At 37.5% G+C, this 53,775-nt stretch overlaps 2 protein-coding genes across 2 annotated transcripts in view; both read left to right on the forward strand.

The window, feature by feature from the left end:
* On the forward strand, positions 3,453-31,779 carry LOC109831345. Its single transcript, XM_020398677.1, has 6 exons — positions 3,453-4,098; positions 4,172-4,330; positions 4,557-4,748; positions 4,830-5,012; positions 5,156-5,338; positions 31,598-31,779. The coding sequence occupies exons 1-6, from the start codon at positions 3,453-3,455 to the stop codon at positions 31,777-31,779; spliced, it is 1,545 nt and encodes a 514-aa protein (XP_020254266.1).
* LOC109820139 (phytochrome-associated serine/threonine-protein phosphatase-like) overlaps positions 38,779-53,775 on the forward strand; it is a 17,075-nt gene continuing 2,078 nt past the window's right edge. The window contains exons 1-5 of the mRNA XM_020386237.1: positions 38,779-38,935; positions 46,635-46,781; positions 46,889-46,956; positions 52,364-52,421; positions 53,592-53,702. Coding sequence (XP_020241826.1) covers positions 38,855-38,935; positions 46,635-46,781; positions 46,889-46,956; positions 52,364-52,421; positions 53,592-53,702 — 465 coding nt within the window. The 5' untranslated portion in view covers positions 38,779-38,854. The remainder of the gene's footprint in view (positions 38,936-46,634; positions 46,782-46,888; positions 46,957-52,363; positions 52,422-53,591; positions 53,703-53,775) is intronic.

A 53,775-nucleotide genomic window follows, 5' to 3' on the forward strand; every position in this document is an offset into this window, starting at 1 on the left:
CCCTCCAAAGTATTCCAGACGCATTCTTTTATAGAAGAGTCTGGGATACTTTGGATAAGATAGATTTTATTTACGACCCCTTCAATGGTTGGTTGAGTAGATCGTATAAAAAGACTTGAGAATAGCTTAAATGCTTGATCTCTTCTGCTTTTAGTCTATTCAGTTCTTTGTAGAATAGCTAATGTTTCCCAGGCGTCGCGTTTATCGCTTGACCGTTGTCGAGATCTTGAATTGAAGGTGGTACTTGCTCTTGTGGTTTCAGCTTTTTTTTTTATCACTGAATTGATATATCCATTGAGAGCTCATCAGGTTATCCTTAAGAATATTCAGATTAATATTCTCCAGAAACTTCCTGTTGAGGGTGGGAATACAGTTTAGACTCGTGTACCCATTGGAGTATCCCTCTGTATTGCATTTGTGCGATACAGTGTTTGCTGCCTCGTACTGCGAGACAGAGAATGCTGTCTCGCACAGCGAGACAGATTTTGCTGTCTCGCTCGGCGAGACAGAGTTTGCTGTCTCGCTCAGCGAGACAGAGTTTGCTGTCTCGCTCAGCGAGACAGATAGTATATAAGTCGGACTTGAGCTTTTTTTAGGGTTTTTTACGTCGACTTTTGGGGCGATTTCTGGCGATTCTCCGACGATTTCAGTGTGATTTTCGACCAGTTCTTCACCTCTTCTTCTTCTCTTCGTTTCTGATTTGGGTAGGGCTTCGTTTGGGGAGATTCCATTCGGATTTCTACAGGTTTGTAGGCCTCTTTTCTTTCAAATTTTGATCTTCTTTGACTTCCAGTTTGCATACACTGTCTCAACGAGATTTTGTGATATTTTTTCTAATTTCTTGTTCAAAAATCCTAACCTCCTCTTGGGTTTCAATGTAGATCACATACCCATCATGTCGCCGCGTAGAGCTCGAGGGACTCGAGGCCGTCCGACTGTTTAGAGCCCTGAGGAGGCTGCCCCTGTTGCCGCTTCGCATGGGGGTACATTTCTCCCACCCTGTCGCAATTTTACACACTGTATTTCTTCAATTTCATGCGTCAATATTTGTGTTTGCATGCAGATCCTCGTTTGTATCCTTTGAGATACCCTCGAGAAGAGCCGGTATCCTCCTTTGAGGGGATCGACGCTTAAAAGTGTTTGTTTTGCTTTGACAAAACACACTTCATAATATACAGGGGCGATTTCATATCATCCCACGTGTATTGAAAGGTTTTGGTATGCCGTTATAATGCCCGTGCATAGTAACGCGTATCTCCTTTATACATGTGGTAGATGAAAAATCGTCACACCTGCTGTGGAGATAGCGACTATATCTTATGGAATAAGATATACCGCTTTTCTCTAAAATTTTAGGACTATACTTACACAGCTTATGTGTATCTCTTGTATCAGTCAATTTTCCTTCCACAATCTTCACCGTCGATGCAGTTACGGGCCAGAGTAGTGTCACTCATTCTTATTATGAGGGGCTACCGTTAATCGAGTCTGCTCCTCAGTTTAAGTCAGATTACAGTGAAGGGGACCGAGAGTTGATTCAACAAGGTAGTTGTCGTATTCTGTGACGGTTAATCACGGACGCACCCTTAATTTCAGAGAAGGATTCGAACCAATGTATAAGAAAACCAGACTTCTTGTTTGGTGACTCCATAAAGGATCCGGCGATTGCTTTCTGCAAGCCTGCACAATGGTTACACGAGGATGGTTCGTCATTCCTTTACTTGCCTTTTATCCCTCGAGAGCATTCATTGTTAAAATTTAGAAATTTATCGGTTGGACGTGAAATGTTCTGGAGATTAACCGAAAACCATGAACGTATTCATTGCGGTTTCATCGGGAAAGAGGCTACTCCAGGTTCCAGTGAAAGAGCTTCTATACGAGGGCTTCATCCGGGTGTCTTAGGCCAAGACAATATACCTCAGAATGAAAAGACAGCGCAGGCCAACACCGTGAAGAATCGTTTGGCTGCAATGAAGAAGAAATTACCCCACGAGAGTTTCAGATGTTATGGATGGGTCCATTATTATGGGGATAAATGGTGGTGGACCAGAATGACTCGATATGTGTTGAACCGTTGGGGGCGAGAGTTAGCAGAACTAGGGTTGGAAGTCCCGATCCGTGCCAGCATGCATGGTCTGCAAATTAGTGTAGGTCATTTTCTTCGTCTGTTCGAGATCTATAATCCTGACACTAATACGTTCTTCACCAAGAACGGGGAGCTCGGGTTACCATTGCACGAAATGATGAAGGTGTCTGGCTTGTCCATAGGCGATATTCCATATCAAGAGTTCTTCCTAATCACTAGTCAGCTTAATAAGATGAAGGATCGGTCATCTGTGACCCACGAGACTTTATGGGAGCTGACTTGTCATTATCATATAGCTATGGCTGAGATGGAAACCAAAGCTAGGAAGAAATCTCCCCAGGTCAGCTTAAAGCAATTCACCGATTATCTGTTCAAGAACCTGGAGGATCGATCGGAAGAGGTACGTGGATTATCTCCTTTGAGCCCGGGTGACATCAATCGACTGTTGGAGAAAACAAACGCACAATCTTACACTTCTCATTCAGAAGATGGGTTTTCGCATGGAACTAAGTTCCGCTCTTATTTGTTTCAAGCTAGTGTTCCGATTCGCCCCACTACTCTGCTGGCTGGCTTTCTGGTCATATGGTTGAAGAGATGTGTAGTTCCTCATCAGTCAGCCGATGCTATGCCAATGGAAGTGTTGTATCCAGCCGTCCAGTTAGCCACAGGTCGTAGATTATCCTTGCTTCCTGCTATGCCAGCCGTCCAGTTAGCCACAGGTCGCAGATTATCCTTGCTTCCTGCTATGGTGGCGGCTATTCACAGTGGGTTACGGCAGTTAGTTTCCGCATTCACGCAAGAGAAAAAGAAACCCTCTGCCAGTATATCTGTTCCGAAACTAGAATTACCCTACACTTATTTAATGACATGGTTGGTTCTTCACCGGCCAGATCTAATGGAGGCTCCTGAGACGGTAGATCCTAGTCTTCCTCTTCTACAGACACTTGAGGGCTGCAAGTGGATCAACCATCGATGGCCGGATATCACAAGGCACTTCAAAATTCACAAGTGTTGGGAATTCTTCCCCTGCTTCCCTCGATTCTCCGGTACCTACAACACAACTTTATTGGATACTGAAGAACCGAGGCAGAATCGTACCGTTCTAGATGTCGGATGCTTCAGATGGCTGATGAATATCCGACCTGGCTATCTGTTGTTCAGGGTAAGGGACGTTTGCCACATTGAGCCCTATCTTCCATGTCGATTTGCCCGTCAATTCGGCTATGACCAAATTTATATCGGCAACCCGAATCGTCACCTTAGCTTTCGAGGTGGACTTATTGATGGGGCGAGAGCTTGGTTTTGGAGTATCGCCGGTTGCACAAATGTTGAGTTCGATCTCCCTTTAGAGGCGCTGCCTCTACGGATGACCTTCCTCTTTTGTAAGTGGTTGATTGCCGCTAATATCGTCACTCGACGTGAGAGAGCATCAGACTCAGAGGAAGAGGCAGCTCCGCGACAGGCAACAGAGGTGACTCGTGAGGCTAGGGTGTCGACTCGAGGAAAAGAAGCTGCTGGATCCTCGAGAAAAGGGAAAGAACCGGCCCTCGCAACCGACAGTGAAGGAGAGTTTGATAGTGAAGAAACAGAGACTTCTGAGGGGGCGGGTGAGAATGAATCGAGTTCTGAGGAAGTATCTGGCCTTCCCGATTCATTCTTTGATAGAGGACTTGTAAGGCCTTCTGTCGCTCCGGCCCAACCACAAGCTGCTCTGAAAAAACGGAAAGAGAGAGTCGTCATGGAATATCCTAATCGGATGACGGTAGAAGTTCTCAGCTGCGATGAAGAGGATGAAGAGGATACAGTGCCTCTTGCTCGTAGGCTAAGATCTCAAACTTCCACGCAAGCTCAAACTCAAGCTTCTCCCCAAGCTGAGTTACGCACCAAACATCGTCATGAAGGTTCTGATGCACGTCCTCTGAAGAAACAAAAGAAAGCTGCCTCTAAACCACGCGTTCATCTCCCTGATCTAAAAGAGACATCTGGTCGTAGTGCTTCTTCTGATGAACAAGGTAACTATTTGTTTTTTTTTATCGCTTTTATACTTCTTAACGCTCAAATTTATTTCTCGCCCAACTTCTGTAGGGGGTCGAGAAGAAGGAGAATTGTCAGCTGATGCTGCTTCTCCCGGAGGTATGGAAACTGAGGAGACCAGCTATGTTCAACAAATGCAGGATGCTTTGAAAGAAGAACCAGCTGGTGTTCCACCGACTCCTGACGTTGATCCATCCGCTACGGACGCAGGTACTGATCTTTCTCCTCTCGGAAGAGAAATCCGAGAAATGAATGAGTCGGACCGTGTGCCTCCTCTAATGACTTGTGCGTTTTCTCTCCTTTTAGTCAAATTAAAAGAAGCAGGTACAAATAGTGAAGCTCTCGAATGCCCCGACCAACGAAGGTAAAATCGATCTTTGTCTTGGGCAATTTCGTCTAAATTTACATGTTATTTATGGTTCAACATGTTCTGTAGACGTCCCGATGCATGAGCCTATTGAAGGAGAAGCTACTCATGCCACCAAAGTCGATGATTTTAATGATTTCGACTTTAATATCTCAGAGGACGATCATCAGCAAATCCTTGATTCTTTGTTAGAGAAAGCTTCTGGTCCAGCTACCGGCTCAGATGTTGGAATTGGTTCAACAGAAGCAGGTCTTTCTGAGAGTAAGACTTTGGCTCTGTAACTCCGTATATACATACGTATATATTTTGCCTTGATTAATTATATAAGCGTTTGAATTATAGGACCAGTTAATGGAACTGATACTACTATAAATATTGAAACGTCTGAACAACCGGAGGGTCGCGACCTCGTGCCGTGGGTAGGAACTGAAGTTAATCTCCAATCATCTATTCCTGAATTCCAGCCTGCTACTCCTATGGATCCGATGATGATAGAAGTTACCGTCACCCCCCCAGATCAGTCCGGTTGCAACAAAAGCGAGACCAACTGAAGAAGGAAGTTGGTCCCTCAGCCGATGTTGTACCCAGAGCTGGCAAGTTTTACTCATAATTTGTTTCAAGTTCGGATTATCATTCCATTACGCTTATTGTAATTCTTTTGTTTGTAGAATCCCCTCTTAAGGAGTCTCTTAGTTTGGACCCGCCGTCTTCTGAGGCTTTAGTTGAAAAAGTCCCTGACGTAGCGGGTGCATCAACAGCTACCATTCCTGAACCAATCTTGACTGTTCAGGAATCCAGACTACCATCCTTGGGCGAATCAAGTCATGCTGAAAGTTCTTCCGTCGAACTTGGTATGCTTTAGCTTGTTGTCTTGTATTCATATATATATATATATATCCTATACTGACTTATTTGACTTTCTCGCAGTTCCTTCATCATTATCAAATCAAATCCAAGCGTTATTGGTTGATGACGATCCGGACAAGTCTGTTATCTGCTCTAATCTCCAAGGCTTCATCTCTTTTTTGAACTCTATGGTCGATCGCATTCTCTTCAAAAGATCGTATTTTGAGAGTTATAAAAAATCTTTTGGGCGTTTTATATCAGGGTTTAGAGAGGAAGGGTATAACGACTTAGCCGATTCAGTCACCGCTTATTTGGTTGAATTGAGACAACATATTGAACTTCTGCAAACTCTTCACACCAAAGGCATACCTTTTTACATCACTTATCACATGGAACCCAGGCTGCAAGCGTGGCGTGATTCCCAAAAATCTGCCAACTCTGAACTCCAAAAGTTAAGAGCCCACAGTCATCAGCTTAGGGTGAACGTTGGCAAAAGAACACAAGCCAAGGTCAACCTACGCCGGGATTTAGAATCGAGTCGAGCGGAAATAGCTCGCTTAGATGAGGAACTTGTAATGGCCAAGGATGCTCATGATGTCTTGGAGTCTGAGTTGACGCAGGAAATTCATATTGAGGAAGACCTGTTACAGCAACTGAACCTTCAAGATAAAATAATTGCTGAAAAGGAACAAGAGGTCGCCGCGCTTCAAAGTGTTGATGAAGAAGCTTTCAAAATTAAATTGACGGCTGAGCTTGAACAGACTTATGCGTTAGAGCTGTCAAAACTTGAAAATCAAATTAGTCAATATAAACTCTTGTAATCGGAGAACATATATTTTTGTAGCTTCATTTGAACGTTTTTGGCCAACAAAGTGAACTTTTTTTTTGCTCATTATATTGAATCTTTTTTTTGCTCATTGAGGTTTTATTATGATTACTCATTTTTCTTTTAGAATAAATAACCATAATACTTATAGGATTTTTGGCAAATCCTCAGCCATCAACGGATTTGATATGCCTTTACCGATTACCGTTTGAATCGGGCTAGTATGTGAATTATCTAGGTCCGTTTCACATATAACGTTGTGCTAAAAGAATTAAACTCTTTTAGACTTTAGACTACAATGTTGAATATGTAGGCTACATGTGTTAGATGTAGGCTTATCTCTAATAAGGGATAGAGATAACATCCCCCATGTATGAATGACATGGATTTTAAAGTGTGAATAGGTTGCGTTTCCTATATAGGACAACGAACCCGAAATCGGAGAGGAAGAATTTTATATTCTATCTCCTGGTCTCTTGTTTGTTGGTAGAGATAAACCCAAAATTAGAGAGGAAGAATTTTATATTCTATCTCCTGGTCTCTTGTTTGTTGGTAGAGATAAACCTGGAATCGGAGAGGAAGAATTTTATATTCTATCTCCTGGAGTAAAGAAACTCAAAGTGGGATCTCCACTTAGAGAATCTGGATTGGTTTGAATAATCCTAACTATCATAAGGTTTGATTACTCAATTCAAAAGTGGACCTTTCGTTCGCAAAAATGAATTGAAAGGAGATTTTGGCTATGGTCCTAACTGTAGTAAGGTTTGACCGAGTGGGAGTTTTGAGACGATTCTAACCATAGGAAGGTTTGATCGTTCCATTTGTGGGCCTCTCGTTCATTGAAGGAATCGAGAGGGGATTTTGGTTGTGGTCTTAACTATTTAAAGGTTTTGACCAATTGAGGAATTGGAGTAGGGTGTAAATAACAATGAGTTCGGTTTGATCGCTCAATTTGTGGACCTCTCGTTCATGGAACGAATCGAGAGGGGATTTTGGCTTTGGTCCTAACTGTTCAAAGGTTTGACCAAATGGGTTGTGGGAATTTAAATAACTTTAATTCATGACGGATTTTGGTGTACCCTTTGTCGATCGATTTGATCGGTGAGGGGTTTTGTGAGGAAAGATTAATTGTGATTAAATCTCATCTCAACAAAAGTAATATGAGGATCTTAATTATTTTTATAACAATTAAGAATAGATTATTCACATGATCAGTCTTTATTTAGAATAATCAACTGATATCGGGTTATCCTGAAATATCCTATACAGGATTCTCTAGGAACTTCCCGTTTTACATAGGTTATCCTGAACGTATTATGGATAATACTTTTTCAGGAACTTCCCATTTATTGGCATCATTAATTTGTTGCCATCCTGAGTAATCAGATGATAAGCACCGTTTGAATAGGCTGTCTCTATCACGAACGGTCCTTCCCATTTAAGTTCAAATTTGCCTTTCTTTTTGGAGTTGAGGATCATAGGCCTTCGAACAGCGAGCATTAGATCTCCTTCTTTAAAACTTCGTCGTCGGACCTTTTTATCGAAAGCCCGAGAAATTCTAGCTTGATAAAACTCGATTTGTTGTTGAGCTTCCAAGCGTTTCTCATCCAACATCTCTAACTCCTCGAGACGTTTCTAATGATGTTCTTCCGTCGTCATTCCCGTTATGAGAGCGATACGAAGAGAAGGAATCTGTATTTCCAAGGGAAGGACGGCTTCACATCCATATGTTAAAGCATATGGGGTGGCTCCGGTAGGCGTGCGGACGGTCGTATGATAAGCCCAGAGAGCTTCGCCGAGTTTGTCGTCCCAATCTCGCTTATTGGTTTTCACCAATTTTACCAGAATTTTGATGATAGTCTTGTTAAAAGCTTCGGCCAATCCGTTAGCTGTAGGATTATAAGCAGTCGACGAAACGTCCTTAATCCCGAATTTACCGCAGAATTTGATAAATGCGTTGCTCACGAATTGAGGACCGTTGTCGTGCACTATTCGTCTTGGCACACCATACCGATATATGATATGGTGTTTGATGAATTTGATCACATCACTCGTCTTCACCTCTCGGAGTGGAACTGCTTCTGCCCATTTCGAGAAGTAATCGAACGGTCCCCTTTAACCGAAGGTGGAAAAATAGGACCTACAATGTCCATTCCCCATGTCTCGAATGGCCACGATGTCGCCGAAGGATGAAGATACTCAGGGGGTATGTGCATATAATTTGCATGTAATTGACATACCTCACATCGTCGGGCGCATTCGACTGCGTCTTTTACCATAGTTGGCCAGTAATACCCGATTCTCCTAAGTCGATCACAGAGTTTAGGACCGGGATGATGTGCACCGCATATCCCATCATGCGCCTCTTTGAGTGCTTGTTCTGCTTCCTCGCCAGCTAGACAACGGAGTAAAAGACCATCATAAGATCGTCGATACAACGTTTGCGATGTGGCATTGTAATAAAATCTCGGCGCTCTTCGCCGAATCGATTCCCTTTCTCTTACATCTTCAGGTAATATACCATGTAAGACGTAGTCAATAATAGGAAAACGCCAATCTCGAACTTCGGGTTCAACTCCAGTTGAGTATACCTCTTTAGCATTCGAATCGTAGATTGGAACAATAAGCTGATGAGTCCTCACTGTAATTAATTGCTCTGTTTCGGGAGGTTGAGCCAAGGATACTGACAATGCTGCCAATGCGTCTGCGTATGCGTTTTGGAGACGTGGAACGTACTCGATGAAAAATTCTTTAAATGAGCTTGTCATCTCAATGGCCACCTGGTGGTATGGAATCAGGTCTCGATTTCTGACTTCATACTCTCCTCGTATTTGATTAACTACCAGTTGAGAATCTCCAAAAGCTTCAAGGTATTTGACCCCCAGCTCTTTGGCGAAATTAAGTCCGATTATTAATGCATTGTATTCAGCCACGTTATTAGAGCATGGTTCGGTCAATGAATATGCCCTAGGCAAGACGTGCTTTTCCGGCGAAACTAAAACGACCCCCACTCCTGAGGAGATTTTAGAACATCCGGGTGCACTTGCCACGTTGGTTGATCGGGAAGCTCCATCGAAGTACAATTGCCACACTTGTTGATGTGAGGTGGTATTAACTTCGTGAGTTTCATCTGGCAGGTCGTCGTACAATTCGACTACATCCTTCGTAGGGTTTTCTGCCAGAAGGTCGCAAATAGCTCGTCCTTTAACAGATTTCTGCTGTTTGAAGTACAAGTCATATTGCGATAAGAGTAAAGCCCATCTGGCCAAACGCCAATTCATGGAAGCCGGTTGGGTCATGAACACTCGGACGGGATTTATGTTGGAAATGACATAAATCGTCTGTCCGACTAAATAATGTCGCATTTTCTGAATCGCGAATACCAAAGCGAGGCATTCCTTCTCAATCATCGGATAACGAGACTCAGCTCCTACCAATGTACGACTCAGATAATACACAGCTTGCTCGTGACCGTTATCGTCGTCTTGTGCAAGTAACGCACTTAACGAATGGCTTGTCGCTTTGACATAAATCAAAAACGGTCTGCCCGACTTCGGTGCAACGAGAATAGGAGGATTCGCCAGATATTTCTTAATATCTTCGAATGCCCTTTGGCATGCTTCATCCCAAACGAATGACACGCCTTTCTTCGCAAGTTTAGAGAATGGTTGACATTTTCCGGAGAGATTCGATATGAACCGACGGATATATGCCAATCGACCTTGCAACCCCCTGAGTTCTTTAAGATTCCTCGGTGGTTGTAGCTCATGTATCGCTTTCACCTTGTCGGGATCAATGTGAATACCTTTTGTAGTGACGACGAATCCAAGAAATTTGCCGCTCGACATTCCCAGGAAGGATTTAGTCGGGTTCATTTTCAGCTGATGAGTTCTCATAAGCTCGAACATTGTCTTTAGATCGTTAATGTGGTCATTTTTATCACGACTCTTAACGACTAGGTCATCAACGTAGCATTCGACTGTCTTCCTAAGGTGTTCTTGAAAGATCTTCGTCATCGCCCGTTGATACGTAGCACCGGCGTTCTTCAAACCGAAAGGCATAACGGTATAACAAAAGACGCCAAGAGGTGTTCTGAAAGCTGTATGCTTTTCATCATCCGGATGCATCTTGATTTGATTATACCCAGAAAATCCATCCATGAACGACATTCTTTCAAACCCGCATGTGTTGTCGATAATGACGTCCGTAATCGGTAGGGGAAAATCATCCTTGGGGCATGCTGTATTCAGATCTCTGAAGTCAATACAGATTCTGATTTTTCCGTTCTTTTTGAGGACTGGAACGATATTGGCCAACCATTCAGGATGTTGTTCCTCTCTGACAAAACCCGAGTCAATTAGCTTCTTAACTTCAGCTTCTATTGCCTCCATAATTTGCGGACGAAACCGTCTTTGTTGTTGCTTGACAGGTTTAGCATCCGATTTTATGTTAAGGGTATGCATTGCTACATTTGGGTCGAGTCCTGGCATATCTTCGTAGTTCCATGCGAAAACGTCGATATACTCTTTAACGAGGGCAATTAATTCCTCTTTTTCGTCTGGCGGGAGATCGCCGCTGATAAATATAGGCTTCGGATTATTTTCGTCACCCATATTAACTTGAACCACTTTATCCTCGGTAGGAGGTTCTCTTTGCTCAAATCGATCACCGTATTGGATATTCATGTAATGTGTCCAAGGATCTTCCCAAGTGGGCAACTGATCGTCTTCTTCTGTTGTAGAAGGATCGACTGTTGCCATATTTGACATGATACTTTTGAACTTTTCTCCAATGCTCACATCAGAATCCCAATTCGAGGTGTCGGATGAATGTCCACTCCTGTCTATTAATTGGTTAATGATCTGTTGGCCATAATCATTATCGGATGATGAAGCATAACCCAGACCCCTATTGCAACTGTAATAATTATCTGGTTTTCCTTTTGGTACATAGGCAGGACGGGGTGGAACCCTAATACCTTGACCAAAATAAAGACCTTCACCGAGCGAGAGGTCATAACCCCGGTTTGTCATGTAATCATTCGCTTGCGAACTATACCGAGAGAAATGTCGCCCGGGTTTTTCTTCGTCCGAATTACTGTCCAAGAAATGATCTGGAGTAGGGGATGATTCACCTTTTCCAAAGACTATCTCTTTTTCACCCCCTGTCTTTGCGGGTAAGATCACAGTTGTTCCCCCTGAATCCTGGAGGTGTTTCATCGTCGTACAGGACGAACGAAGTGGCATATGTAGACTAGGGTCGTCGTACAATTTTTGCATTACATCATCAAGACAATGCGAGTACTCTAAATCATGATTTATTATTTCATCGGTAAGCTGCCAGTTACAACTTTCGCCCGACGATTCATCACCGTCAAGATCGATTACAAGAGGTTCAATGTCATTTAGTACAAGACCTTCACTATAATCGAGCCCGGCTTCGGTATCAGCTTCTTCTCCGCTGTCCGTGCCATGGGCCGATGGTTCAGTATCGGACTCAGCACCATAAAGAAGGGAGTCAGTAAAGTAATTTTCTAACCCCTTGAATGGTTGCTTATCCGCGACCACCGTCTTGACCTCCTCATTAGTGTCGACATACTTCAAACACTGATGAAGGGTGGAGGGAACTATAAGATTACCGTGGATCCATGGACGACCCAACAGTAAGTTATAAGAAGTCTCTGCATCGATCACATAGCAGGTGACCTCAGACTTTAAATCTCCGAGTTGATACTTCACCCGGATTTTTCCCAACGGTCTTGACCCGCTAGTATTGAATCCGTAGATAACCGTCCCTGTGGAGGCTAACTTGCTGGCGGGGATTCCGAGGTGGTACATCAACCGCAATGGCATGATGCTAACAGCGGAACCCGGATCGACTTGGATCCGGTTGACAACGCTAGAGCCAATATATCCGGTGAAATATAGAGGCCTATCATGCTTTGAATTCCTGACTTGCATATCTTCTTTGGTGAAAGCGATGCAAGGAAATTTGGTGGCTGCCAGATTGCAATGCAGCACTGATGACTCTAGCTCTTCAGGAGCTGGCTTAACCTGAGTGAGGAATACCTCAGAATCAGCCAAAGCTTTTTGTAAAGCTTCTCTGGTTTCTTTTGAGAGGCGCAACAACTCGTATAGCGTAATCCTTGCTGGGATATTGGCCAGCTGAGCCATAACGTCGAAACGATATGGTGCGTTCGAACTTTCCGGTTTATCTCGTCCAATCGGTCGGCTGAAACGAGACTGCTTCGGAATTTGAACCTCTTTATGTTGGGGTTCTTTCTCTTTTTGCTTAGCCGGTTGTTGCGGCTTTTCAGCAGCTACTGGAGGAGTTACAATTATCCCCAGCTCCTTCAGAGTTGTAGCATTTGGGTTAGAAGTCTCAGGATATTTATAATGGTACTCATTCCCACTTCTTGTAGCGAAAAATTCTTGTTCTCTATCAGAAAGTGATAAAGCTGCTATCTCTTCATCGTTCCTCTCGGGAATCGCCGAGGCTCCGTAACAAGATTTCTCTTTTCCCTTGCCCTTTGATTTCTTCTTTGATGTGGATGTTGTCCACTGTTCATCTTCGAGCAAATCCGGATGAACCCAAAGGATTTCGCCGTTGGGGGTTGTGTGAGATACAAGCCCTTTTTGGCGCTGTCTATGAGGATCATCGTTGATGGTTTGCATATTGACCTTTGATACTAGTTCGGCTTGAAACCAGGACAAAGGAACTGATCCGAAGCTAATTGAGACTGCGTTTGCGCCTACTTTCTTCTCCTTTGGCTTCGGCGTCACAATACCAACATCAATTAAGGTTTGTATTTTATCTTTTAAGACATAACACGTCTTAGTTGGATGGTGAACCCTTCTGTGATATGCACAGTATTTCGGGTCATTAATCTTCATTGCTTCTTCTTGGTTTGTGATCGGTGGAAGCTTGATCTTGTTATTCTCTAACAAGTATTTGAAGATGACCGGAACTTCATCATCTTTGAAAGAGTACTCCTTCGGAAATCTAGGCTCAGAAGTCTTGGGCTGCCTCGGGGGCTGCTGATTCTGATTTAGCGCCAGTTGGAAGGATGACTGCTGCGGTTGTTGTTGCGGCGGCTGTTGCGACGTTTGATGTGCATCTACAGCGGCCGTGGACCCTCTTCCTCTACCTCGAGGATTAAAGTTATGCTTTTGGTTATTAGCTGGTGGCAGACCTCTCTCCAGATTCTTTCTCTTGAGAAAGCGTTCAGCCTGTTCACCCCTCACTTTCAATTCCTTCCAAGTTTTAGAGGGCACAACCCCCATCACCTCTAACACATCGAGACTTCTGTGTCGTCGTCGAAGAAGTTGGTGAGGAATAGTTCTTCCATATCCTCCCAGCTAGTGATACTCCCGGGCTTAAGGCGTCGGTACCAATCGAAGGCAGGCCCTCGAAGGGTTCCTACGAATGACCGGACCATCAGGGCTTCGTTCCCGGATATTACGCCGAGATGCGACTTAAAATAGATCAAGTGCTGAGTTGGTGAACCCCTGCCATCAAAAGGAGTAAAGTTAATCAAATTAAATTTCTGAGGATAAGGAATCAGGTCCCACTCCTTCGGGTATGGGTATGGAATGCCCATTTTCTTCACTTCTTGGGCCGTCATCAGAGCGTTGACTTTGCTCTCAAGATCGTGCATCTTCTTGTCCTCTTCCTCGCTTTTCTTCAAGTAGATCTGTAGAGGTTGAGTGGATAACTTGGTCGGACCACTTCCGGAGTTGTCTTTATCTGGAGGAGGATCGTCAAAGATAGTCTCATCCTCTTCATTACGCCGGCTAGATTCCGCTTTCTGGCTCGATTCCGGTTGGTGTTGCTGAACCTGCAAATCTCGCATCTGCTGCATAGTCAACTCCATTTCGGTTTTGAACTCAGCTCTAATTTCTTCGCGTTGTTTAGCCAACGCCTCCTGCAGGATATGAGCCAGTTGATCCGGTGTGACTGCAAATGATTCTCTGACTTGCCTAACACTGGATGCGGTATCGTCTGACGTAATGGCGGAACAAGTATCTGATATTTCTTCATCCGAAGATAGTCCCTCGTGCATTCTCTTGTAATCTCGACGTATGTTGGCTCTTCTTTGCAATCGCAACATCCTTTGAGAAAGACCCCGCTCAACTCTCCCTCCTGGAGAGAAATCAGGGTCAGGATTGACTGATTTTTGCTTTCCTTTATTGGTCATGTTGATAGTGACCTCAGGGAACTCATCTTGTTGGATTGCAGGTTTCTTCTTGTTGAAACGTCTCATTTTGGGTCTTGACGCTTCATTGGACAATCTTTGAAATACGGAGACTCTTGAATTATTTTTAGAGCATCCGCATTCTGTCAGCACCGCTTTAATGAGTCTCTCGCAAGCGCAATGAGACTCGTTTTCTCGGACGCTTCTCTTTCTTGAGTCATTCTTTTGATAGTACAGCTCATCATTATTGTGATTCGAGCAACCTATCCTTTGTTTTTGAACTTTGTTAACATGCACAGGACGACTGGTCGTCGCCTCTGTGCGATCCAAAGTTAAATTTTTAAATCACCCCCTTGCGGGTGTGGAGTTTTCAGAGGTCCTAAACGAGAGTGAACTGGCATTCTCTCGTTTTGGACTTGTGCAGTTCTGACAGGAGGGTGTTTACGACCCCCTGCATATGAAACCATTAACGGTTTATTTGTTGGACCTGGATTTTCCTTGACTGGGGCTTTGCCTCGATTGTCGACTGAAGGACCGAGGCGATCCACCATTGTTATCTTAAACTTAGATAAATCTGGGCTAACCCAGGGTTTTACTGGCGATGTAGTAGACGGGCCCGGAACAGATGCTTGCGGTGTCTTCGGCATCCAAACTTTATGATTCTTCGGTGGTTTTTTAGACACCGTCTCCTTCTTGGTTCCTTGGGCTCGTTGATGAAGAGCACGAGCATGGGCGGCCTTCGCTTTACGCCTTTGTATCCGTTCCTTAAGGGTTGAACGGGCCCTTTTGACGAGAGTCCACTCCTCCGTCGTAAGTTGTGCAGAAATATGATTATTTTGCCGTTGAGGCAACTGAGTTATTTTCTGCCTCCTCGACTCTAGGTCCGCATAGTAATGGACCCCGTCGGTTTGTTGCATGGCTTTAGCCAATTGTCGAGCACGGCGCTGGCGCTGTCTCTGACGAGCTCTCTTCATCAGCACCGGCGAGCTATTCATCATCGACTCCTGAATGGGTGTGGAGTCGTTCGGAGCAGAGATGTTGCAGGTAAATTCTTTAGCAACATCCGGGCAAGAACTTTCACCTGCGGTCTTCATTGACACTGCAGACTTGAGCTTTTTTCTGGGAAATGAAACTTTCCTACATTTGCGGGGTGATGAAAGTTTTGATGATGAGGATGACAAGTACTCCTCAAATTTCGCCTGATCGAATTCGTATTCGATCTCTTCGTTGACAATGATCTTGATCGGTTGCGACGAGGCCGCTGCCTCCCACTGTGGTCGCCAGCTTGTTTGAGTCAAAAGTCGGTTCTGTTGAGGAATTCATTATAACTTTGTTTGATTACAACAAATTCGAAAGAATAATCTTTTTATAAGACTTTTTCTACACAACAAAGCGAAAATTACAACTTTTGAGAAACAAACACAAAAATCGTCTATCGATCTTTGTTTTCGTGGGACTTTGCCTGTGCCGGGAACGCTTTGGTTCGTGGACCGCCGATTCACAGATCGTGAAGAGGGGGCTTATGATTCTAACTTCGTTATCGAAGTAGAAATTGAAACGATATCTTATCGAAGTAAGATAGTCGTTCTTCTTAAAATCAAGTCAAAGCTTAATTTCAAGGCGTTGCAAGAAAAGAACCCAAATCTCTGCTCTCTCTGCTCTGGAATGCTCTAACAAATGCTCGATCCTCGTCAGAAGTGACCCTAGGGGGGTATTTATAGCCTCAAGGGTCAGTAACTGCAAAAACTTAACAATCGAAGAAGTCAGTACGGCGAGACAGTGTTTACTGTCTCGCTGGGCGAGACAGCGTTTGCTGTCTCGACCCGCGAGACAGTAAATTTGCTGTCTCGCTCAGCGAGACAGTAAATGCTGTCTCGGAAAATGGCAGTTTCTCGCTGTAACTATTCTCTCACGTTTCAAACTCCGTTATTTTGGCAGTTATCCACGTGATTTTCGCCCATGATGTTTCCCACGTCCCTTGGCAGTTAATGGACACGTGTAGGGCAGTTACAAATGTAGTTTTGACTATTTCAACACTGTCTCGCTGGCGAGACAGCAAAGACTGTCTCGCTGGCGAGACAGCAAAGACTGTCTCGCTGGCGAGACAGTTCATACTTGTTTTGATTTTTCCAAAACAGTATGAAATCCTTTCTTGTGAATCTTCCCACGTTTCAAACTCCGTTATTTTGGCAGTTATTCACGTGATTTTCGCCCACGATGTTTTCCACGTCCCTTGGCAGTTGATGGACACGTGTAGGGCAGTTATCAAGGTAGCTTTGACCATTTCAAAGCTGTCTCACTGGCGAGACAGTAAAGTCTGTCTCGCTGGCGAGACAGCAAACACTAGTATATTCTTGCAAGATAGATATACAAGAGTTATGTGCAAGAATAAGCAAAATGAACAAAGGTAAATATCCTAGCAATGAGATATACTATGAGATATATGCAAGGATATATGAGCTAACACAAGATGATATATCCTATCAAAGAGATATACAATATGATATATGTATAGGATATGTAAACTAACACAAGGGGTAAACAATCTAAACAAGATAGTGGATGATATAGATAATGAGCTAATGACAATGGCGATATAAGATATGAACATAAATATGAATGAACGCCAAAGCACACTCAAACAAGCAATATGATCACGGAGTTCGGACCTTCCGTCCTACGTCTCCGCTCCCCACTCCCGGGGAAAAATCCACTAACACAATCCGGTTTGGAAGCCGGAACTTCTTCTACACACTCGGTTTTCTAGCTAACCGAAAACTCTACAACTCACACTCTTACAATCACACTCTACACCCACTAAGTGTTGGACCTAGCCGTGTCTCCCTCAAGTGCTCGGTTACAACCTCTCTCTAGGCACGTCAACCGACGCGACTCCTCTTGGGACGATCCCCGACTCTCATCACACACTCCTCTCAGTGTACAAGTGTACTACAAAATGAATCTCACAATAAGCACAATATAAATCAATTGATTGTTCTCTAAACAAGGTGAGAACTCAATTAAGCACAACTCTTAGTCACAAACCCACAACCCCAAATTATACTATGAATGTAAATACACTAAGCTCAATAGGTTGTGTGTGAACAAAGAGTATCAATAAAACGATTAAACTAAACTCAATATAAATTTAGCTTATGGAAATTATAATCAAAATAATAAATTGCTAGATGAGTTTAGAAACACTTCTCTAAAGATGACAAGAGAGTAGGAGAAGAGTGAATGCTCAAACACCAAAGGATGATCTCCACTTGCTCTTGTGAAATTGAATTCACAAACTCAAACTCTTGTAAATGCTTAAAAGCTTTTTAAACAAACACTAAAAACAAACTTAAACCCTTGATTAAAACTTTCTTAAACTTGTTTTAAAACTCTCATGGATTACTTGAAAGAAAACAGCAAAGGGGTATTTATACCCTCTAAAAAACTCAGCCAAAACCTCAAAACAAATGACAAAAAAGTCCCCAGAAGACAGCTCAGAAAAATAGCCATTAGTGTCTAACAGATCTATTGGCGGTCGACCGACAGATCGTTCGGTCGACCGAAAAAAGAATTCGGTCGACCGACGAAAAATCCGGTCAACCGCGAGCAGGTCTGAAAAACAAAAAACAAGCAGAGACTTCGTCGGTCGACCGGTGCGGTCGACCGATAAAAAAAATCGAGCTTTCGGTCGACCGACAAACTCTCTGGAGCCCAGTGATGGCTGAAAATATGAGCGGTCGACCTGATCGGTCGACCGAAATCTGATACATGAAAATCTGTTTTTGAAAACTGTTTTTCTGATTTTAAAACCCTGTTTAAAAATATCAAATAAATTCCAAAAAATGTAAAACTTTGGGGAATGATTATAGACATGATAATAAACATGCTACAGCGACTGGTTATCAGAAAGGACCTCCCAAATGAAAAATATCATCATTTTACAAAATAGTCCAAAACATGAAAATATGATATACTTGAATTTTGATGTTTTGTCATAAACCAACTTTTGAAACTTTGTGAAATGTTTTTATAGACTTAGTAAAACATGTATAAACTGTTATTAAAGTCTATAAACTAATAAGATAATATTTTCACAAAATTACATATTATATGCAATAAGTACTAAAACACAATAGAGTATGTAATATCATAAAAACCAAAACACATGTATGTATATATATAACTATATATATGCATAGAAACCAAAACTGATGTATATATATATAACTATATATATATACGAAGAAACCAAAAAATGTGTGTGTATAGATATTGAGCTTGAAGTATTTAACACACATAATATAAATCCTAAACTAAATTACCCAAGCTTGATCTTGATCTTCAATAAGCTATTCTAGGTAATCTCGCGGATGAAGCTTTAACTTGGATCTTGAACTTTGAATAGCAAGGCTTCACCGACATTCCGCCAACCTTCTTTGGATATGATCGTTGAAGCTCTATTCCATCCATCCTCCAACTACGTTGTTTGTCTACAATAAATACGAAAACACAAATACTAGACAAACAACACTAGTGGTAAATTGTTTATTAAACATCATCAAAACAAGAAGGCTAACACTATCAATCACCCTATTCTTGTAGCCATCAATGGCTAATTGTAGAGTAGAAGAGTTCTAGCTAATTTCGTGATGGTCATGCCTAGGTGAGGAGCACCATGCTCTCCCCCTTGAAATGTGGGATATGACCATCAATGTGACTATTCCTATACCCCAAGTGGGCAGTTGACAGGCATGCTGGAGAGGAGGTCAGGCGAGTCTGGCTCATGCAGGCGCGCTTGACCCATACTGGCGAGCTTCAGGCTGTCAGACGAGCTTGGCCTTCAGGCGATCTCGAACCTAGAGGTGAGGTTCAAGCCTTCAGGTGAGTCTGACTCATGCTGGTGAGTCGTCTTCGAGCGGGAGACTGACACCGTCCTTCCAGTCGACAAGAAGGGGTGTCGTCCAAATATCTTCTTGACGAGTCGACTTCGGGAGGGAGACTGACACCGCCCTTTGAGTCGACATGAAAGGGTGTTGTCCCGAGGTCTTGGTGAGTCGACTTCGAACGGGAGACTGGCACTGCCCTTCGAGTTGACGAGGAGGTCTCGGCCACTTGGTCTTCGAGGGGCAGACTGACACCGTCTTTCGAGTCGACGAGGGGGTCTCAACCCTTTGAGTCGATGAGGAGGTCTCAGCCACTTGGTCTTCGAAGTGCGGACTGACACCACCCTTCGAGTCGATGAGGGGGTCTCCGCCACTTTGAGTCGATGAGGGGGGCTCGACCACTTGGTCTTTGAGGGGCGGACTGACACCACCCTTCAAGTCGATGAGGGGGTCTCGGCCACTTGGTCTTCGAGGGGCGGACTGACACCGCCATTCGAGTCGAAGGGGGGTCTCGGCCATTCGAGTCGACGAGGGGGTCTCAGCCATTCGAGTCGTCTAGGGGGCTGGACTCTTCGGGGAGTCGGCCATTCGAGTTGTCTGGGGGGCTGGACTCTTCAAGGAGTCAGCCATTCGAGTCGTCTAGGAGGCTGGACTCTTCGGGGAGTCGGCCTGAGTCGGGTGGACTCTCGGGGAGTTAGCTGGCCTTTCTAGAGATGGGCCCTTAAGCTCTTTTGCTTGTTCCAAGTTGTTGTACAGGGATAAAGGTAATTTTTACTACCTACAAGATCACCTCCAAAGTGACAAGATCACCTCCAATTTTTACTACCTACAAGATCACCTCCAAAGATCATGCAGGTAGCAATCAGAAACCATCCAAACAATAAGATCATACAATAGATGGAATTAATATTAAGAATCTACAACAAGAGACGTAGTACGTCGAGCGAAATAATCCAAACAAGGAAACCCTCATGTATATACCATATGTCTCAAATTGTAAATAATTAAATATTAATTCCAATCTATGTATGAAAAGAACACAACTAGCCATCCTATCACAACTCACTGGTCTACCTGTCACGTATAGTCAAAACTCATATTCACGAATAACCGGTTGTTCACAAATCATCCACACGTAACGATTCACTACCCCCCTCAGACTCACCCCAGTGCTACACAGGAATTTCACTGGTGCGAGCCTGGAAATAATCAACAAGCATAATATCACATCACCTCAGACCCACCCCAACGCTACACAGGAATTTCGTTGGTGCGAGCCTGGAAATAATCAACAAACATAATATCACTGCACCTCAGACCCACCCCAACGCTACACAGGAATTTCGTTGGTGCGAGCCTGGAAATAATCAACAATATCATATATCACTGCACCTCAGACCTACCCCAACGCTACACAGGAATTTCGTTGGTGTGAGCCTAGAATAATCAACAAGCATAATATCACATCCGATCACTTAAACCAGGAATTCTTCATCTTAATTCTTCTCGCTTTTCTAAGTCAACAAACACAGGTATCTAGGTCCTATACACGACATGCTAGGCCACTAAGAACATGAACGGTTATCAACAAAGCAAGAAATAATAAATAAATATAATTATTTTATGCAAATCATATTATGAACATGACTATATAGACTAGCGATGAATCAGGTATACATATATGACAATGAATGAGTATAAATAAGAGTGTCAACATGTCGGTGTCAATGTACATGAAATGTCGTGTTCTACAACTATCAATCACACGATCATAATACAAAAATAATAATTTTCCAAAATAACTTCTTTAAAAACATTTATCATTCTAAAATAATTTCCTTCCGCAACATAAATTCTAAAAATATTATAATAATTTTGTTATTCAAAATAAACTCTTTAATTTATTATATTTGTCCTGAAAATACTATTTATCCCATAATTACTATCCATTCAAAATTATTCATCAAACCCACGCAGATAAATATTAACAGATCTAATATTGCAGATAATTCATAATAACTAGAAAAATAGTTCTGAGCAAGCGGGATCTTGCACATAAATGATCTACAATAAATATAAGAACCGGAATGAAACTAAACAAGGATCGGGATCTTGCACATAAATAATCTATGACAAATATAAGGATTGGAACGAAACTAAATAAGGATCGGGATCTTGCACATAAATAATCTATGACAAATATAAGGATTGGAACGAAACTAAATAAGGATCGGGATCTTGCACATAAATAATCTATGACAAATATAAGGATTGGAACGAAACTAAATAAGGATCGGGATCTTGCCTCGGGTTTTTGTCGAACGGATCGACGTCGGCGGGGATCTCGACTATGCAGCGGATGGCGGTTCAGATCTAAGAGGCGACGAGACTAAGCACGAGGAGGGACAACGACGAGGTGGGTTCGTCGGACGTCGGAGGTTGGGGCGATCGTCGGAGCAGCGGCTCGAGCGTGGTGGTCGGCGGTGAACTCAAGCAGAGTAGGGCTACGAGCAGGACAGTTGATGGCGTCGGTCTGAGGACCGGAGTTAATGGCTGAGTAGAGAGAGAGAGAACGAAAGAGGGGATGGGTTCTGGTTTGGGTTCTGTTGAGGGGAGATAGAAGAGAGAGAGAGAGAGAGAGGAATTAAAAAATGAAGAGGAGGTTGAGCTGTCAAATTGTGAGAGGGAGAGAGAAAAAGGAAGTATGACAGAGAATTACGGGAGAATAAAGAGGATTGGAGAGAGAGAGAAATTTCAAAATTTAAAAGGAAAGAGTTTAAAAGTTAATTAGAAATTGATTTGGGAGGGATTAGGAATTGATTAGGGAATGGTTATGGAAAGAATTCAAAGGGAAGAAAATTAAGGGAGGGAAATAATTACGAAAATTTTATATAATATTCTGAATAAATATTATATTAATAAATAATATTAATAAATTATTAATAACCAAATATATTTATATTTATATGCTAATCTATGCTCAGAATCACATTAATAATAATAATATAGATGATATAAGTGACCAAATGATTATGAAAAAATTCACTAAATCATAAATTAATATTTAGCAAAAATAATAAATACAAGACTATATGTTTTATTTATTTATTTTGAAACCCAGAAAATTTCTAGAAATTAGGAAAATGTTAATAAAATAAAATTTAATATTTTAAATACTAGAAAATTTATTTAAACATGTATCAAAAATTACGGTTGTTACACAATGCACAACTACTCACCTGTAGTGTCTCATTCATAAACCAAACCAACATTGAGCGTACATCGAATGTACCTCAAAATCCATCTCACGGCGTCCCAATGACCCACTCCTAGATCGTGCATGTATCTCAAAATCATGCTCACCGCCTGTGACAAATCTGGCCTCGTACATACCATCGCATACATCAAGCTCCCAACCGCACTCGCATATGGAGTCTTCGACATCAACTCTTAATTTTCAACTATCTTCGGTGAGAGATCAGCTGAAAGCTTCAAATGGGCTCCCAAAGGTACACTAACTAGCTTCGTATCCGTGCTAACATGAAATTGCTGTAGAACCTTCTTAAAATAAGCCACATGTGTCAAACAAATTCTACCCTTCTCTTTGTCTATGTCGTTCTCTATCCCCAAAATGTGCTTAGCCTCACCCAAATCCTTCATCTCAAACTCCTTTGAAAGTTGTGCATTCAACTCATCTATATAAGACCTGAAAATAGAGGCAACCAACATGTTATCAATATAGAGCAACAAATAGATGTACACACATTCTTTCAACTTGTGAAAATACACGTAAGGATCAAACTGGCTTCGAGTGTACGAATGACCAAGCATAAAACCATCGAATCGCATATACCACTATCGAGGAGACTGCTTCAAACCGTATAGCAATTTCTTCAACCTGCAAACTAGGTTTTCCTTCCCTGTAGCTCAGAATCTCAATGGCTGAGTCATATATATTTCTTCATCAAGATCACCATGAAGAAATATCGTCTTCACATCCAACTGATCTAACTCTAATCCATATCGTGCAACCAAAGCTAGCAAAATCCGAATCGAAGAATGCTTCATCACCGGAGAGAAAACCTCATTATAATCAATACCTTCCTCATGTGCATATCCCTTCGTGACCAACATAGCCTTGAACCTCAATGGAGTGCCCTCAATGCCCTCCTTCTTCGTGTATATCCACTTGCAACCAATTGCCTTACACCACTTTGGAAGCTCAACAAGCTCCAATGTATCATTCTTATGAAGAGAGTCCATCTCCTCCTGCATAGCCACCTGCCACGAATCAACCTCCGAACTCTGCTCGGCCTCTCTAAATGTAGTAGGCACCAACTCATTGATACTCTCCACCGGAAGTGCATATGCAACTACTATGTCGGTATACTATGCTGGCATCCGTATGTCTCTCATCTGTCTCCGAACCGTAATAGAATCCTGAACCTGAGCCGTCGGTCCCTGATCCTGCACAACTACACCTGTATCCTCCTTGTTATCATTGTGCTCGCTTGGCGTCACCTCAGTCGGCACTCTAATAGATATTGTACCATCTGGATAGTGTGGAGCTGCATCGATCTCCACCACCTGCGATATTTCCTCTGTCGGGTCGCTCTCCACCGGATAAGAGCTGGGAAGCTTCAAGATAAAAGCCTCATCAAATGTGACATCTCTACTCAGCACAATCTTCCTATCAACTGGATCCTAAAGCTTGTATCCCTTGACACCGCGCTTGAATCCTACAAAGATGGCCTTCCTAGCTCGAGGTTCTAACTTATCAGTCTTCACATGATAGTATGTAGGACACCCAAATACCTTAAGCTGGTTATAATCGTGTGCTGGCTCTCCTGACCATATCTCCATAGGGGTCTTTCCCTCAATCGCAGATGAAGGCAACCTGTTAATGAGGTGGCTCGAATATAAAAGTGTCTCAGCCAAAAAGATCTTCTCCAAACCACTATGTGCCAACAAACATCATATATTCTCCAACAAAGGCCGATTTAACCTCTCTGTCACCCTATTCTGCTACAGTGTATGACTAATTGTGAAGTATCTCTCTATGCCCTCGTCTCGGCATAGCTGCTGAGAGGGATCTGATGTGTACTCATCACCATTATCAGATCGTAGCGTCTTGATCTTTCTCTCAGTCTGTAGTTCTAACCTCTTCTTCCACTCCACAAATATATCTAAGACTTCACTCTTCTTCACCATAGTGTACACCCAACAACGCCTAGAATAGTCATCAACAAACCAATATCTACCACCAAGTGATAAAGTCTTGGTGGGACTCCAAATATCTGTGTGCACATAATCCAGGATGCCACTCGTCCTATGAATGGTTATCACGAACTTCACCTTCATCTTCTTGCCAAGAACACAGTGCTCACAGAACTTAACTTTTTCACTCGTGGCTCCCTTCAATAGCCCCTGCTTGCACAGCGCCTGCAGTGACTTCTCTCCTGTGTACCCCAATCTGTAATGCTAAAGTCTGTTAATGTCCGCCTCTGAAATAGCTGAAGCAACCTGGCTAATCACGATTCTCCCCTTCATATTATACAAGTTTTGACTGTGACTCCCTTCATCATCACCAAAGATCCCTTAGTAACCTTTGTTACAGCATCCTCAAATGTCATCTTGAATCCCTTCACCTCCAAAGCTCCAACTGAGATAAGATTCTTCTTTAACTGACGAACAAATCTTACCTCCTTCAATTCACGGACTACTCCATTGTGCATCCAAATCCTCACAGTATTTATCCCACAAATACCACATGATTGATTATTTCCCATGATAACAACACCCCCATCGAGTCTCTCAAATGATGAAAACCAATCTTGCCTAGGAGTCACATGATAAGTAGCACCAGAATCAAGTATCCAATCTGATGCATCCAAGTGGTTCACCTCTGGAGTAATCAATAGAGAAAAGCTCAAATTATCGGAATCATCGTCTTTCATAATATTCACATCATTAGCCTTTGGGCACTTCTTCTTGCTATTCTCCTTCTCCTTAATCTTTGGAGATTCTCTCTTTTAATGTTCCTGTCCCTTGCAGAATGCACATTGGTTCTTTCCTAGCTGGTGATAACCTCTTGACTTTGACCTTTCTCTATTATTACCTTTTGGATATAGGCTTCTACCTCTCGTCGACAAGGCCTCTCCTGAAGTACTAGCGTGGGAAGTCTCTTTGTCCTTTCTCCTCAAATCATAGTTTGTTAAAGTATTAGTAACATCACTATAGCTGATAGAAAACCTCCCATTCAACAAAGTTAGCACAAATGTATCATACTCCTCATCCGGTAAGGAGCTCAATAAAATAATCGCCTTTTACTCATCTGATATCTTCTCATCAATATTTTTCAAGTCCGATAACAACTTAGTGTAGTTGTTCACAAGAGCCGCTAGTGAGGTACCTAAGGATATCTAAAATCTGAACAATCTTCGCAGCAAGTACAAATGGTTCTCAACACTCTTCGTAAGGTACTTATTATTGAGAATTTCTCACATCTTCATTGCAGACGTCACCTCAATCACATCATACTTTAATTCCTATTCCAAACATGATTTGATCACTCCACAAGCGTTCATATTCATCTTTTCCCATATCGCATCTTCATATTTTGGTGGTCTCTCTTGGACCATGATGGTCTCCTCCAAATTCTAAGCATTGAGTGCATCTTGAACGTCACTCATCCACAAACTAAAATTAATTTTGCCGTCATACTTCACCACACTAATTTTGGTGTTCTGAAAATTAACTTGGACTATACTCGCCATCTTGCTGCTTTCACCAACTTCTTCACTCATACTCGCAAACTCCAAATTGTAAAGAAAGATTCAAACTTTGAAAGGAATAAGAAATTACCCAACTAAACCCTAGATTGGATTCCAAATAGAACTCCTAACCATACGAGGAAAGCGAGATCTCCAACGGTAACTTTAAATCATATCTCCACCGAAGCCTAGAACTCCAAGAACCAAGCTTTCACGACGAATCTTCCTTCACCTAATGCCAAAACCCTAGATTTGAAATTTGAGCTATGATACCAATTATCGCGTGCTTATGTGGAAGTGTGCTCGCTCACTAAATAAGTCGTAAGCACGGGAGAAGAATAACCAATCACACACAAGCACAATCCAAAACTAAAATACGACAGATCAATCACAAACACAGAGATATACGTGGTTCGACAATTTGCCTACGTTCATGGGGAGAGGATGAGAAGATTCCACTAAATCAAGGAGAGTACAAAGAGTTACAATCTCACAAAACTTACAAACTAACCATTAACCAAAGCTCTCAACTTGCTCATAATATCTCCCTCTCACAATGCTCAAAAGTCTCTCTAATCTCTGATTACAACTCTCCTCTTTTTGATAATCCTAATTTCTTCTAAGGCGTTTCATATATATAGAAAACTTAAAATCAAAACAGACTAGGAATTCTAAAACCAAAAACAAAACAAATTAGGAATCCTAATAAGCTATTACCAAAACAGATTAAGAATCATATTACCAAAATAGATTAGGAATCCTAATAACATGTTACCAAAACAGATTAGGAACCTACTATCCAACAACTTAGTTCAACGTGAACGGTCATCGTGTGCGACTAAGATAGGATCTGAATAAAAACTCGCCGCTTGGCGGGTTGTTGCTCGGAATAGGGGGTCGATATGGCACAGTGGCTTGGTAGGCCGATATAGACGAACAACGTCATTTGCGGGAATGACGGTGTTGGGGGAATCAAATCGTTCAGGGACGTATGAGTGTGACGATTGATTGTTGTAGAAGCCATCACATGGTAGGTTGCTACCCATCGATTATTCTAAGGATATTAGAACGCTCGGAATGGATCAGGCCGTTCAGGGACGTATGAGTGTGACGACCGATTGGACAATGCCATTAGTGGGAACGACGGTGTCGACTATCAGAGGTGATTGTTAACCTGATAGGATTGTCGCGATCGGCTATCGGAGGTGATCAGTAAATAATGTTCATGTTGGTGTAGGCTGTTTCTAGGCACCTATACAATACAATAATCAATACAAGCATCGCAATGTCTAATGTTACTGGGCCAACAGAACAGTTCCTGCTTGCTGGTAACCCGTGCAAGGGCTTCTACTTCATGTCATGACGTTCACCACAGGTAAAATTACCCACTCATTTTACTGAAGCTCATCGAATTTATGTTTCCCTTTTGCTTATGTATTTTATGTATTGACTGTAGAGTCTTATGGCTACTACTTTAAGTTACATGGGGATGGTGAGGGTGGCCATAGGAGCAGAGAGAGACCTCATAAATTTGGAACTTCTTGTATCTTGCATCAACAAGTCATTTGAAACAACTCTGGAAGCTGTGCAGTAGCTGGCAAGAAAGCTTAAACATGGGCCTGCTCCATTGCAGATTATTTGCTTCATGTGCTTTTGCTAGCGTGATATATTCAGGAACTGTGTAGTAAGAAAGATATTTCAAAAATAATTTGTAATAAAGTTTGGCCAAGTGTACGTTAACATTCCTATTGGTGAAATAATCTCTCAAATCGTTGTAATAGTAAAGGGCAATCGGCCATAGATATATAGGACATGTGGACGTCTGAATACCTTAAATAAGAGTAGATTTGTTAATCTACTTGTGTTCTCTTTGCCTACTACATCTATTGGGATGAATGGATCAAAAGAGTATTTAATAAACACTTAGATACATACACTGTTAATAGTATAAAACTACAACCATCACCACAAACTTCGAAGTTTTGGTGCATTGATAGCTTCGAAGTTTTGGTGCATCAATAGAGACCTTAGACATTGCATCAGAATAACAAGGATTCAAATCCTCCTTGTCACAAATTAAAGTAGATTACAAAAAAAATTACAGAGCGCAATTTTAGCATTGCGTAATTTCAGCATTTTGTATCTTTTTATTTTATTTTTAATTTTTCTATGTTCTAATAAGGATAAATTTTTAAAATAGACCATTTAGAAACTTATTTGCAAAAAACAATATATTTCAAAAATATTTGCCAAATTCGATCCAGTTTCAGCCAACTAGCTAAAACTGTGTCGAATTTGGCGAAAGACATCAAAAACTTTACTAGATTTCAAATCACGTGAAGTTTAAGCCTCCATTAGCAACCTGATTAGGGAAGCCAAAGCTTCACGGGACTTGAAGTCCCGTGAAGCGTATAACTTCACGAGACTTCAAGTCCCATGAAGCTTCAGGCTGAATTCCAGAGAACGATGCTCTCTGGAATTTAGCCTACAACTCCACGGGACTTGAAGTCCCATGGAGTTGCAGGTTTCAAAAAACATGCACAGAATGTGTGCATGTTTTTTTATAAACATGAAAAAATTTCACAACAATATACATGAATATTTCCGTCTCATTCATGATAATATACATGAAATTTTCGCATCATTGAGAACAATATACATGAATCAAAAAAATACACACGAAAATCACATATATACTAAATTACAACAATATTTATAAAATTCAACCATGAATCAAACAATACATATGAAAATCACATATATAAACAATAATTGATCCACAAAAGTAACAAATTTGAACAATCTAACCATATCATTCTTGAAATTCATAATCATACTATTAAATTTCACATACATCCCAAAAGTCCTCCTCTCCTTCATTTCCCTCTCTTACCCCCTTCCCCTCACCCCCCCCCAATCCACATCCCCTCTGTCCATGCTGATGAGTCTCGGTGATCTGATTACCTGGTTGTGTATGAGACTGAGAAGTGTCGGCTCCATCAGCATGTGTCGTGCTGTGAGAAGTGTTAACTCCATCATCACGCGCCACGTTTGACATGTCCTACATCGTCACGTGTACACTTGACGTCATGCAATATTCCAATAAGACCCATATCGTAGTCACTTGAGATTTGAATGCCACTTGTTCTGTTCCCCGTAACAGGATAATTGCAAATAACGTTGAGGTGATAGTCACGTGGATTGGTTAATGTAAGTTTGTGTAAGTCATTAACCAATTTATCAAAAATACATGATTTTGATATAAACAACGACTTCATCACACCCCCTTCATATACGTGCATATTATTCTCGAGATAGTTAACATGTTCATCATATGAACAAAAAATTATGATTCGATCGCTCATCGTTACCTCTAAAGAGTAAAAAAAATCCAATACCAATATTACAAGAAAAACACAAAAAATATTATTTACCATTAAATCCTCTAATATCGATTTTAGACATCCTAAATTTTAATTAAATGTCAAACCTTCATAATACACCAACGTTTACAATTTTCGATAATTTCCCCTCCAACTTCATACACAATTTTTTTAAATTTTTCTTCACAAATTCATACATATTTAAAAATCAGAATTTAAACAAGTTATTAGCATGAAATAGTGAGAATATATAAAAAAATTAGGAGGAAAATTTTTTAAAGATTTTACCTAAAATTTGTCGATGCCCTAATTTTCGGTGAACTCCGACAGTGACGGCGGCAGGATCGATCAGCGGCGGTGACGGTTGGCTAATGTGGCAGCGGCAGGGGCGGTGGCAGTGACGGCGGCGGTAGAAAAGGTCTAGGGTTTGGTTTTGGTAGTGAAGGAGAAGAGAGAGAGAGTGGGCTGTTGTCGGGTAAACGCGATAAGAAATCGTGTGTGCCTTATATAGGCCCTACCCTAACTACACGGGCTAAATTCCAGAGAGCATCTAAATTCCAAAAAACGATGTTCTCTGGAATTCAGCCTGAAGCTTCACAGGACTTGAAGTCTCGTGAAGTTATAAGCTTCACGGGACTACCATGAAGGTTTGGCTTCCCTAATTAGGTTGCTAATGGGGGGCTTAAACTTCACGGGATTTGAAATCCCGTGAAGTTTTGATATTTTTTCACCAAATTCGACCCGTTTTCAACCAAATTTGATAAATATTTTCAAAATAGGTTACTTTTTACAAATAAGTTTCTAAACGGATCTATTATGAAAATTTGTCCTTCTAATAATTCCCCTCGACAAATCTCCATCCCTCATGATCCTCATCAGTGCTTTCAGCGTCTGTCAATCAATGACATGGGAGGGCGTCCAATGTTGGCCTCGTTATCTGATTGTTGGATAATAAATGTACATTCGATAGTAGCCCTAAAATTGTATTTGAAAGGACCCAAACTAACAGACCTCTTCCGTACAGAAAGTACTGTAGTTGGCATGTTACTGATATCCAAGTCTTAGGCTCTTGGCTAATTAATTGTCATGCCACTGCTTTTCTTAAGTATTCATGGTCATGGTTATAGTTTAGGGAGGAGCTACAGGCACACCCTCAGGCACACTATCAACCACACCCCCTCTCTATCTATAGTGTAGGGGGCCTCACATTAGTTTTTTTTTTTAAAATCTGATGTGGGCCCCCTGCACTGTAGATAGAGAGGAGGTGTGGTTGGTGGTATGTCTGAGGGTGTGCCTGTATCATTTTTCTATAGTTTACAACTTTGTGATGTACTTGGCGTTTCTATGGCACGATCGTGTGTGATGTACTTTTTCTTTTCTTTGGGCTACTATGGCCCCCTCTGTTACCAAAAGAAGTTAAAAAAAACTTTGTTACAGTTGGAAGTTGCGATAACTTTAGGCCATAATTAAGGAAATTATAAACATTAGCAATTAGCTTGTTACCCAATTCAGGCAACATCCTTTGAGGTACTAAGGTAGTGTTTGGCAACCAATGTGTTTGTCCCGTTTTCGTTTTTTTTTCAAAAAAACATATAACCACGTTTGGGAACTGATGTGTTTTTTGAGCTGCCCCTTCACAAAATACAGAAGATACAGTTTTCTCAAAACACCTAAAAGGTGTTTTGAGATTCTCGTGTCTCATTTTTTCCCAAACCAACCCGCTCCCCTTTTCTGTCCCTCAACCCTAATACCGTCGCACTCCAAATCGCTGCAGGCCTCCGACCCGTCAGCGCAGTATACGACGCTCCAACGCAGCTCCGACATCGCCGTAGCCTCCGACCCGGTCGGTGCAGCCTGCGACCCGCCGACGCAACCTCAACCCTAACCCCCGTCGACGCATCCTCAACCCTAACACCGTCGCCGCAGCCCTAGTAGGTCGAGGACTTTTGTGTGTGTTTAAATTATGCTTGTGTTCTAGTAGATTGAAGACTTTTGGGTGTATTTGTGTTAGTTTTTGAACCTATATATGTGTATTTCCATAACGTTGTTAGTATTATACTTGTTTATACATGTTGACGTGTTTCATGCCTTATGTAAATTTATTCATGCCTTATGTTGTTGACATGTGTATTTGTGTTAAATTTTATTATACTTGTTTATGTTGTTGACATGTGTATTTGTGTTAAATTTTATTATACTTTGTAGATATGGATGGCAATACAGATACAAATGATTATCAACTATCATCACAATCTGATTCAGACTCTAATTCAGATGAGGAGCAATTTCAAGTATTATTGACTATTCATGCATTTATGGAGTTTAATGGATCTTTTATGGAGCAGCCTCGACCACAAAGGATTTCAAAATTAAGTGGGCATGATTAGGTGATTGAGGTTCTAGGTGGTCACCCGGGTACTTGTTTTGACCTCTTTTGAATGAAAAAAGAAGCATTTATTAACCTTTGTGAAGAGTTAAAGAGAATTGGAAAATTAAAACATTCTAGAAACGTGATGATTCAAGAACAAGTAGCAATCTTTTTATTTGTGTTTTCTCATAATGAACGCCAAGGTATGGCCGCAGATCATTTTCAGCACTCACTAGAGACAATCTCTACATATTTTAAGAAGGTCCTATATGCAATTTGCTCTCTAACCAAATATGTGATTGTCCCTTTATCATATGATGCAACTCCACTAGAGATATCATATGCCACAAAGTATTATCATTATTTCAAGGTATGTATATATTCCTTCCTACATTAATTATGTGAATTTTTTTACTATCGTTCTAATAGTGTGTGTGTATATATATATATATATATATATATATATCATGACAGAATTGTGTAGGGGCTATAGATGGTCTGTTAGTTTCATATTACTTTGTGTTTATATTACTCTTAATTTTATATCACCTTAGTCAATTGCTCATTGTTTATATTACTTTGTGTTTATATCACCCTTAGTTTCGTATTCTTGCATATTAAGTATTGCATATCTAATTTGCTAGGATATTTGTTAATTAGTTTTAATTTGACATAAATCGGATTAGATTAGCATAAACCTTATTCACCCCCCCATCCTCTAGGGTTATTTCCTAGTGGCACTAGGGTATTTTCAATTGGTATCAGAGCTTAGTGCTCTTTGATTTAAGGTTTAATCACCTTGAGTTAAAGATCCAAGTTATCTTCTATTGCTAATCTAGTTTTGATTGAATTTGTCTTGCTTGCATATACATATAGATATTATGGACATGCATTGTGCACCTTGTTTAGGCTATGATCCTAATGTTACTCCTAGAATAGATAATTTTTCCTATGACCAATGGTGCTCTAGATTTAATATATTTGTTAGATCTGGATATATCAATTTATGGAAAATTATTGATAATGTTTATATTGTACCCACTTCGGAGAAATCCAATTGGAGTAAAAATGATAAAAGAATATTTACAATGAACAAGATTTTGTTAGAATATTTGCTAAATGTTTTTATTCATCTTTTTCTAACAAGATTGATTCATTTAATAGTGATTACAAATTGTGAAAATTCATAGAAGCACATCAAGAAAACTTGGAGGCAATCCGACAAGCTTTGGCGGTTTTCTCTTCAAGTTCATGTGGAGCCTCATCATGCACACGACCACTAGGCGATAGCCCTAGTGTGGTAAGCGATTCCGATAGTGAACCATCTATTAGTGAACTCGCTTGTGCATATGATAGGTTAATGCATGCCTACACTAAGTTGCATAATAATTTTATTAATTTAAAAAACAAGCATGTTGCATTAAAATTCGATCATGAGGAGCTAGTGTCCAAATTTAATGTCATTGCAAAAGAAAATAACATGCTTAAAAAAAACAATGACTTGTTAAATTTGAAAAATAAAAAATTGACCTCATCCATTTTTAGCTTATCTCATGCTAAGAATAATGTCATATAGAAGTAGAGAATATTAGAAATGAGTTTAATTCTTTAAGAAATGATCATACATGTTCTACTTCTAATGTTAATGCATATGTGCCTAATAGTGAGTTGAATGATGTTAAAAATCGTATTAGATTCAACTCTTAATTCATGCATTGTTAATCATAATAAACTTGTGGATATGTGTGCCAAGTCTAATGCAAAGTCATCCACTCATTATGCACATATATATAGCAAAGTTTATAAATGCTCCATTTGCGGCCAAAAAGACCACATTGCTAAATTTTGCTATGATGCACGTAAACCCACAAAATCTAATGTTCCTTGTGCATCCCATCAAGCTTCATCTTCATGTACACATACATATTTATGCTCATAATTATAAAGTTTATCATAAGTATGCTAATGTGTTTAAATGTGATTTTTGTGGTAGATTTGACCATTTGACAAAGTTTTGCTTTAATTTGAGAAAATATTCAAACTTGCCAAAATTTTAAAATAAACCATGTTTGTTTAACAATGTTTCTCATTTGCAAAAAAATTTTAAAAGACTATCTATGTTTACAAATGATTCCAGTGCACCGCCACTTGGTCAACAAAATCAAATAGGCCTCTTTCATTGGACTTATTGCAATCGGAAAGGTCATTTACACAATTTTTATTTTGACCGTGTTCGTGCACTACATGCGCCCAAGAGGGTCCATAACCCTAGGGATTTGAGCTTTATTGATAAGGGTCATATCCCTAAATAATCCGACACCAAGAATACTTGGGTACCAAAATCTTTTTAAACCAAGATTCTTATTATTATTTTTTTATTTTCTTGGTTTTGAAAAAAAAATTTAAATTTTTTTGGATATGAAAACAATTTTTCTTTGATTAATTCTTTTGTTTTTATGATTATTAGTTTTGATTTTTTTGAGAGGTTTGTGTTTATATAACCCTCCGAATTTATTGTGTGTTTATTCTCAAATCTTGTTTACCGGGTGCTAAAATGTTTATATGGGTTGAAACAAGCTTAAAAGCTTGATTTGGTTGTCTCTCTTGCTTTTTGTCGAATATGACAAAATTTAATATTGGTTTGGTTTCATATGACTTAAATTTTGATTTATGATTTCATTTTGAGTGATTTGTTTTTATTTGAAAACTTTTTTTCATGACACTCATGTTCTTCTTTCTTTTGATTTAATAAATCTATTTTTATACATAGTTTTTAGGCTTGTGTTGAGACACACTATTACATATTGATATATTTATATGTGTTCTTATTGTCTTGTTGTATGTGAGTTGTGTTTAGCATATTTTTTATTTATGTGTGCTCACATATTTGCCTTGGTACTCATTGCATATATTCTATATGGCATTTTGATAGGGAGAGCAATCTCTATATTCATTTTTATACTCACCGTGCTTATTTGTAGGGGGAGCTTTCGCTCTCTTCATTCTTTTGTTTTCCCCTTTTTGATGTTGTCAAATGGGGAGAAATATTGTGAGTATATCTTGTTTTGGTTATATGCATGATAATTCTAATTTACATATTAATTTCCTTTCATGCATATATCTCTTTTTATAAATTGTTTGTCATCATCAAAAATGGGGAGATTGTTAGGTCTTTTTGTTTTGATGATGATTAACAAACAATTTATAACTAATATTGTTTGTCTAGTATTTGTGTTTTGTATTTATTCTAGACAAATAATATGTTAGAGGATGGATGGAATCGAGCATTCACGATCATATCTAATGGAGGTTGGCAGAATTGTGGAGTGAAGCAATGCAATTCAAGTTAAAGATTCAAGTTCAAGCTTCATCCGCAAGTTTACCAATAAGTGATTATTGAATATCAAGATCATTACTTGGGTAAATAGTTTAGGTTTTATATTATGTGTGTTTAGTACTTTAAGCTAAATATCATATACAAACACATTTTATTGGTTTATATATATATATATATATATATATATATATATATATATACATATACATATATATATATATATATATATATATACACACACACACACACACACACACACACACACACACACATACACGTTTTAGCTTTTGGTTTTCATGTTTATATGAAATTACATATTTCATATTTATTGTTTTATTTTAGTTTAGCTTTGTAGATATGAAATAATAATTATATTCATATACACTTTCATGTTTTATATTCTATTGTTTTTGGAAAAAAAACAAATGTGTTTTGTATTATATATACATTTTTGTGAAAATAATGTATTATTATTTATAGACTTAACATTCCCTGTATACATCTTTTATTAAGTCAATAAAATCATTTTGTAAAGTTTTCAAAACATGATTTAGTCAAAATGACAAAACAAGTGTTGTATTTTTATGTTTTGGACTTGTTTTTAAAAAATGATGACTTTTCACAAATATGAAGTGCAATTCCAAAAATTCTTTTTGTAACATGTTCATTAATATGTTTATAAACATTTTTCAAAGTTTTATATTTTTTAAAATTTATTTGTTATTTTTAAAGGCACTTCAAAAATTAGTTTTACTATTTGATTCAGGCTGATAACCTGTTATCAGTCGACTGGTAAGTCGAATGATGACGTCAGTCGACTGATGTGTTGACTAATGTGTCGACTGAAGAAATCGCCTAGAATAACAAAAAAAAATTGTTTTGTTTTGGTCGATTGACCAGTCGACTGATGATCCATCAGTTAACTGATAAAGGATCGTCAGTCGACTGATGAGCTGGAAAAGCTCATCAGTCGACTGATGAAAGCCGTCAATCGACTGATGCTGTAACGGCTAGTTTTTTTCCAGCATGTTCTAGTTTTGGGTTTTTAGTCTTTTTGCCTTGTTTTCTCTTGCCTTTGGGGTTCCTATAAATACCCCCACATATCCTCAGTTCTGCAAAGATGAAGAAAATATTTTAAACAAGTTTAAGAGTGTTTTAATAAGGGTTTAAGTTTTGGTTTAAGTTTGTTTAAAAAGCTTTTAAGCATTTTTCAAGTTTCGGTTTGTGGAGATAATTTCACAAGAGGTAGAGGAGATCATCCATTAGTATTTGAGCATTCAACTCTTCTCCCTCTCTCTTGTTATCATATAGAGAAGTTTTTCTAAACTTAATCTAGCTATTTTATATGTTTGATATTTATTTCCATTAAGCTAGAATTTATTTGAGTTTAGTTTGATTTGATTTACTCTTTGTTTCACACACAACCTATTGAAATTATTATATTTGAATACATTGTATAATTGGGGTTGTGGGTTAGTGACTTAGAGTGCGAGCTTACATTGTGTTCTCATCCATTGTAGAAAACAATTTATTTGTATTGTGAGCTAAACTGTGAGTTATACTTTGTAATATACTTGTACACCGAGAGGAGTGTGTGGTGAGAGACGGGATCGTCCCAAGAGGAGTGGGGTAGGTGGTAATGCCTAGAGGTAGATTGTAATTCCTAACACTTGAGGGAGACACGGGCTAGAGACCAACACTTGAGGTGGTAGTGAGTGTGATTACAAGAGTGTGGATTGTAAAGTTTTTGGTGAACTAGAAAACCGAGTGTGAGGTGTAAATGTTATTCGGGTGAGCGTAAAAACCCGGTTGTGATAGTGGAGATCTCCTCGAGGTGAGGAGCGGAGACGTAGGTCATGGAGACCGAACTCTGTGAACATATCATTTATTTGTGATTGCATTGGCGCACTTTTACATTCATGATTATTATTCATATTGCCTTAGTCAATTGCTCATTGTTTATATTATTTTGTGCTTATATCACCCTTAGTTCATATCCTTGCATATTAAGTATTGCATATCTAATTTGCTAGGATATTTGTTAATTAGTTTTAATTTGGCATAAATCGGATTAAATTAGCATAAACCCTATTCACCCCCTCTAGGGCTCTTTCCTAGTGGCACTAGGGTGCTTTCACTTGCATTCGTCATTAAGGAATGTTACAGAACTATGCTTCGAGGTATTGAAAAAAAGATTTCTAATTTTAAGAGATATGCCTTCATATAGTTTGAGAAAAAAAATATATAGCATTAGCATGTTGCGTTATTCACAACGTGATTTGAATGCATGATTCTGGAGATCCATTATTCATCGAGTTTGAAAATGAAGATGTGAAGCTTGAAGAAGATGATATGACTGCATAACAACAACAAACCATATCGGTCAATGTTGGCCCAGAGCACCTTCATGAGATGTCAAGGTTTTGAGATCGTTTGGCCCAAAGGATGTGGAATTGATCGTGGTGGGTAATATCGGGATGTGTTTTGAAATTAATGTATATAATATTATAATGTCAGTAAAATACATTTTGAGCCTAATGTATATATATTATCAATGTCATTAGAACATGTTGAACAATTATTCATCATTGTTTCATGATGGTGGTGACGTATTAGAAATTTTTTTAAAATTTGAATTATAGGCATTGAAAAAAGCCCCCCCAAATGGTGGTTGGCCGTCCCGATGACGACTGACGGCCGACAAGTGGTTGGTGGTGGGGAGCGACAACGGACGAGAGTAAGGTTTAATTGGTTGGGTGTGTATCATATGCTAACTTTTAAAATGATGTTTTGAAAACACTTTTGAAAATAAACACTATGACATGGTGTTTTTTAAAAAAAACACAACCAAAAAAACACTTTAGTTACCAAACATACTCAGTTAATGCGAGTATGCAAATTCCAACAGCTCAATACCTGAAACAATTAAGATGGAGGGACAGCTTTGGAGCATTCAAGATAAAAGTTTGGAGAATCAAAAAAATAAAAGCCAGAAAAACTATGTGACTACAATTGTTATCTGTACGTGCTTTATTGCTGTATAGGAGCACATAGAGACTTCATAAACTCTGAACTTCTAGTTGTTTGCATTAAGAAATCATTTCACTTGCTGTTGTTGCTAGTGTGATATTTTCATCAACTGTGTGATAAGAAAGATATCAGAAACCTCGTAATATTTCTGATTTAATCCCAATTCTACCACATCGAATTAAAATACCACAAAAGTTATGTTGAGAAATAATTTCAGGATATTTTTTAGTTCTTCTGCTTGTTGTTTCTCTGAAATTTTCTCCTTCCGCCCGTTGCAACAGATCTGTTATATCAACGACAAAGGATCTCACCATAGTCACATCAAGATCAAATTTCATTTTGTTCAAAAACTAATGACACCCTTCCAAATTTGGATATTTGCTGATTTATCATCCAGTTCTATCACATTGAATTAATACATTCCGAAAGTTATGTTAATAAATAAATACTTCATGATATTTTAACAATGTTAAGTTTGGAGTAAATAACAAATATCTAAACTTAAAGGGTTGATCTCAAATTACATTCCGAAAGTTATGTTAATAAATAAATACTTCATGATATTTTAACATTGTTAAGTTTGGAGTAAATAACAAATATCTAAACTAAAGGGTTGATCTCAAATATTGTTAGGTGGGGGCATACAGAAGAAAGATAAACCTTCTCTCTCTCTCTATACCTCCGTCTCTTTCTCTCTCTCCTGAATCAAGCGAAGGCGTTGGCGGCCATGGATTTGGATCTGTGGATTTCGAAGGTGAAGGAAGGGCAGCATCTAATGGAGGACGAGCTCCAAATCCTCTGCGAATACGTAATCTATGCTCTAATTGCAATTATGCATATCTTTTAGCTTAGTGCTGGATTCAAATTAGGGCTAGGGTTTTGTGAAATGGCGCGTCCTTTTGCCCTAGGCTTTGCTTGCAAACTTCTTTTGGTATTTTTCTTGAATCTGGATCTGTTATTTGTGTGATTTCTATAGTATAGGAAGACCACAGTTCTGAGGTTTGGAGTTGATGAAAGAAGAAAAGGAATCAACTTGTTGGTTGCCCTGAATTGATTTGAGCAGTAATTGGTTCACTTGTGTTGTTAAAGTTTCTCTTGGAAGAAGCTTATGTGCTCGTTAATTCACATGAACTGTGGATACTCAGATTTATGTATTGATTGTTAAATTGCCAAAGCTCCTCTTGGTTTAAGTGTTTTTTGTAATTGAGTTTAATATCTATAAAGAAGCTTTGTCTAAACTGTTTAGGAGTTACAAGTGTCCGTATGGAACCTGTTGATATTTAATACATGATAGGGCCTTTATGAACTGCACACGGTACCACTGTTTTATCGGATATAAAAATGTATGCATTTTTGGATTCATTTCCTAAGAATTTTGGAAGCATGTTGATGAAGTGAGGTCTAAGCTCATAATTTCCGCCATTAACTTGAGGAAGTCTAATAGAAGATGAGATTGTATTCTTAGTAGAATAACACGGATTAAGCGATTGGTATTATTCCTAATCTAAACTTGTATATGCCAAAGAAAATTCTTTGATTTTTTTAAAATCACTAAAAATAATTAAGAAAAATATCTAACAAGAAAAATAAATGTTAACTAATTTTTATTTCTTTTTATATTATTTTTATAAAAAGGGAAAAACTAAAATATATAAAAGATTAGTGAGAGAGAAGAAGAAGGATAAAAGAAAAAGAAAAACCTAACTAGCTTCGTTTGGATGCTATGGTGTTTTTCTTGTTGTGTTTTTATAAAAAAGCATCATGGTGTTGTGTTTTTAGCTTAAAATGTTTTCAAAACACCATGTTAAGTATTTTTGGTCAATACTAGTTTGACCCATTATAACATTAGTATTAAACATATTATTAGTATGTTATATATTAATTATAATAAATATATTATAAATAAAATATAATAATATTTAGTTTACATTATTATAGTATTATAAGTATTAAATGTAATGCAATATAATATTATATAATGTATTATAATATTATATTGTACTTTAATGAGTTAAATTATATTATAATTATTACATATTATTTTCAAATAATTATATATTTAATTATTTTGGTATATCAATTTATTATTGTTATATATTATATTAATATTATTATAGTATTTATGATATTAATAAATATTATTATATTATGAATATATTATTTTTACATTAACATTTGTTAGCAATAAATTATTTTATTATTAGAAATTATTTTACTATATAATAAATTATATTATTTATTATATAATATATTAATATTTTATACATTATATTATATTTACTATACAATATATTATTATAATATTATTTTATTATTAAATATGTTACTATTATATAATATTTTATAATTATTAATTTATTACAATTTATTTATTAAAAAATTAATAATATTATAGCGACTATACTATTGTATAGTATATTATTATATCGTTATTATATTATTGTTTATTATCAATAACTTTTTTTATTTTTTATTAGTTTATTTATATTTTATTATTATTTATTTATTATATAATATATTATTAACATATTAAATATTGGTATTTAATATGTTATTATATTATTATATAAGATATTTTATTTATTGTATTTTATATTATTTAATAAATATTACTAATATGTTAAATTAACTATAATATAGTATAGTATAGTATAATATAATAAGCATGTTGATAATAACTCTATATTAATTACACTTAATATATTATGTTAGATATTATATTAACAACTTCTCAAACTCAAAACCAAAACACCAAACTTAAAACATCTAAAATGTGTTTTGAAATAAGTGTTGTGTTTTTAGTTTGAGGATGATTTAGCTCAAAAAACATCATGGTATTCAAACTCATGGTGTTTTATTTTTGATAAAAATACCATGGAAACAAGTAAAACACCATGGTATCCAAACGGAACCAAACAAATCAATATAAACCATTTGAAACAATCACCCTTAATTCTAGGGTTAAGCTTAAACTCAACTGATCAGTTAACCAAGTAAGAATAGTACTAAAGGGAGGTCAAGAACCAACAAAGTACTTCTTTTCTTGCGGAGTGTCTTATGCAACCCCCTAAATCTTGCCTTAGACACCAACAAAGTTAAATAAACTTAAACCGGTTCATCTAAGAATTATTTGTTCCTATTGAGCTCGAATTCTTAGAGGCCAACGTCTAATGAAAGGACTTGGGTGTGTGTAGTGATGAATTAGTGATTTTTGGGCGAAGGAAAGGGTGATGAAATCATTCATCTTATATTGATTTGGAATTTTTGCCCTTAAAAATATTTTCAGGTGTGCGCTCAAATTAAAATGCTCAAATCACTATGGTGAATTCTTACTAACTACATACAATGCAACCCTAAGAATTAAAAGCAACTACAAAAGGATGTAAAAATATTTTTTTTAATTAAGGTCAACAAATAGACATAGTTTTTCCTTTGATCTTTTTACTCAACGTCCACTAGTACTATGTTCGCTAGGGCTATTTCTATAATTTGACATCCATATAATTCATGTATCAATGTTTTTTTTTTTGGAATTTGACATCATTCTTATGAACAAAGTAGGCAACTAAATGATAGACTGCATAGAGGTTAGCACTTAGCAGATGTGACGTAGTTAGTCCAAGGTTTTAAATGTCGGATGTCGGGTTTATGTCGAATGGCTGAAATTCATGTCGGATAGTAAAAATCGGGGATATATCAGGGGACATTGACTAAATATCGGATTGTCATATCGGGTAATACGCATATGTATAATAATGTCCTAAATATAATCTAAGCATTCATAAATTCAATATAAGCATACTTTATAAATTCTATAGACTAGACATATAAAAAAGTAAATAATATATGGATTTGGGTTCATAAATTCTTTCTATCGGGTTCATAAGAAACCCTTAAACATGAGAACGGGTCAAACGGGTTTGGGTATTTATCACTAAACCCAAACCTGATAACAAAAAACAGATCTTAAAAAAAAAGTACCATATCGGCCGATTTTTCAAAGCTAAAAAATAGGCGGATATGCCCGATATGACCTGATATTTCCGATTTGGCCTTGAAAACCGACATACGAGTTGAAAACGTTCATGTTGTGTCGGTCAAGCTCTCAAACCGATATGTCGGCCGACATTTAAAACTTTGGCAGTTACATCAGTATACTTTACTTTTCTTTCCATTCAAGAATGTCACCATTTTGGTTGACTTTAATAGTTCTGGAAACTACAAGAAAAATAATTGCTTTTACTAAGTGATACACACATTGAGAACAACCTTGATATTTTTTTTTACACATTATCTATCACATAGTTTAGGTTGGTATCTGCCATCAACTTTTATGGTTGGTCTCTTGTATCAAATTAACTGATAAAGTATCAATAGTTTTGTGAATTTATTAGCCTTCATAGTTCATCCACTTTTATCACAAACCTTGTAAAATTTATTACCATACTCATCATAATCATCCCCTAGATTACTTCCATGCTTGTTCGCTAGGGCTATTTCTATAATTTGACATCCATATAATTCATGTATCAATGTTTTTTTTTTTGGAATTTGACATCATTCTTATGAACAAAGTAGGCAACTAAATGATAGACTGCATAGAGGTTAGCACTTAGCAGATGTGACGTAGTTAGTCCAAGGTTTTAAATGTCGGATGTCGGGTTTATGTCGAATGGCTGAAATTCATGTCGGATAGTAAAAATCGGGGATATATCAGGGGACATTGACTAAATATCGGATTGTCATATCGGGTAATACGCATATGTATAATAATGTCCTAAATATAATCTAAGCATTCATAAATTCAATATAAGCATACTTTATAAATTCTATAGACTAGACATATAAAAAAGTAAATAATATATGGATTTGGGTTCATAAATTCTTTCTATCGGGTTCATAAGAAACCCTTAAACATGAGAACGGGTCAAACGGGTTTGGGTATTTATCACTAAACCCAAACCTGATAACAAAAAACAGATCTTAAAAAAAAAGTACCATATCGGCCGATTTTTCAAAGCTAAAAAATAGGCGGATATGCCCGATATGACCTGATATTTCCGATTTGGCCTTGAAAACCGACATACGAGTTGAAAACGTTCATGTTGTGTCGGTCAAGCTCTCAAACCGATATGTCGGCCGACATTTAAAACTTTGGCAGTTACATCAGTATACTTTACTTTTCTTTCCATTCAAGAATGTCACCATTTTGGTTGACTTTAATAGTTCTGGAAACTACAAGAAAAATAATTGCTTTTACTAAGTGATACACACATTGAGAACAACCTTGATATTTTTTTTTACACATTATCTATCACATAGTTTAGGTTGGTATCTGCCATCAACTTTTATGGTTGGTCTCTTGTATCAAATTAACTGATAAAGTATCAATAGTTTTGTGAATTTATTAGCCTTCATAGTTCATCCACTTTTATCACAAACCTTGTAAAATTTATTACCATACTCATCATAATCATCCCCTAGATTACTTCCATGCTTAAGTTCTTCCTATATTGCCTTGAATAATGTTTGTATTTTATTCCTGCTTTCTTTGTTATAATCATCCCCTAGATTACTTCCACGCTTAAGTTCTTCCTATATTGCCTTGAATAATGTTTGTATTTTATTCCTGCTTTCTTTGAAACCTTCAATTTTGGAGCGTTGTAAATTTTCTTTTATGCCCTCTTGATCACCTTTGCAGTTGAGACTTTGAACTTTATCTCTTCTCATCTTTGAGGTAGTTATCGATGATCCACACTTTTCATGTTAGGTAATTGCCGAAGATTGACATCTTCAAAATGTCAACGCGTTTATTAGAGACCAAAGGAATCCCAATTCTATTGACCCTTCATGATCAAGCTTCCCATACCTAAACAATATTCATGTTCCAAAATATCACATTAGAGGATTTGCATCACATCAACAACAATAACAAAGTCTCTATCCCATGTGTTTGGGGTCAGCTACGTGAATCTTATACTTCCATTCTGTTCTATTATGGACCATCTCCTCTCTTAAACTAACCATAATCATATCCTTCTTGATTACTTCCAACCCAGTCTTTCTAGGTCTACCTCTAGATCTTTTTGTTCCATTAACTATAATATTATCACTTCTAACTGGTGCACTAAGAGGTCTACGTTGTACATGGCCATACCATCTTAGTTGTTTCTCTCTCATTTTATCCTCTATATGAGCAACTTCTAATTTACTACGGATGCACTCATTTCTTAATTGCACTAGATGAGTATAAATTAAAAAACATCTCGTCTTTGATATGTTTCTTAATTGCACTAGATGTTTGGCTGTTTTGCTCTATTTCATGGATCTTAGACTAGTAGAGGATTTATGGAAGGTTATAAAGCTTTTGGCAAAACTCGTGATAGTACATTTCTTCATTCTTGTAGTGTGAAGAATATACCAGATACATCTATACAATATTTATCCTCCACCAATTTGCAAACAATACTGAGAGTTGTTATGTTGAGTTGAGGGTTCAAATGTTCTAAAGTATATGATGCAACAAATTTTGAAAAGCAGGACATGAGGTCGCGGATATGTGTGTGCATGTACCAATATTAGTGAGCTGTAACTCTCTTTACTCTGGTTGTTTGTATATCAGAACATGGTAAATGGAACCTATTGGTCTTATTTAGTACTTCTCGTTTCTACTCCTCTCTTGGTGGTCTTATTTAGATTTTTTTATATGTTTACCTTGACCCTTTTTCTAAGTACAACAACGTTATGTTTCATGTAAATTAAGTATTCTAATACATGTATTCTAATACATGTTTGACACAAAAGATTTTGAAAGAAATTAAGTATTCTAATACATGTATTCTAATACATGTTTGACACACAAAAGATTTTGAAAGAAATTAAGTATTCTAATACATGTACTAGATTTAGAAAATTGTGCAAATTATACCTTCTAACCCAACGCACAATTTAATGAGAAAACAATCTCCTTTGGAATCTCTACGCCATAAGCTACAGAATTCTATGTCATAAGTGAACTTGAGATCTCTTTAGCCATAAGGCATCTGAAGAGTGTTTCTGTACCTATATTCAAGGTTTTAAGTGTTGGATGTTGGAGACATGTCGGATAGCTTAATTCTATGTCAAATTGCGGAAATCAGGAAATTATCGGGGATATGTAGTACATACCAGATTGTCATATCATGTGGTGTGCATATATAATATAATGTCCTAAATGTAACCTAAACATACTTAATAAATTATATAGTCTAAACATACAATATGCAAATAACATATGATGTTTAGGATCACTAACTGATTCTCAAAATATGCTTCTCGATTTCAAGAGAAAGTGAGCACTGAGCAAGAGAGAGATAGAATGATAGAGAATAAAGAGAAGAGACACAAAGAGAGATAGAATGAGGGAGGGAGGGAGACCCTAAAACTCTTCATCATCGAAACCTCAAATCGATGTTGAAAATTTAGTGTCGAACACTCAATCGATTTCGTTTAGAGAGGAAGCAAATGAAAAGGATCGGAGCAGTTTATTTTTAGGGCACAATTTTGCCCTAGACTTTTCTACTGGATTCTTTAATTGGGAACATAACAATTGGATGAGGTTTGGGTGGGTTTTAAACCTACGCTCAAAAGAGCAAGGTCTTGAAAAATTAGCATATCTGCCAATATTTGGAGATCGACATATCGGTCGATATGTCTGACATGTCCCAACATACCCAACATATCCTGATATTTTCCCTCAAAATGCCATACAACATCGGAAGCATGATATCGTGATATCGTGGCGTTGGAGCTCCCAAACCGACATATGTTGGTCACAACGTCCAACATGTCGGCCGCCATCTAAAACCTTGCCTCTATGGTCAGATGGGAGCTTTTTGATACTTTTGCACTCTGTCCTTGCATTTTTCTGCCATCTATGTGTTATGTTGGCAGATTTCTTTGCACCTATATAACTTTAGTTGGTTATGAAGAAGCTTTCTTCTTTGACACCCACTGAGGTTTGTGGATGTCAAAATTGTCAGAAACAAACATCATAGGATGACGAGTCAGCTCTACCTAAGTTATTTAATATTATCCTTTCTTTGGAGAATTCCTCTTCATAGTTTATGCATTAGGTATTTTAGGTTGTTGGATGTCGTTTGGCAATCTAGAATGGGGCTGGCATATCAATATTCTGAACATTCAACAGTATACATGTGTTTTATGTAGAATAGAGTCTGTTGTAACAATCACCTGAAATAATTTCATACATTTTGCCATGGTGAGCTAAAATGATGTTTTTAGTTATATTTCAGACTTCATAAAAGAGGATCTGCTGAATGCATGTTTTCTGCATTATATCATGGGAAATTTTATCTATCAATTTCCCTGTCATCTTTTTCTGTTTTCTCATCTATTATCTAGGTCTCATTACTTCTTTAGCTGCTGCCACTGATTTGTGAATTTTTCTACCTCACGTGAAGTTCACTGCATACATTTTTTTTGAACTCTTATTTTAAAACTTCCAGGTGAAGGATATTTTAATTGAAGAGTCAAATGTCCAGCCGGTCAATAGCCCTGTAACTGTTTGTGGTGATATCCATGGTCAGTTTCATGACCTAATGAAACTTTTCCAGACTGGAGGTCATGTTCCTGAGACTAATTACATATTTATGGTAAATTTCTCACTCATAAAGCATGTTGAACCAGTTATGATTAGTTTTTCCCAGCAAAGCCATAACATGGTTTACTGTAATATGGTTGTTCCATGAACTACTGCCAGGGTGATTTCGTTGATCGGGGATACAATAGCTTGGAAGTTTTTACTATCTTATTGCTCCTTAAAGCAAGGTATTAGTTAAATATGCCTTTCTTTTTTTTCTTTTTTTTTGTTGCTTTTGTGCCGTTTGTATTATTTTGAGCAATTGATAGAAGTATTTAGTATTTGCAACAAAAGCATGTGTTTGTGTTGTGCATTGGGATCTTAAACCAGGCATATCCTTGTCTCCAGTTTTTATGGCAGATAAATTGATGCCTGGCAACATTTTCTTCTTTCTATTTCCTTGTCTCCAGTTTTTATGACAAATAAATTCCTTTATACAGTGAAACTATGATCTAAAATATGTTTAAAATGAAGACAATAACACTGTATGCAGAGGATAGAAAAATGACATGAATGAGGTGACATTATTTTTATCAGCCTTCTCTGAGTGTGATCACTAGGATTCTTATGGATATGTTTAAATTTTCTTTTATCTTCATATATTACTTTTTAGTTAAATCGTTAAAATATGGAAACAGGCATATACAAGCACTCGTAACATGCTAAGCGTACATAAAAAATAAGTACTAATGTCTGTGTATGAGTATTCATGTAATATTCCGAGAGTATTCATGTAATATTCCGAGGCATTGGTTACATGTTGATTATCATTATTCATCATTGTTCAACCTCTTTCAATCGACACGTGTCGGAAGTGGAGCACAGATCGAGTATCATAAGTCTCCATCATACATCGTGGGCATTGGATATTGTCGTATAATACAAGTTGTTGATGTTCTTGCATATCTATAGATACTTGTGATATATTCAGTATGATAGAATGTGCAACATTTGGGCTGAACTATAGCCTGATGGATTACATGTATTCATAATCAAACAATGGCTGTTTATGAACCCTTAACAAATATTTTTCAACTTCTTATTTTTTGGTTATAATTATAAATGAAGATCATACGAAATATTTGGACAATGGATGTTTATATGTTTGCATATGCGTGTGTGTGTGTGTATGTGCGTGGCAGCGTGTGTGAAGCTTGCAGAGTAGACAAGTGATGGTGTGTTTCTCCAAGTACTTAGTTGGCATGTTGCTAGATCAATGTTGTAGAATGAGGGGAAAAGCGTTCAAAAGTGCTAAAAATGCGAAAACAGCTCCCTGCCACTCCACTAAGGCTGAAAGCGGGCCTATTAACCATCTGGGCTGCTTTTGTCTCTGAAAGGCGCTCCCAAAAGCGCTTTCTGTGTTTTTTTCCCCATGTTTACATGGTCTATTTCCCCTTTTCTTGAGATGATTCTAACTGAAGTTTGAAAGAAACTTGGAGTAATATAATGATGATTGTATTTTACTTAAGTACATCTTCTTTCTTTGATGATTAACATTAATTTGTTGACAGTTTGATGTGCATATCAAACTATGGTAGTATATCACATCACAACGTGTTTATTATTTAACAATATTACATGATTTAATGTAAGTATTATTACACATCTACTTCATGCTTAAGATCGCTATAAATAATCACGTATACATTTGTAGAATTTTTTTCCCTCCTTTTTTTGCTTGTTTTGTAATTCTTAGGTTTTGTACTATTTTATCTTATTTTTGGGAACTTTAAAACCCTGCTTAAGCCCGAAAAGGTCACGGAACCTTATCGCTTCGCTCTGGTTTTTGCTTTCACAACCTTGTGCTGGGCGTGGTGCACATCCAAATCCCTATAGCCCATATCATCAACATATCAATATCATAGTTGTTGGCCTGATATGTGCCACGACATGACATGCCAGACCCCATTTACTCATGTATATGTATGTGTATACATATATGTCTATAAACACATGTATGTATACAGTGTACATTCGTAGATACATTATTAATTATACATATTTGTATATAGTAGTATAATGCACATGCGTTGCACGTGGACGTACTTGTTTCAAAGTCTAAGTTTTTATGTAATAAGTTTAAAACATTAATTATAGGGCTTAATCAAAAGAATAAAAACTTCTATGTTTGATTATGTAAGAAAATAATTAAAATCGATTATGTAAGAAATGTTAAAAACGTGGACATACTTGTTATACGTTTGGAGTTTTTTATGTAATAAGTTTAAAATATTGATTATAGGATTTAATAATTAAAATTAAAAATTTTCACATCTAATACAAAATTCTATTTTTAATGAAGAAGAATATAAGAATATGAAAGGTTCAATCAAATATAGAAGATAGTTATTATTTAAACCATATAATCAATGTTATTGTATAATGTCACTATAAGCAAAACATATAAAATCAATTAAAATTAAACCCTATCAAAATTTTGAACTCGGTGACATATCAATCTCCCCCATTTTATATGGTTTAATAATTGTTTTATGCTTTCAGATTTAATACTTTTTCATGTTTTTCATTCTTCTCCATTTAGAAAGCTCCATTTCTCAATCTTGATCAGCTTTTTGTATGTAAATATCTCAATCTTCAACATCAGTGGGTGTCTTACAATAGTATTAATAGTAGTGAGTGAGTGTGGAAGTATATTTCGTCTCTCTTCTTAGGGAGCTATTTTTTTGGTAGGAGTTATTATATATATAATTGAATATTTTTAAAATTGCATATAAAGTAAACAAATAAAATGCAAAGATATAAATAATTTAATTTTATATGTTTTACCTATAGTAATCAGCTCACAATAATCAAGAGCAGAAGTTGAGATACGGCCTTATAAAATTTACAACTTGACATTGTAACGCATCATCACAAGGTGAAATACAACTTTAGAAGATTCTGATTTATAACTTGACATAATAACATGCAATCAAGTTTATTTATCCAACAAAAAGCAAATGTACAACCAATTTAAATAAAGAACAATAAGAAATCATAAACTTGGATCAAATGAAATAAATTTCAAGAGATACAAAAAAATAGAAGAAAACTCTCAGCGCAGCATAATCCATTTCATCAGGTCACCAAACTTTTAACTGATCTGAAAATACAAATTCCTCAATCATGAGCTTAAAATCAACATATATATTCAACAATCTCCAGCATCTCAATTTTCCAAAATTAGTTTTGATGCCTTGAGAGGGTCATGGTGATCTGCAAATCACTAAATTCTTAAAAATGAATATAAATGTTATACTGGAAAACTTCAAGACTGCGTGAGAGCTCCACATTTTATAGAGCTAGGAACAGGTTCATTCTCACAGTATATATGCTTTTTCAGTATGTTTATTCAAATCATTAGTACAATACAAAAACTGAATTTTTGTCAATTTTCATCAAGATCTTTAGTATTATGGATATCCAAGACATTATCACAGACAACTTGAATGCAAGTTAAATAAACCCTATCTAGAACTAATACAATTCAACAACAGCATATGATTTCAAATGAAAATTAGGATGCGAATAACATCCATACATTTAGAACAAGATATACCTTGAATCATAATCCAGTCTTCTTCTGCTCCTTGGCTCTAAACATGCTAATATGAAGCTCGAGCATTTCTAGAACATTAACCAACCTTCCTTTAGCTCTCTCCATGTACTTATCAAGTGTCATATACAAAAGATTGAAGAAATTAGCAAACAATTACAAGCAATCTAAATCAAAACGCAACACATTATAAATATATATTCCTACAAATATAAAGCATTGCAAAAAGACAGAGGGATTCATAACTTGACCTTTAAACTTTCAGATAATAGCACTGCTTGATGGGCCTCTTTCTTGTCTTCAACTGATGCCATCAGATTACATGCATATACTTGTGGAGGTTTTAATATGAATGTTTATTTTGTGGTACCTTAATCTGATTTCATCTGATTACATATGCCAATCGATAAGTGCATATACTTGTGGAGGTTTTAATATGAATGTTTATTTTTGTGGACCTTAATCCGATTTCATCAAATTAGGTGTGCCAATTGATAGGAGGTATTTATAAAGGATAAATTTCTGGGAAATTGATGGATTGACATGAGTTATTGAAAGGAAATTGAAGGTCACAAGAGGTATTAAGAGGGAATAAATGGGCATTAAGAGAATAGATGAATTGCCTCCACTGTAACCACCACTAAACATTCAATAATCCTTGAAAAATTTTCACTAACAATTTATTTAGGGTGCAACTGTTCTATGCAATCCAGTGGCTCATTAATTCCATCAAAAACAAATTTCGTTGTTGGTGTGGAATATGGTAATGGATGATTTGAGTCAATTGACTGAGATTGGAATGTGACTTGAGGACAATATAGTACATTTTAATGCAATTTCGATGGCATTATCGGAAAAAATGTTTTTACTCCCCCTACACACTTTTATAATAGTATTAGATATTAGATAGTATTAGATTAGATATTAGATGAACATATGTATGTATTGTTATACACATACATACAGATATGTATGCATATATGTATGTACACATACATCGATACATATTATGTATGTACACATGCAGACATGCAGCCATAAACATGTAGACATGTACGCACAATTGCAAACACTAAAGCACATTATATAATCAATGTATGGATTATCCTATACTAAACTGAAAATTCTCAGTTTATTTCCGGGCAACAAATATCAGATCAGTAAATGTTATCTTAAAAACTATACTAGTTCACTGTGATGATCCATTGAGAAAGCGTGGTGAATTTTTTGAATTTTCTTATTTGGTCCTTTTTGTGTATGGTATGGCATGACTTCAAATTTTCAAGTAAATATATTGTAACTTTGAATTTTCTTATTTGGCCCATTTTGTGTATGTTATGGAATGACTTCAAATTATCAAGTAATTATATTGTATATTATATTTTACAAGTAAATGTTTTTGGGTTACTTAAATCAGATTACCACGTTTCCCTTCACAGGATAATTTTCTGTATTATTATTTGACTTCTGTTGTTACGTGATGAGATTGTGATATGGATGATAAAAACATGCCTATCCATTTTATTTCACTTTTTTTTGGGTGATTCTATTGGTGGAGATGATGATTCTGGAGTCTTGGTGTTTTTATACTATTGCTATAAAAATTTTGATCTTTTGCTTTCAACTTTTTTAAATAAATTTATTGATTTTTGAAAGAAAAGGAGCTGGGAAGAAGTAGGGTCCAATGAAAGAGAGCCTGGACAGGGATAGGCAGTAGTAAGTTTGACAATGGTTGTGGTACTCGGAAGAAGTCTTTTTTTTCTTTTTACGCCTCTAGTTCAAGCTTTCAGCCTTCATTATCAATAATCCTTTATGATTTATGGATTAACATATCATCACATCGTACTTTTTTTTGGGCTATTTCTTATCTGCATCTTTTATAATTGACTTCTTTGGTTGCAATTCCAACTATATTTAGGTTTGAATTTTTAATATTCATTTACTTGCTTTTCATATATGCAACTTCTACTTGCTGGCTGCTTTTGGTTATAAAATGATTGGCATAACCTTTGCTTATTTTCCTATCTTCATTTTTTTAGATACCCTGCAAATATAACTTTATTGCGAGGCAATCATGAAAGCAGGCAATTAACACAGGTACGTGGCTGTCAGCTGTGACAATCGTACTTTAAGTTGAATTAACCAACTGATTAGTTTCATTAACAGTTTTAGCAACTTGTGCACTTCTCTCTTGTTAGATATTCTAATTTTTTATCTTTAGTTCCAGGCAGTCCCCAAACTCAAATGTCTATTCAGTCTTCTGTCAGAAATTATCAGTCTGATACTCTTTTTCTTTTCTTATTCAAGAATTGTACATGCAAAATAGTGCTCTAATTACTATTGGTTACTTCTTTAAAGCTTTTATATGGTGCCAGAAATTGTGATTTGGTCACTGGATGATGTGGCTCCCATTCTTTCTTCCACTTAAAACTGTATTTCTTGAATGAAAAAAGGTTGTGATCAAGTTGATGCTAGAAAGTTGCAATTTTATCCTATTCTGAAGTGCTTTCCTATAGTTTTGAACAGCAAGAGGGATCCTTTCATTGTGACTAGTATCTCAATGCAGTGTGATCTGTGCATCGACATAGCAACATGCAAGAGCGGGTGTAGTAGTCAAATTAGTGTGCATGAGACAAAACATGAAGAAGTGTAGTAGTCGCGAATTCTCAAGCGCGAATAAATGATTAGATATTTTCAGAAATTCCCCCCCCCCCCCCCTTTAGTGTGAGCGGCCATTTCTTTATTTTGCTTCTAAGTATAAGGCCATTTTTGGCGTTCTCAAATTGTGGCTCACAGAAACCAAAAGAGAGGCTTTTCTTAATATATAGTATAGATGTATACAATTAGATAGTACTGTTAATACATAGCTAGTTTTTAATTAGAAGTTTGAGCATATCCATTAGTGATGAATTAAGAAATTTAAATTTCTCTCTCAAGCAAAAGAATGAGGTTGTGAAAGCTGTAACTTCCATTCAGCTCATATTGTTACGAATATTTTGCAGTAACTTCTGTTGCTGGCTGGTTTGCTTTCAAAACCCCAAGGGATTGCTTTATCTTGCTACTTGAATGACTTCAGTTTGACATCATGATAAATAAGGAAAAAAGAAGAATTTTTTTGTTTATATTGATTGTTCAATTTTCTGATTTGGTTTCATACGCATGATTATCGTGTGAAAATTAAGTTGCTTTGGAAGTGATGCAAACCATGTGAGGATATTGAGATAATATGTATGTCTTAACGGAAATTATGATATCTCGTCTTTCCAGGTTTATGGTTTTTATGATGAGTGCCAACGGAAGTATGGAAATGCTAATGCCTGGCGGTATTGCACTGATGTATTTGATTACCTAACTCTGTCAGCAATTATTGACGGAACAGTAAGTTGTTTCATGCTTTAATGTTTATGCACAGGACCTATGTTTATTTTCCTTTAATCTGCCAATAATCAAC

This window comes from Asparagus officinalis, chromosome 1, assembly GCF_001876935.1.
Source record: "Asparagus officinalis chromosome 1, Aspof.V1, whole genome shotgun sequence".
Classification (NCBI taxonomy): Eukaryota; Viridiplantae; Streptophyta; class Magnoliopsida; order Asparagales; family Asparagaceae; genus Asparagus; species Asparagus officinalis.

Coding starts and splice junctions, on each gene's coding strand:
- LOC109831345 (XM_020398677.1), top strand. CDS start 3,453: ATGACCTTCCTCTTTTGTAAGTGGTTGATTGCCGCTAATATCGTCACT. Junction 4,749..4,829: donor AGAAGCAGGTCTTTCTGAGA/GTAAGACTTTGG, acceptor TTTGAATTATAG/GACCAGTTAATGGAACTGAT. Junction 5,013..5,155: donor CACCCCCCCAGATCAGTCCG/GTTGCAACAAAA, acceptor TTTTGTTTGTAG/AATCCCCTCTTAAGGAGTCT.